This window comes from Triticum aestivum, chromosome 4D, assembly GCF_018294505.1.
Source record: "Triticum aestivum cultivar Chinese Spring chromosome 4D, IWGSC CS RefSeq v2.1, whole genome shotgun sequence".
Classification (NCBI taxonomy): Eukaryota; Viridiplantae; Streptophyta; class Magnoliopsida; order Poales; family Poaceae; genus Triticum; species Triticum aestivum.
In genome coordinates, this window is record NC_057805.1 from 123892561 (window position 1) to 123964649 (window position 72089).

The following is a 72089-nucleotide window of genomic DNA, read 5'->3' on the forward strand; positions in this document are numbered from 1 at the left end:
ATTTTCTTGTAGTAGATCCTAGGAAACATACGTACGAGATATTTACAGCCCTTCTTCGGCAAGGGTATCCGGTAAAAGGAGGACGGTTCCTAATCTTTTGATCGGCAAAGGATTCGATGCATTAGTTTTCGACTATGAACGAGTCAATCAGCTAGATCTACTCGCGGCAAAGGGCACCTTCCTTTCCCAGCCAATGGTACGTAAGGCAATGGTTATAATTGAAGTTCAGATCAGGGAATACCCTAGGTTTTGGCTTTTTCCACGGTTCTGTAACGGTAGGTTTCGGCTCCTCGCTACATCCCTTCCGCTCCTACTATGGACGCTGCTGAACCAATAGAATTTGCCGAGCGAGCACTACCATAACTTATGGTATCTGACCAGTGTGAAGCATTAGCCATCCAGGGAATGAAACTATGCGACTACCTGCGCTGTCACACGGCTCCACTTATCGAAGAAAGGGATAAGACTGCTGCCATTAAGGCAATGAAATTGACGAGGAAGAGTCAGGAGTTTGGCTGCGCCAAAGCAGAGGAACGGAGGGAAGCAGCCGCCGCTGCACGGGTCCTGCGCATTATCAAAACCAGGCAATGTAGTCAATGAACAAAAGTTTTGTTTACCACTGGGGTTCTTCATATGCACAGTCAGCTCAGGTAACGTCCAGAGGTGTTAATACAAAGCAAGAATTGGATTCTAAGTATTGCCATTTCGTGTTCAGAAGTCTGAAGCACATCATTTGCGGGAAGCAGCGCGGAAGAAAAGCGTACCGTATTGACGGTAGTGCAGAATGATCTCCGTCACTATATCGTACGTATCTCCAGAGCACGAACGTACGGTATACAACCGAGTTGCCCGACGTCGGACACAACAAACTTTCGAGCACCCTGTTCATTTAGCCTCTTAATCGATGGAAAGAAAATAGAGGTCTGCAGCAAACAAGAGCAAGCGACACTAAACTACAGTAGTGATAAATTGGCAGAACCTTCTGATAAAATGACAGATTGGAAACCAACACCAACACGTCCAGAAAGTCTGAAGGATAAGGCTTCTCTCGTCCAAAGAACGGTACTGAAGGCGAAAGATACTCAAAAATATGTCATTGGATCCAGCTGCAACAATGAAGAGCGCCGTCTTGAAGAAATCACTTGCTGCTTCCTCCACCATGTTATCCAGTATCTGGTCTTTTCGAAGTAGCTTATTAGCTGATAAGCACTAGCTGAGGCATCTAGCTGATGAGGTAATCTCTGCATATAATACCAACCAAGTTGGTTGTTGTTACTACATGCTGCGAGCATTTGGGAAAATGACAGAAACAGAAAATGGGTTTCTAGCTGCATAAGCACAATTATACAAAAAGCAGTCTCCTTTATTCGTATCTGGGGAAAGGGTTGGTTCTCCAAATTCTCTTTAAAGAATGTTGAAGCAGTACTGTAATTTTCTGGTGAAATGGAAAGTGGTTGCTACCATATTGTTTGTAGTGATTACATCATAATCCTCATCTTCAAAGCAAGGCTATCCACCAGGGCTTCCAATGCTAGGCTAACCTTGGCAAAGAACCCAAGGGATTTGCAAATTCTTGAATCGATAGACTTTTGTACAACGGCAAACAAACAGACGCGATAGAGGGTTTTACGCTACTTCACAGTCAGCAGCAAGAGTGGATGGTATAACTCTAGCCAGCAGGCGGGAGGGAACGAAGCTCTTTCCTGATCTTGAGCTAGAATCCCTGACGTTGGTTGATTTAGCTGTGGGGTAGCTTAGGATCTTAAAGCTATGCAGCTGGGTTGATCCCTATCGATGGAATGGAGCTTATCAACTCATGAATAGCATGCATCGCCTTCTACTATACCGGGCTAAGGTGCAACAATGGAAGCATACCATGGATAATCCAGAGATACATCCTACCTATGCCGAGAGCACAAAGATCAAGCTAAGTAAACAGGTCTAGTTAAAGCCCACTTTAGTAAGGAAAATACAATAGGTTTATGACTGAGCACTAGAGCCTGGAATAGCAGGAGGTTGGGAAATATGCCATGCAGAATTCCAATAAGTTGGCACTGCTTTCCCTTTCCATATGAAAAATGGAGAGGAAAAGCATGGGTGGACCAAGCGTTTTAACCGGAATCTAGTGACGGAGAAAGAAGAAAGATTTTTAAGTGCTAGATAGGGTCACAATTCAATAAAGATACTTGGCTGGATGGCGAAGCTGTGTTTTCTCTCCCAAATCGAGATCAAAGTCTTGCTTGACAGCGTGAGGAACTTTGAATGCTCCATACAAAGAGTCATAGGGAGGTTTTGGAGGTCAGGGAGAAGTGTGTGTGGCCACTGTGCGCAAGCATTCTGTACAGCGATCTTGCTGAGGAGGTCCCCGGTCCCACCTCCATAAAGAAGATCTGGTGACTGCCCATTGTCTTGTTTTGGCTTGGAAGTCTCCTCAAAATAAGGCAAGTGAGTCAACGATCTCTGTAAGAGGAATTGGAAGATGGGGGTTCCATGGCGCACTGAGATGAAAGGCTGTCTTGGACGTGCGGCCCCTTATCCCTATCCCTTTGTTGATGAATCACATGCAACGCGCCTTTGCTTGGATGAAAAAATGTCATAAGGGGGACTCGTTTCACTTGATTCGTTCCGTCGCACCCGCACTATTCCTAAATTTCTTTTCTGTTTCTATTTTGAAAAAAAGGTCGAACTCATTTCGTATAGAAAGAAAGATGTGTCGGATTTGGATCGAGTGACACAGGAGGTGCTTCTGCGTGGCACTCTTTTTAATGGGCTTTACCGTCTTTCTTTACCTTCAGAACACAAAGCTTTGCTTGGCGAAATAACTCCTGCCTATATTTGGCATCTCATCTACTTAATTTAATGACATTCCATATCTCGGGAAGGAAAAAAAGCGAATGGAATTTCAGTCAAGTCTTTTTTTCTGCTTTATCCTTCTCTCAATCAAAGAAAGGGAATGCAGATGTTCTGTCGCCCTCTCTTCGTATGCCACCAGCCTTCCTCTCAAAACCATACTGATCCGATCTTGCATAGATAGGTAGGGACGATCCCTCCAGTAACCATGCCTAAAATCATAAGCTGACCCATTACTTTTGTAGGTGCCTCAATTCTTCCCATTTTCCTACTTATATAACTCTTTGGGGTCCATACCGCACTTGGGGACGGGATATGATTGCTTTCTTAAACAAACCTTTTAGAGCGTTGTCATCTTACCAGCACAGGACTCAATAGTAAGGACTGTCACTGCATTGATATCGCCCATGTATCGTGTTATACTTGGGAAGATCCGGCCCAAGGGGAAGTCTGTTATCCACAACCCAACCTTAGATGAGGGAGAAGTTCACGCTTGATCTTCGACCCAAGACAATGGAAGGGAGCTAAAGCCTTCTTCCTTTTTCAAATTCGTTTATATGGAGCAAAAAGAGGTCGTGTCATACCATTTATTCCGCCAAGAAGCATTCATCTACGGCACTTAGAACGCCTCGACACATTTGTACTCACGCCTAGGACGGTCTTTCACACGGAAGTAAGATTAGAGAGTTTGATCATAGTTTGACCGTAATAAAAAAGAAGTCCCTTTCTCATTTGCTTCCTGGTCATCTCTATAGAGATAGAAGAAAGAAGTCCCAAGCAAGGGTCATGCTATTTCTATTCTTTTCACTATTGTTATTCCCTATTTCCTTAACTGATCTTGAGTTGTACCGAAACAACAGAAATATGGTCTCTCATAAATTGATTTCTTTCATCACTGTTCTTAAATCAATCCGTGTCAGGTACAGAGCCAATCTTCACATCCCATAGGTAAAACAAGTCGCTTTATGGGCTCCTCGTGAAACTACAATCTTTCTGAAGCCCTAGTCAAAAAGTTGTGCGAAACCTCAATTGGTAAGAGGAGTAAACACCTATTCTTTGGGCATTCAAAACATCGAATTGGTTGGCTCGCTCAACCTCTCGAACCGGGACAAAACTTCCCAGCGTTGCATTCACCGCCTAGCCTCGTCCAACATGACTGTAAGGCACGTTTTGCATGCCTTTAAAGTGTACCCCCTCGGAGGTATCAAAAAGTGCGAGAAATCGCATTGATGACTAATAAAGTAGGGTTTTCACTCGTGTGGGTTCGCCCACCTTCCCTTCAGCAGCTCTCCCTGGACACCCTATTCTAAACTGAGGAATTACTTAAGCTCCTGGCTTTTTTTTGACAACTCAAAGTCGCTGCACCGACAGATAACATGTCGTGGATCTTATGTGGCGCTAAAACTTCATGATAGATCAAATCCTGATTACGACTGGAGAGGGACGTTGATGTTCCAAACATTGGGTTCAAGAGCTCGGTTTGATAGACATAAACCTCAGTGATCGGCTTTACACCAGGAAGGAGCAATGAGATAAACTCACCCCCCATGGCGAGACTAGACAGATTCATGGCCTCCTGCTTGAACATTGTCCCAAAAACAACGGTCACACCCTTGCCAAACACCTCCTCAGCTGACGATAATATATCGGACATTGGACTGCAAGGCCTTAGTTGGCCAAGTATGTTTTGTATATAAGGATCCATGGTCTTATCAAACTCCAATTACCAAATGCTACATACAGGAGTTGTTGCATAAAAGGAAGTACCATTGCCACCAGTGATCTTTAAAAGTGATAAACTAAACTCATCACGTTAGGAGAATCCTCTAAACTTAATATAATAGGCTCACTTTATCACTATAAACTTTTTAGTGATGAACAAATAACGAAAACACTTCGTTGAATGACGTGTTGTTAAAGAAAATAGCTGCGTCGCCCCCCTTCAAGACAGGAAACTATAGACAGGTACCTGAGGTGCCCTGCTGAGAGAAGAATTGTCAACAATCAAGCACTTGAGCTTGCAAGAATAAATATATGATGTCTATGCTATTATTGGGATAAAATGAATCAAAAAAGCAGCAGAATACGAGAAGGATTTCTTTTCTTAAAGGGTGTATACATTAGAGTGTACCTGCTTGGTAGGCATGAAATCATTGACAAAGAGTTGCCTAGCTCCGATGAGCTTGCAAGCATAATTTGGAATTTCATAGAAGCGGGCATAGCTAGGGGTGAACCACGAGAAGTTAGAGCAATTAATGGGTAGGTATCGTAAACATCCTGAGTGTATCACGGCATTGAAGCAGAAGAAACAGAAATATTTTCCTTTCTTTCGCATTTGATTTGCATGCCCCCTGTAGATTTGACCCGGAGCCAATGCCAGTCTTTTTTGCGATCAAATGCACTTGAGCTAGTCACTAAGTAAGGCGACAGCACCAAAAGATGTGCATGTGTCATTAGGCCATTGGATTACTCAACAAAAAGTGAAGTGCCAAACGATGAAGAAGAACACTTGAAACCAGGCACTGAACCCTAAATGCTTTGCCTGGCTAACCAGATAGATTACTTCTATCTGCTAGCTTGCCCTAAGAAAAACAACAGTTCCACAGATATCTCCAGTGCTTTTCTATTTGAAACACAAGGGCGCTAAGCAAAGAGAATTTCAATTAACGAACAGTAGGTGCTTTTTCTTCCTTGGCCCATCTCAGTGATATGTAGGCTCTCAGCCCTTACTTGAATCATCCGTCCTCCCTACAGAAAGAAAGCGATTTTATGCCCTCCCAAAGGAAAACGTTTGGGCCGGCTGGAGCTCGACACGGAGCAAAATGTAGATGATCTCCGCAAATGGGCGAGGTAGGAGGACGTGGTTGGAAGTTTTTTGACACGAGGCCTTGCGCAAAAGACGAGTACTTCAGAGCCCACCAGGAAAAGGATATTGGTTCGCATCTCTATATTGATCCGCGGCGCTTCTATGAAGTTTTCCTTGTCTTCGATTTCAAAGCTGAATGGATGACTGAATCTGTCGAAGCATCATTCGATATTTGCAGATTGCCGTAATGCTATGAGGAGTTAGAGTCTTCTGCGGGAAAGACATTTCTTGTAGAGTTTTGTAGATCTTTTTGCTCTACTTTTTCTAGTATTCCTTACATCAGATCTCGAAAGAGCCGATGTTTCCTTCCGTTCCCGGTAAATAGGAATTCTATATCCTCTAGCTCTTCGTGACCTGTTGTGTCTGCCCTCAACTTAGCCGTCATAGAATAGAAAGGTTTCTAACCGTTGAAAAGGATACTTCTAAACGTTAAGGGGCGCTCAACCTTCCACTCAAATCCTTTTTACCAGAAGGGAGCTCGCCTGCCACGACATATAAGGGAAAAGGCAATGTGTGGAACTAGATCAAGTTTGATCTGCCACTTACACTGGAAGGGCAAGAACTAATGCTTATGCGTATTCTTCCACGGCATATAGAAGGTTAACTACTCCAACTCGATGGCTGAGAGAAAAGTGAAATCCTAGCTTTCCCTAGAATCAGCTCTTTACTATCCTCCCCCAGGGGGTTTTTCGGAGACATTGAACCCTAGATTTAGAAGCTTTCCCAGACAAACCTTTTGACCAGGAAAAGGCATACCAAAGATTTTTAGAAAGACACATTGAAATGGAAGCTCTCGAACCTATTCCGAAGTAAGTTTGGGATGAGGTTTCCGATCCGGTTGGTGTTCCAACATCCCGAATCGAGGTGGCTCTAAACTCAGGTTTGCCTACCTCTCTAGTTACAGAGGGAGGAGAGGGGCTTCGTCTTTTTAGGTCTCTGAAAAGCCAGTTGACATGTGCGATCCAATCAAGGAGGCAGTACTTCTGCCTGAGTTCCTCTGGATCCTACTCGTCGGGATTACCGTGCCCCCGTCGCTCGCCGGAGCAGCCGTGCGTGGCGTACCAATTTTTTATCTGGTGGAACTTGTCTGTTCTTTCGAAAGTGTTTCTACAAACGAGTGAGTTAAACCCATCTCGGTCGAATAATTCGTATCTTTAGACCATTCAGAGCCGTTTGCATTAAGTGTTGGGATTTAGTTTGTTGTCATTACCCTCAACTTCATTGCCGTCCACCTCTTGCCGTGTTATTGGCTAGAGAAAGACAACCGATTGTACTACTACAGTGTTGAGTACCCCAGTTGCTCCGCGGGTGATTATGCCCTAAATTCTCAGGAGTGGTGGAACGGATTGCTCCTATCTAGGGTTTCCTAGCTTGCTTTCCTAGATTTAGCTTTATCTATCTTTCCGAGATGACCAACTGCTCTTTCTTGCCAATCTACTTTAGATTTATTAATACTTTCATTGCGGGACCTATCCCCGAAAAACCATTGCTTTTCTTCCGCGGTTTCTTTAGTTTCTTCTTGATTTGATTGAAGTTTAGGGAATTGGATGGACTGGTGTCTTTGGATATTATCCGTCCTACTTATGATCTTCCAATTGAACACACTAGTATTTTTATGGATTCTTTCCCCGGTAGTGTAGTCATCTCCAAAAGGGATGATACATATTTATCTATCCTAGGATGCGCCGTTCATGATAAGCTTATCCGCTTCCTTTCGCCGGTAGTGTGAATCTTCTCGAAAGCGCACAGCATAGTCCAGTCAGTGTAGCCAGGGCATCATGAACGGATTCCTCAAGAGGAAGGTAGGGCCATATCTATCCAAGAAGAAAGACCTAGTAAACAATTATGCTACTTGACCAATGGATAAAGTATAGATCTCATGGCTGGCTACTATTCAACCCTGGCATTGGGGATCAGGAATGGGGTAAAGTACGAACTTTGGCTAAGGATGGGGATCCGGTTGTGCCGTGCCGGCCCCGGGAATCGGCGAACTACGCTACACAGTCAGATACCTAAGCGAACGGATAAGGGAAAGCCCGCTATATTATATATAGTAATCACCTGCTAAAAGGAAAGCCTGACCGATAATAATAATAATAGGTCTATGCGCCGGACAAGCTACGGTATATTAGAGATAGTAAGGAGTTGTATACACGGGGGTATGCATTCATGTCACGCTTTCTGTGTGATAAGAGGTTGCTAGCTAGCAAGTATAGAAACAGGAGATATGCGTAGTTAACAGAAGCAAGGGAATATGCGTGAGTTGATTTGAGAGTTTTTTTTCAGTTGCCACCGAAAAAGCAATTTCATCTCGAGGGAAAATGCATTGCATTTTCAAGGGATTGCCAAGCTAGGCTAGGGATCGTCCGCGGGTATCAGGAATATCGTATTTATCTCTTATAATCTAGATCCCACTTCCCTCCACTTCTTGCCTCACGCCCGTCCTGACTCCACATTAACGACTGTCCTTCCACCCAATTCCCCGCACCCTTGCATCACATCTCCAACCCCTGCCTCCACGCGATCTTCCACAATCGTACCCCCCACCTCTGAAGCTTGCCCCCGACGAACCTGTCTGCACCTGCGGGCCCGCGCTTACATCTTTGGCATCGCATGATTAAACATCAGCACGCGCACTTCCCTCCGTTTTCGATGCCGACAGGGGCTGCTAGGGGGTGTAAAGTTTCATTTCGGTCGTGTCAGACGACATGCAGGGGGGCAATGGCTGCCAACGGAATCTATAATAATTCGATACTAGGTCAATTGTACCATCGGACTTGTAAGAACATGTAAAATGTACCACACGAGGTTGTACCAGCTGTGTGCAGTCCTCCGGCACGGGTTAAGTGTCCTGCATAGATCTTCCCCTCTCTCCCAAAGAAGAGATGTTTGCTTCATAGCCTTCTCTTCCGAGATAAACCCTACAAAGGATCCTAATCGTGCTAGCCTTTCATGGACTCTTCTTGGATTTCCTTTCAGCTGCGCCCAGCACCTCTCTAGTTTCTCTACGAGATGGAGATGGCTCATTCTCTAGTTTTCCTACGAGATATAAGTAAGTTTCTATCGTACTTTGAAGTTCAGGAAGGAGTTATTAATTAAGACGAAGAAGAACTGGGTGGGGATATGCCTTTCCCATAACAATAGAAAGAATCCAAGCCAATATACACTACACTATCACTATAGAGTTTTCGCCTACCTATGAAAAGTGAGATGAGAGCTTTGTGCTAATAATTTATTATAAAGGTGTACCTATCGACCCCAGGTAATTAATGCCCTATCCTTCTACTTAAAAAACATTACATTAGACTTGACCAACTGTTAATACCAATCCGACAGCAATAAGTACTACTAATGCATATTCATATCCCACTAGTAGACTTAGCAGACTGTGACCTAGCCAGTCTATTTGTTGACAACAGACCAGTACTATCCATCAATGCCACAAAGACCATAGACGACCTCTATTTCGTGGAAGAACTCCTTCTCATATGATGCAGGGCAATAAGACCAACTGCTCGCCCTACCTAGTGAGAAGAAAGCTTATAAATATAAGCATAAACGAATTCCTAGCCGAGCCCTATACTTACCTGCTTGTACGGTCAATGCCCTAGTAGACATCAACTTGTTCATAAACTCCAGCCTTACCTATGCTGCTTTACCCGACCCAGGTGACCTACTTTCTCAGATGAGAGATTCGACGGAGTAGTAGGAAGTCCCTGTGGAGAACTAGAAGACAAAACGAATATAGCGGACCAAGCAATGAATGACCTAGCCTAGGTAGTCCTATGTTTGACCAATGCTGCCTTGTATGTCTTGATCCAAGATTTCTCAGCAAAAAAAGACATGGGATTATTGATCAATTCACCATCCTCTTCATCTGAGTGTGCTTCCACTTTATCGTTTGTGGCATGTGCATTATGCAACAAGTAGATTCCTGATAAATGAACCTTCTCCACCCCTTTCCTATCCAACGCGGAGCGGCAGAACTACTCGTCTGCAAAGTGGGAAAGCTCCCTCCCTCCTACCTAGGTGTACCTCTTCATTGGAGCAAACCATCCAGCAACTTCTTACATTTAGAATTCCCTTCGAAGCTGGCTATAACCATCCTTATTGACCAGAAAGGAATTGAGAAAGGGGATGCTATAACCAGACCATAGACAGCGTTTCCACATTCGCTTTTGAACTTAGGGAAACAGTGAAAGAAGCCCTCGTTCCCGCTCTTCTTTCCCCCGACTTACCCTTAGAAGGAAAGTAGGGGCCTCGGTTTCTCTATTTGCTATGAGAAACCTAAACCTGTGAATTTCTTTTTCGTAGGTGATCTTGCTCGCAATCGCAGATTTGAATAAAAAAGTCGGTATGGGGCTGCTCCCTTTTGGAACTCCGAAAATATTGGCTTCGGCTGGACATATCTTCGAGGACCTGGTTTTTTTAAGCTTTTTCTCTCTTTTACCGCAGGAAGTTCTCCAAAAGTATGAAAGGCCGGAGGGCTTTGTACCAACCATTCTAGTGTGGTTGGATTCTGTTCAACAGCACAAGGACTTTCCGCACATTTTTGGTTCTTTCCACTGCTTGAAGTGATTGCGACAACTACGAAGAAACGACGAATCCCAACTACGGATATATAAGAACCGAAACTGCTCAGAGCATTCCATCCGGCGTAAGCATCTGGATAATCTGGAATGCGACGTGGCATACCCGAAAGCCCTAAGAAATGCATGGGAAAGAAGGTCAGATTAACCCCGAAAAAAGTGATCCAAAAATGGATTTGGCCTAAAGTTTCAGGATATGTCCGACCAAAGATTTTACCCACCCAATAGTAAAATCCAGCAAATAAAGCAAAAACGGCTCCCATAGAAAGTACATAATGGAAATGTGCAACCACATAATAAGTATCATGTAGAGCAATGTCTAGCCCAGAGTTTGCTAGAACTATTCCAGTGAGCCCTCCTATGGTGAACAAAAAGATGAACCCTACAGCAAATAACATGGGTGTTTTGTATTGTATCGAACCTCCCCACATGGTAGCGATCCAACTAAAGATTTTGATTCCTGTGGGCACAACTATGATCATGGTAGCTGCGGTGAAGTAGGCACGCGTATCAACGTCTAAGCCCACAGTAAACATATGATGAGCCCAAACTAGAAATCCAAGAACACCTATACTTATCATGGCATAAACCATGCCTAGATACCCGAAGACCGGTTTTCTTGAAAAGGTCGATACGATATGACTAATAATACCAAATCCAGGCAGAATGAGAATATACACCTCTGGATGACCGAAGAACCAAAAGAGATGCTGGTATAATATTGGGTCTCCCCCTCCTGCAGGATCAAAAAAGGTTGTATTAAAGTTTCGATCGGTTAATAACATTGTAATTGCCCCCGCCAGTACCGGAAGTGATAATAAAAGTAGGAATGCTGTCACTAGAACGGACCACACAAAAAGTGGTAATCTATGCATAGTCATTCCAGGTCCACGCATGTTGAAGATAGTTGTTATAAAATTGATAGAACCTAAAATTGATGAAATACCTGATAGAAGAAGACTAAAAATTGCTAAATCAACTGCCCCTCCAGAATGGCTGGTAATACCACTTAAGGGCGGATAGACTGTCCACCCAGTGCCGCTGCCCACTTCTACTAAGGCTGAGCTTAATAGGAGCAAGAGACTTGGTGGCAACAACCAGAATGATATATTATTTAATCATGGAAATGCCATGTCAGGTGCACCTATCAGAATCGGAACAAACCAATTACCAAATCCACCTATCATCGCCGGCATAACCATAAAAAAGATCATTAAAAAAGCATGAGCCGTTATTAAAACATTATAAAGTTGATGATTCCCACCAAGAATTTGATCGCCGGGTCGGGCTAATTCCATACGAATCAGTATGGAGAAGCATGTGCCCATCACTCCTGCAATGGCACCGAAGATGAAATAGAGAGTCCCAATATCCTTGTGGTTAGTAGAGAAGAGCCATCGAACCATATTTGTCATTTTTTATTTGAGAAATGAAAACTTTCCTTATCAAAGAGGGGCCGGGGGGCTGGAAGAGAAAAGAAAGAGGGGCCCGGGGGCTGGAAGAGAAAAGAATCAGAATTACTGAGCTACCCCGCTCTTTTTTTCTAATTCCCTTCTAAGATCCTCCGACTTAAACAAGTCGAGAGCATGCTCATGCTCAGCTCTTTCGAGACTTGCCTTGCTCTTGGGGATTTCTTCCCACCGGATCCTCTGTTCCACTTCCAGGCACCTCCTTGCGGAGCTTTCCGCCTCAAGGAGATCCCGGTTGTGGGAAACAGCATTTCGAAAGAAAACGGATCCTCCCTCATTCTCCCGCAGATCTTGATAAGACGCTTGGAGAACAGTGAAAGAATCAGTTGCGTGAATATGGTCCAGATAGGAACGAAGCGCTTCATCGACCAAGTAGGGCTCGATCGGTAGATAAGGCCCTACTTTTTGATAAAGCGCCACAAATTCCTGAATGACATCTTGTCGCATAGAAGAGAGCTTTTCTTCCATTAGGAAGAGCTTAAGCCGCCCAGGTATGTCTTCCAGGGGGGTATTGTGATTAAGCTCGTTCTGAATGAACGTAACCCATCCCGGATCCTGCTCGTAAAGACTCAGATAGAAGTTTAGCCCTGCTAAATGAGCTAGAGCCTGGGGGTCTTGAATCTCCGGCGGGAGAGTGATCAGAAAGGAGGAGCCGACGAAGCACGAACTAAAAAGATTGAAAATTGGTATTAGGCATAATATAAAACGACAAAGGAATAAAAATATACAAATCGAAAGTAATATCAAATTATATATTAAGGGAAACTTAATACATAAGAAAAAATAGAAAGTAGTAAAGCGGGTAGTGGAGAAGAGCCATCGAACCAGATTTGTCATTTGCTTTTCGTTTTGAAAACTTGACTTATCAGAGAGGGGCCAGGGGGCTGGAAGAGAAGAACTTGAATACTAAACGCTGGAAGAGAAGAACCTTAATACTAAACCAAGTTTCGGGAACTTCTTGGTGACTTGATTGGTTCCCTTCCCACAATTTGCAAAGGATGATTCCCGTGAAGGTGATCTCGATCACCATCCTATGATATTTCTGGATGCTTTTGAGAAGCTTTTCCTTTTACCTAATGCCGGCTACCGACAACTTACTTCATGCTATTACTAACACTTATGACTGAGCCGCACTTGCTTTCCAAAAGAAATTGAAACTATCATGCCTGAGACTAGCCAATAGAAGAAAGAGCCATAAGCAAGCCATAGCAGCATCCTTTTTCTTCGCTTTCTTCAACAATGCGAATCTACCTCACTCCTCATCATAACTCAAATACAAATTCGAGTTCCAAATTGATATTTCCTCACGTAAGCAATAAAATGTGAAACCAATATTCATCATGAAACTTCAGACACTGATGATTGTGAGGTTCTGGAAGAGAGACGACGTAGGCTGAAAAAAAGTAAACAGAAAACCACCCCTTAAACTCATTTGCTCAACATTCTTTCCACAGCAACTAGAAAAGTGGAGAAAATCCAATAAGGGGAGGTCCCGGTGAATACAAATCAATTGGAAACTGAACCCCGCATTCATGTCTCTAACAAGGCTGTCTAAGCTAAGCGGCCATGGACCCATGGACCCGGGGAATCTGAACCATTAGGTAGAGTTTCCGCTGAAAGAAAACCAGGTCAATCTTCCGATCGCGAGTCTTTACAAGCTTGAAACAACTTAAGCACAGGTGGGAGTCGCCCCTTTTAAAGTCAGTATTTATGCGGCGCTGAACTAACGAGCGGATACCTAACCTTCGAAGGAGAAGAAAAGACGGATGTATCTTTCATTCATATCAATCAGATGTGCTTTGCTCAGGACTCCCATTTTACCATTGCTTAAGCCATATTACATAAAGCATAGTGAGTGATACGCAATGCTGGTACCACCATGTTTTTTCCTCACTCTGTGTAGCCACACTCGTTTGTCCATTTCTACTTATTATTTATGTTAAATAGTATCAGTTGGTTGTAGAAGCACTGGCGTTCAGGGATTGCAAAATCCATAATATCAAGAAGCGGTAGGAACCTGGCTAACTTCGATGCGGATAACGCGCTGTAGAAGAAAGTGGATCAACCAAAGTAGACCTTGATCGAAAGGCACCACAAGGCGAACCAATAGAGTGTGGTGTAAGCGGTGAAGCAGAATAGGAATTGGAACTGCTTGAACTAGAAAGGGCTTCCGCTACCGCGCTACCTCGGGAGCTCCGGAAACGGTATACACGCTTCACTCATCTGTAATGGTATCCTTGAAAGCTAGCTAAAGTGGGTTCTAGACAAAGTTCTCCTAAGCAGGGCGGAAGGAAAAACAAGAGCAGTATAGCTCTACATTACGCTTCGGGGGCCTCGTCTTACTCACTCACCTTCTACTAATCGGACCATGACAAAACAACCAGCCCAGCAATAGGCAAGGACTGGCTGAAATCCCTTTCCGGATCCAGTCTATCCGTATCTGCTGTCCCTTCCGCTTTCTGTGTTGATGGAGCTCGGTCAGATAGTTCCGGTATTGCAAAGGAGGGCAACGCATTGGGATCGTCCAATCCCTTCTGATCGGTTGTCATATTGAATTGCAAATTCTCGTATAGTAAGAGTTCCTTCGGTTTCCTACCTAGCACATTCTCTGTTGTCTACGCCAATATTTTACCTGCGAGTAGAGTGTGGCTGGCTACATACGGGGGAACTCAACCTACCTTTCGAAGGGTAGACCTTTACAGATGAGTGAAACGAGGATTTAGGTATATAAGGAGACGACCCGCCAAGCGAGCCAGCCTGATACCGACTTTCATTGATAGGCCATGAAACATAGAGAATGGGAACTTGTTCGCACGTACCTCGACCGCAGGTCTGAGAATGACGAGTGTGCTTTCGCCCACAGCTTCTGTTGCTTAACCGACTCGTGGTGTTTATGGTCCTAACCCGGTACAGCCGCTAAGCTCATTTTTCATTTCCAAGTGTTGTTACTAGCCTCGAGAGAGATGTTTCACAGGATTCATCTGCAACTGATAAACCTGGGGGATAATACCGAAACAGTCCTTTTTTCTGATCATAGAGGAGCCGTATGAAGCTAAGGTTTCATGTAAGGTTTTTCAATATAGGTGGGAGCTGTGATGTTATTATCGACTATGATTATCTAACAGTTCAAGTACAGTTGATATAGTTGAAGCACAGCCAAAATATGGTTTTTTATGGAATCTTTGGCGTCAGCCTATAGGCTTTCTAGTTTTTCGAATTTCTTCTTTGGCCGAATGTGAAAGATTACCCAGAGGGGGAATTAGTTGCGGGTTATCAAACCGAATATTCCGGTATCAAATATGGTTTCTTTTCTCTTGTTTCTTACTTATCCTTATTAGTTTCCTCTTTATTTGTAACAGTTCTTTACTTAGGCGGGTGGCATTTCTCTATTCCCTACATATCCACGATTCTCCCAGTGTAGGAATCACACTAGTTATCTTGACCTTGATTCGGTCAAGCAGTTTTTCCTTACTATACTCCAGTACGAACGGTGCATTAGTAATTATCTGGGATTTTTTTTGCTCTTTAAAGCAAAATGGTGTCTTGACTCTCAAGAATAGTGCGTGTTAATATCCATGTAGATAAAGATAGAAATGGCAACGAACTGGATGCATAGTCAAACAAAAAACTTGTGACTTGTTCTCATAGGCTAACTAACCAAATCATAGGATCTAACACGAGACCGGCTAAAGAGAAATATCTGATCTGTCTTGTCCCTTGGGATCTTAAGTGTGGAAAGAGTCTAGTCTCTTCCATTGCCAACAGTGAGTGTAGGCTGTCTTTCTACTCGGATAGGAGTGCGCACTAGAAATCTCTTCTCTTCACTTCAGCAACAGTGGATTTCTGAAGCAAAGGTCGAGTACTACTGATTCCCCATTGGCCAGGCCCCAGCGTAAAATGGATCTCTGATCTTGCCATTCCTTCAGATCTGGAAGTTTGCACTTTCTTAGGAATGTTAAATAACGTATCAAATATGCCTCCGGCGAAAAGAAGGTAGGTAGAATGAAAGGAAAACAAACCACGGAATTGGAGAATCAGTTGTTCCTTTGCAGTGAGTGGAGTCAAGCTCGTTCTCAGTCGTATCCACTATAGGAGGTTTGCTACACGAAGAACGGGAACAGGCAGGCTATTGCTTGAAGGAAACTAGGAACTGGGATTGATTGTCCGCTCTGAGATCGGTATTCGTTCTGTTCTCCTCGGTTCTGGGTCTTCATCTGTTCTGTAGACTAGACCCGCACATAAGGAGAAGCTAGCCTAGGAATCAGTCAACTAGACTCGCACTGAAAGCCAAGCCATTCAACAGGGATTCTCTGAACTGATACGATACGACTATTCAACTTCCAACTATCTCCCCTGCCCTGTTGAGGTAAGAACCAGGACAATAAGGAAAACCTCTAGAGCACTTAGCCAAGCCTTAGCCTGATATTGAGATAAGATAGTAGTTGCACACACGGAACTAGCCTTAGATCAAATCTGGGATGATGCCATACCCATATCCCTTCTTCCCAAGCTCAAAACCATTACTAACAGAAATATACGCAGCACTCATAAATGAAACTAGACCCGCACGCACCGCACCTAAAAATCAAGTTCAACCAACCAACCAAGCAAGGAAGTGAGCTCCCTATAAAGTAACTTCGCCCAAAGCAAAGAAATGGTTTCGGTAATGGCGCATCTTCACTTCACAGTCTTTCTCGAGCCTCATCAGCCCAACAAGCAAGCTTTTTTATTGCTACGCGCCTCCGCCTCTCTATATAATGATAATGGGAAGAATCTTTTGAACGAGAATCATCTAGTTATATAAATTACTTATATAGTTAGTTAGAAGACAATCTCCCCTTTATTGCTTTTGCATAGCATTGAGCATTATATATGGTTAGCCGCGGATCCAGTGGATAATGCGAGACTACAACGTATAGTGTTACCGACGATGTTTCGCTTTCGTCTTCGGTGCCTGGCGTGGTGCTATCATCACATTGATCTACCCGCCCTTCTATTCCCTTCCCTAGCTTTCGTGTTTGAGTAGTAGGGCCAGATTTCGATTCGGATGCAAACTTAGCACAATGCCCGGTAAGCTAAACACTTGATTCTACATCTCCGAGAATGCAACGAACTTCTACTTCTAGATAGGTCTAATAGATAAACGGCTAATAGATAGACGGGGGCCCACTAGTCCTGTATTGCGGTAGTTCAATACATACTGACAACGAGAGAATGAACCCAGTACCTATAGTACAACAAACACCACCATTACTTGCGTCACTAAATTGAAGCATAGAAAGAGGTGGACCGCGCCTTGGATAATTGGTCGGATACAGCCGTAGACCGCAGAACTCGATCGGACACACAGGGTACGGTACAGAACTCGTCAAGACATAGTAGTCAACTGCTTCACTCCTACGCATTATCCTTTCTTTGAAAGGCAAGATTAGGGAGCCAATTGAGTGAACAGACGAAGTAGCTTGCTTTGTACTACCGACATCTTAATACGATATTCTTTGCTACCTTTTCCAATGACAAGCCAGACTTCAGAACTGATTGGACACCAGAGTCGATAGCTTACTTGGGACTACCGAAACTACCAAAGAGCAGCTCTCATTTTTCTAAAGAGGAGGTGGATTGCAGTGATAGTGAATAAGAGAGACCAACAGAAGCCCTATCTGGGCGAAGCAAGCCAGTGCCAGTGCAAGGAGCAAGCTTACCTGCCTCTGGAGTGGAGTGACCCAGTTCCAGCGCCATCATAATATGACATTCTAGGGTTGGCGCACCAGAGAAGATCCCGTAAAGGGTGGTACATTTTCAACTACTTCACTCGAGAAAATCGAATGCATTTCCGGGTCCCATCCTCACCTGCTTCTCTCTTCTGCATGACTGTTCTGTTCCCTCCTGGCATCTTAGAGAAGTCAAGTATTCTACTTCTGATCTGTCAACTCTGACCCACAACTAGCGCTAGGGAAATGCTATTCTCGAAAGCAAGGGATTGAGTGAGATATGCAGCAAGCAAAGAAAAATGGAACCCAGCAACCCGGAAACTACAGAAGCCTATCTAGCTTATACGATCACAGAAATGAGAGAAGGAGAACGAGAACATCCACGGAAGATAGTGATTCCAGATGGCAAGGGTTCTTTCCCTATCAATCTGCCCTGACCCATCAAGCTATTCAGCAGCAATCCAGCCAGACTACTTTAAAGGGTGCCACTAGACTCTGACAGAAACATAGCCCTATGACAAGGATACCCATCATTCCTATTCAAGGACTGGTCCAATTCTCTTCATTCACCATATTTAAGGGGATGCTTGGGGGCCCATGACATCCTTCCTAAACAGGAGCTATTGATCCAACACCTGAGCCATATTTATTGCGAGGAGCAATCCCGTTGCTAAAAGAGGAAGAGCTTCTAAGTTCGAGTCCTGATCCCGAGATCAATGGGTTTCCACTTATGCCCGGACCGGAAGTAGCATATATCAATTAAAGGGAGATCTAATCAACCGAGCTGGGTGAGGATTCTGAGATTATGTATTGGTCATTGGCTACAGGTGAATATAATTAGGTTCGCTGATCATCCAATATGACCCGCATCAGGTCGCGCATTAATTAAGTGGTGGGCTATACAAGTGGGAAAGTACGGGCAGTTGCATGTTTCCTTTGTTTCAAAACAATGTTAAAAAGGCGGGTGTGATGAAGTTGGGAGGAGGGGGCAAGGTATATAGAATGTGAACAATGGGTGGAAATCGGAGAATAGTGCCAGAACAGCCGTTGCACAAATATGAGAAATCAAGGGTTGTGGATGGTGGAAAGTATCGAGTTGTTCTAGTTCCTGGCCTTGGTGGTTGGCCCATGCTCGAGGGATACTATGGCGCATCTCTTTCTGCGGGAACTAAACAAGTTGCCAATAATAATAGATATCCCATAATACTTTAGGGCAAATCCGGGACGGGATATTCCTCGATTACAGAGGCAGCAGTTGCGGGCTCAGGTGCTGGTGTGGCTAAATCTACATCAATAGCAGGATCAGGATACGATGCTTACTCGAAATCAATATTCCCCGGTTTCTTACGAGATAAGATATGTATGCCGATCCAACTAAAGGAAGGGTGGTTTTGAGCTTGGGTTTCAGGCGCCGGGCTTTTCTACTGATGAAGTGCGGTGCGCATCTAAAAGAGTGGAATATCCCGTTCTGCTATCAAAGAAAGAATCGAATCCGCCGCTTGTTTTTCTAGCTATCAAATCCCTTGCCCAACAGGAACAGGATCTCTTGCCGGCACCGGCACGAATCGAACTGCGGATCAGGCGTGTGGAAACGAATCTCTTGGATGCTCTAGGATTGGGGAAGCGAAAGCAGTTATCGAGTCAAGTCAGGAAAGCAGTCGAGCTACTACGGTACAAGAAGAATCTGTATTCGCAATGAGAAATAACATATGGAATCTGCCACCCAAAACAATAGGAATAGGCTTGCTTGTCCGCTCTTAGATCGGTTCATAGCTGAGGCTATGGTTTCTAGCAGATGTGAATGAATTCATTTCTACTCTACTCCGGGGAATGTCCTGTCATTCGTACATTCGTATTCGTATTGGATTGTTGGAAGGAAGCAGTTGGCATTCTCGTTCGAAGGAAAGGTACTTGTTCGAGGAAAGAAAGCGTATTAGTGCTCTAGGCTAATCAGTCGGGTAGAAGCTCGTAACAAGAGCAAGCATCGGAGAAAGCGTATGTACTCGTTCTCGAGTCAGGAAAGCACTTGTTGGCATTGGCGTCAGAAAGTAAAAGCAAGCAAGTAGTTTCGGCATTGGCTACTACTTCTTCCGCATGGGCCAGGTTCTGTTCTCGAAATAGCATAAGTGATCCTGCGAAATCGGCGATGCTAGACCAATCAAGCGTATCATGTCGACTTTTGAATCTGGGACTTGACTATCCTTGAGATAGCAGTTCCCTGGTTAGGAAAGCGGAGTCACTAGAACGATATGAGATACACGCACATCTCGATAAGCCAATCCCAATCCCTTCAACCCACAAAATATAGCATGTTCCTGCGAATTATGACCTTCGCCTGGAACGTGAGCAAATATATCATCTCGATATGGGATTGGCTTATCGAGATGGGATTTCACACCTGGCGAATCTTTCACTCTACCTCCTCTGACTAAGACTATAGCATGTTCCTGCGAATTATGACCTTCGCCTGGAATGTGAGCAAATATATCATGTCGATTGCTCAACCGTACTTTTGCTATCTTACGTAGAGCTGAATTAGGTTTTTTCGGTGTTCTCGTCGAAACACGCAGGCATACTCCTTGCTTCTGGGGACATTGATCCGAAGCTCAAGTACGGTCCGTGCGCCGTTTTTCTTCTCTACCATGACGAATCAATTGATTTTTTGTAGGCATCCCTCTTTCCTATGTCCTTCCCCCCTTTGCCCTTTCAAAAGTGGTTACTCCCGATCCGAAGCACCCCTTTTCCATTCATAGAGAGATCCAATCGTCAAAATCAATAAAAAGGCCATCATGGACCAAGATCCAAACAGATCAATCTTGTTAGGAGGTACTGCCCAAGGAAAAGAAAAGGTGACTTCCGGATTAGGGATAATAAATAAAATAGGAACCGGATAAAATCGTATATCGAAACGACTTCTGGCATCACCGGAGGGATCGGAACCACATTCGTAGGCTGACAATTTTTATGGATAGGTCGAACTATTGGAAGCAAATGGAAAAGGAACACCGAGTGGAATCAAAGAAACTAGCGGACTGATCACTAAATAGATACAAATAGGTGCAAATTCCGACATCACCAAAGCCCACTTCGTTCTCTCGCTCTCCTCGCGGCGCTCCTTGCTCGCGGAGCGGCATACCGAAAAAAAGACGCTCAGATGTGGATTCGAACCACTGAAGGATTTCAAGGGCAATGCCCCTTGCTCTTCCCACTGAAACAAGAAAAAAAAGGATTTGCAGTCCAGCAAGAAAACGGATGCGCTAACGCGCAACGGCTTTCGCGCTAGTTGCTCAATCCGTTGCTTGTTTTGCTCTAATCAGCTGAGCTACCAGAACCACTTGCCTAAAGTCTCTTTTCTTCATCTATGAGCATCCTACCTGCAGTGGAGGAGCTTGCTCAAGAACCGAGAGCCGGCCAGGGACTGGACGACCCTCGTTCGGGAAGGTCTTCTTCGCTATAGACGCCACCAAGAACAAGAAAGGGGCGCTCCGCTCCTAGTCACTAAGCAGCTATTCTGTCCGACGGCGGACTCCATCAATCTGAGGTTCTTTCTCTCACGTAATTTCGCCCGCCCGTTCTACTTCCGTGCCGGAGGAAATGGGATTCGAACCCATGATACAATCTTCTTGTATGTCGATTTAGCAAACCAATGCCTTAAGCCACTCAGCCATACCTCCAAGTTGTTGATCGGAATTGGATGTGCCGGGTTGGTTGCCCCAAGATCCACTGCGTAAGCCGTAGCACGCGTACTCTTCTATACTGAGCGAGAAAGACTCTATCCAGATCTATGGATCTCCCCAGCGTCCAAGCGAGACCCCATCCAAACCAAATCCGCCACTCGTTGGGCGAGGCCTTGCTTTCTATGAACACCTCACCACTGAATGAGAAACTTAGCCTCCGACCCGACCAAGAGAGAAGACAGGGTCAAGCCGACGCCGCCCTTCCTCACCTGCCTGAATGGAATGAATATCTCCTTCGTCTAGTCGAGAAGGGAAAAAGCCCGGCGGGGAACAGGACAGTGACTCTTCTAAACCGTTACATGACGGAGAAGTCCATTCTCGTCATGATCGATCCACGTCCTACTATAGTGCCCGGAGAACCTGCTTCTAGAAGATTCTATAGTGATCCACTGGAATCGGCCTCGGGTGACGCCTCCCTAGTCGTCGAAAGATTTCATCCCTCGCTCGGTCGTTAAGGTGGGGTGAAAACTGCAATTAATTCTCTATCTCCGTCATAGAATATGGGATACTCACTTTCAATGGCCTCGCATCCCCAGAGCCTTAGACTGGCCTGCCCTTCCAATCGGGGTTATAACGGGTCCGGTATCAGCAACACCAGCCAATCGTGTTGGTACGGTGGGTTCCCCATACCCACTATTCGGAAAAAAAAAGCTTGCCATAGCAGCTCAAACCTCCGATCGGGAAATGGGAGTTCTAACCGGTCCTAACCCCAATTCCAAACAAATTGATTGGACCGAGGTTCGTGCAGGGAGAGAATAGAAACTAATAACGATGGAGCAAGAAAACGGATGCGCTAACGCGCAACGGCTTTCGCGCTAGTTGTTCAATCCGTTGCTTGTTTGGTTCGAGGTTGAGCTCACCCGCCGCCCTACGTCAGTAGTCTTCCTAACTTCTATTCCCTTTTTTTGCTCTAAGGTAAGGTCCTTCAAGAACAGCATTGCGGTCGCAACGGGGCTCTGGGTGAATATTGTCCGCCCGTATGAGCCGGGCTATGAATATTTATAGGTCGGGGTCTTTACTGAAAAACCACAATACTACACTACAACAATTTGAAGAAATCCGCAAGTGACTCTAATTTGAATTCACTAGTCGTGTTGAGTTTTTTTATTTCAATATAAAAAATCTGCCAATCCCGATATTCCCACATTTCATTCTGGTCCAGTGTCCATTCCTGAATGAAAGAAATGAGCTTTGCCTCTTCACTCACTTCTGAATGACTCCTTTAGCACTCTCTTTTTTATATCAAAAAATAGAAACAGTTTACCTTTACCATACCTTCCAAGCAAGAGTGTTTTATTGCAAGATTAAGTTATTACTGAACAAAGATAAATTCTCATTATAAAGGATGAGAGAAATTCAGAAGCACTTTTTTCTTATTCTAGCAGACGGAATTGAATTGGTCTAATTTAGGACTTTCCAATCGATTTTTATCTTACCTAATTCTATCTACGCCCAGGGGGTAGGTACGTCGCAAGCTCTGGGCAGCTATCTTATTCCAAAGAATCTCGCTCCCTAAAAGGTTGCCGATACCATACCTCTATTGAACCCTACTGGATCCAATTATTTAAGTGTTTAGTCGAGAGGAACCACATTGACACCATGCTTGTGCTAAGCCACAGCTCCATCAAACTAATCTGGATTTCTTCTTGTTTACGAATAATGGGGCATCTGCCTAACCCTATCAAACCTCTCTGCAACTACTTCTCTCTGTTCTCAGCAGCCCGAAGGATTTTTCTAGTCTCAAAGTCCTATTAGAACTCCCGCGCTTGCTCCTTTGGAGCCAAATGGATCCGAATTTCGGTAAGATAATACAAGAATCGTATTTGGTTGGGTTCTAACTCTGCTGGTCAGTCTGGCGCGGGTGTGATACCGGTGAAGAAGCGAGTAGTTGACAGTCAGGGAAGTAGATTCCTTTAAGGAGAGAAATTCATTGGTTTAGCCGTTAGGCGGAGCTTCTTTACACGCCGGTAGCGGAACAGCCCAGGCAGCTTAACGTGCTCTTGGCACAAAGGTAATAGAATGGGAGTCTGACGACACCCGGTACTCGGGATCTCCTGCTTGAAGAAGCAAGGAATTTCAATTACTCAGCCGTTGAATAAAATAAACTAGATACCCATGTTTCCAATATTTACTTCCCTTTACTTCCAGGACCTGGCCTAAGCATAAAGTAGATTTGCTGCACGAGCTCAAGTGGAGGAGGAAGCAGGGGTGGCGAACAAAATGTTGGTATGGAAGATCTCTTGCTCCCCCCCTGAAGGGTTCTTAGATTACCAAGTAAGGGAGGGAGGTAGGTACCATGGTTTCCTTCTTTTATTGAATACCAGTAACGCGAGTAAACATTTAAGTGAGAAGTTAGGTAAGCGTTGCCAATGGCCAAAGCCTTTACTCTTTACTTCTTGACTATAGTAATAGTCAATAATGTCACCAGATTTCGGCATAAATACTAGCCAGGTACCATTTCCCAAACTTGATTTCCTTTTTATGCACCTGTTTATGCACCTGGGTCATTGTTCACGAACTAAGACGGCTTAGCTGCCTTTCTTTGGGCCATATGAAGGAAGTACTTCAACGAATGGGTAGGTTGCCAACCCAACATTATAGGCGGGAAGTTCTCCTTTCTCCAAGTATGCTCATTAGACCGATAGGTGAGTAGCTAGTATAGTAGTAGCCAATACTCAAAACCGATAGTAGAAGGGTCGGTGGATGGCCCTTGCGAAAGTGGCCACGCCGCATCCCTTCAGTAGCCAATCCTTTTTCTCAATGATGCAGTTCGCTTGGAACATGGCACAAGGTGTGACGTTCCGAGCGGTGGAGGACAACCTGTTTGTTGTTCCAGTTTTCTGCCTTGGCGACTGGCAGAAGCTCATGGAAGAAGGGCCGTGGCTGTTCCGCAACCATGGCGTGTAAAGAAGCCTTACGACGGGATGGCTAACCCACGATCTGTGGTTCTGAACCAGATTCACGTCTGGTCGCAGATTCATAAGATCCCGGAACTATTCCGCCTGGAAAACCTGGTGCGGGATCTGGCTAATAAGAAGCAACAATAGAGAATCTCGCCTAGCTCGAGGTTGCGCCTCAGTGCCCTCTATAAGTACTTTCTAGTAAAAAGAACTACCTTTCAAAGCACATACCATTATGGCTAGCTAAAACGAAAGAATGAGAGTACAAGGTATGGGTCTACGCTTCCAGCTTACTCTAGAAACACGGAAACTGGATCTCTCTCTGGTGGGAGCCTGGCAGCGGGGAAAACGGCACCTGCAGGGGTCCAGGTCTCCATGATGAACAACCACGACTTTGATCTTAACGAGCTGCCGCCTGAGCATGAGCAGCTCGTTCAGGAGCAGCCACTGTTGAAAATAGCGAGACTCTAGAGGATGACGCTGATACATCATTTGATTTGTTTCGGGATGCAGAAGAACAGCCTGATGAGTACAATTATGATTATGATGACTATGTTGATGAATCCATGTGGGGAGATGAGGACTGGACAGAACAAGAACATGAGAAAGCGGAAGATTACGTGAGCATCTATGCTCACATCTTGTCCACCCCAGTAAGTGAACCTTTTGTATCCTTTTGCTTATATTTTCCTGTTCGTTCTGTAAATGACCTTGAGTTGTTTTTCACATTCTTTCTACAGGTAATTGCAGATATTGACAAAGATGGTGTACATGAAATGGTGATTGCACTTTGACTCAAAAGCACTATTTGATAAGACGCAGTAGAACTGTGCACCCGTTTTTGTTTGAGTTTGAGGCGACCTATACTAAACTATAATAGCAAGGAGAGACAGCAGCTAATACCAGATCATACTACAGTACAGCTAGTGCGTGCTAAAACCCTCCTTGTGTACTAGGCTTATGAATAAACTAAACTGTTGAGAAGTCTCTAGTGTAGGTGACAGGGAAGCCATGCTCGTTAGAAGAGAAAACAGATGGTTTGAGCAAGCATGGGTTCAAGCTCTAGTGGATGGGTTTGATAGCTGAACGCAAGGATAATTCATCTACGTAGCTAGTTGGTTATGGTGGCGGAGAAGCCCCTCTTTAGCTAGATTGGGCTCCTTTACTACTTTATTTAACCCGGGGTTATGCCTAAAACCGGTATCTTATGCGTGTTCGACTAGTTCCATTTCTGATTCTCCTTCTTCGCTGGGGTCTACATACGAAAGAATGGAACACTCGCCAGCTTCGATACTCAAATAACCAGCTCATTATGCTTAGGTTGGGTTAGGAAAACGAAGCTTTCCAAGGGACTAGTTCTTTCGCGCATCTGTTTCTCCATCCGTTCTCTTCACATAAGAAGCCAGCCGCCTACTCCTACTATTGGGTCGGTTGGTCGGTCAAGTGAACCACGCCCAGCAGGTGGGTATGCCGATAAGATTCCTTTGTTCGACGTACGTCCATATGAAGCGAGCGCTTCAAAACGAGGCTATTATGCTGAAACTAGGGCTCCCTCTGGACGGGAAGAGCGAGAGGGATAGCAAGGACTTGAAAAGGGAAGGAAGGGTCTTAGAACTACTGAAACAGTAGTAGAACTCTTCCAAAATCCAAATAGGAGAGTGAAAAACAAAAAGAAGACCATTGGGCTGGGGAAGACTCCCTCAATCACTCTGCTGGGCGATGCTTCTTACTCTACCTTTCAATTCCTTTGCCTTTCTTCTTCTGATCGATCCAAAGGTTCGGACTAGGACGCGTAAACCCCGAAGGGAGATTGACCCTACCTAAGTATTTTCTTAGATAGTAGTGGTTGGTCAAGTGTGAGTCACGTCGGGGCGGGTAGACCCACTTTTAATAGCAATGCCCAGATCAATGGAAAATGGAAGTTTCTAGAATTGCTGCTCTGTTCTGTTCAAGAAGTCTTTCTCCAGGGTTCGGTTCAGAAGGTGGGATGGAAGAGAGAGAATGGGCTCATCGTGCGACAAGGTCGATCGATCACTCAAACTGTTCAGTATCTCTACAATTGAGTGAGCTGTGTTGCGAAGGAAAATGATGAAATTGCTTACTTTTCACAGGCGTGAATTCTATCTTCGATTAGATAGTTTCCATGCTTTTGATAAAAATATGGGTTGGTATCTGAATGAAAGTCGGTAAGCAATCAATCTAGTGCTGTCCTCGGCAGACCAGGAAATGTAATAAACTTTGGAGCCTCATCATTGGAAAGATTAACAACTTAACGGTCTGAAAAACTATTCAAAGAGTGACTTTTAAGCCCCACTAGTTCGCTTTATTTTCAACAGACATTTCCTCCCTCGTCAGCAGCTTCATTACCTGCTAAGTCTGGAAGGGTAGTAAAATCACTCACAACAATCAATCTTTTCTTATGATACTGATACGATGCAAACGGTGACACCCCCGGATAATGTGTCTGTGCATTTGTGTCTGTCTTCCCTTAGATGTGAGGAATCGAATCTCTATTGAAATCTGGAATCACAAGGTATCCTTTCTTTAAAAACACATGAACGGGCGCCCTGAATGAATAAGAAATCGCTGCTATAACAGAGAGTTGCCCCAGATCATACAATGTGGTTCTCTACTTTCGGCTGGCTGGCAGATTAGCGTATTTATATGAAAGAGTAGACAAAGGTTCTGACAGGGGTAACTACTACCAAGAAGCGAACTCAAAGAGATGAAGAGAGAGAAGTTAGCCGCAACCGATCATCGGAGGAAGCAGGCTTACAAGAAACTGATGGGACAATCGGAAGAAGAGAGTGATAACAGGTTTCTAGTTGACAACCTTCCGCATTTCTTATTGGGATAGATTTCATACATTCCTATTTCCTTTACCCTCCCATGAGGAAAAGCTGGTGTGATTAAGGTTATCTAAAGAAAATCTCATAGTGTTATGCCTTGTAGCTTATTCCACTCTCTATAGTAGTTCCCTTCGATTCAACGCAGTGAAGACAGTTTCAATCGGGTCGATGGACCCTTGGTTGTTTTTGTGATAAGTCGCTATTATCAAATAAATAGCCATTTCTTGCTCAATTCGAGAGGTGATTTCATTCCACAGTGACAATTCATGTTGAACGCGTCCTCCGGCATTTACGATTCTTCCTACAGAGGGCACTACTGGCAAAGAATAACCTTTCCACCCGGCGAGAAAAAGAGACAGAGGTTTGCACTTGGTCCTCTTGGTTAGGATGTAGAGGGGATCTATCAACAATCCCGTCGTCTTCTTCCAGCTTTTTCCTCTGAATTTGATATACTTCAAAAACGAATCACTCTTTTCAGTATGAATGGCTCACTCTCCCATTCTTTCCGGCTAGGGCAGCAGCTAGACCCATATCTTTTGATGGCGAGCATCGATCGAGATCCTTCGGTGAAAGCTAGAACCAATTCTGCGAGGAAAGCGGAAGCAAACAGTTATGATGTGGTTGATAGTGTTTTTAGGGATAACCTAAGTCGGCGTTACCCGACATAGTCAACGGGGTACCTTCATTCTTTAACAATTCCGGACATAGGAACAATGAGCTGTCTCCACGGCTTCTCTTCCAAACCAATATCTCAATGGATCTATCTTCAGCTTATTCTCTCAATCAATGAATGCGGGTCATCGTGGAGAATCAGGGGAAGTGTAGACTATAAGTAGCCAATTTGCAATTCATTTCCTTGGCAATGACGAGTGATGGTATCTCGAAGCCATTCATCTTATCTCTGCAGCAGGAGATTCTTCACCGGACAAAAGATAAGGAAAAGACAAAGAAATCCCATGGGTAGTTTTTGGAAAAACCTATTCTGTAGGAGAGAGAGGCCTACCTATGAAAACTAGTATGTATCTTTTTCTTGGTTTAAGCAGTGCAGGAAATTGTCGGTCCTAAAAACAATGTGTCCCCATGATCATTTTACATCACGATATCTTTTTCTTCTGGTTATGCGTTTTCCTCTTCACTTTTATTTTTATTTATTTGATGGAATCGTCCGGGCAGAAACGGGGAAGAATCTCTTCTGTCGTAGAGGCCTCGTCGAGTGCTTCCGCTACGCCAGGAGATGATGATCCACGAAAAAACAAAGTGGGACGTCAAGACGCCGATGGAAAAGATGGGTTTTGGTCGGAGCCATCCGCAAGCCGCACCCCGCCCAACCCAGAAGTACCCTCCATTTCGTTGTTGAAAAAGCAAATAAAGAATGTTCTGAGATCCTGTCGAAATCGTAAGCTGCCCGAAACCAAATTGGAAGAAATTTACAGGGATCTTAACCTGGAAAATGCGAGCTAGGAAAAACGGGTAAAAAAAACCAGGTCCTCGAGGGCATTTCAAGGTGACGCCTTTATTTTTTAAATAACATGAAGGATAAAACCCATATCGACTTAATTGTGAAAGTCCATGATTGGGATCGCGCACGAAATAGAAATTTACTTGTGTAGGTTTCTCATAGCAAATAGAGAAACCGAGGCCCCTACTTACCTACCGGGTAGGTGGGGGGGGGAAGAAGAGTGGGAACGAGGGCTTCTTTCACTTGTTTGTTTTCCTACAACGGTATCTCCGAACTCAACGGCTCCCACGATTCGGAGCGATAGCGAATTCATACGAGGACTACGAAGCGAATAATTGCATTCCTTCCAGGAGGTCGAGCGCACGCTTTCCTCGGTTTCGAATCAAGGGACAAAGATAGATCCTCGGTAACGGCAAAGGGGATAGCCTTGCTTTTGAACATTCATGTGCATATATTTTCATTAGATGTGCAATCGAAATCAGTAGGAGAGAAACTTTCATCCCTATATTTCCACTGAAATGGAATTAGCGATACCTTTGCTTTTAGTTTGAATTCATGAATCCTGTTTCTAGTGGCGAGTAACTACTACGAAAGGTACGGAAAACGGGAAAGGCAAAGCACAGGAAAGAAGAATATATTCAATAATGTCATCCTTGTTTCGGTACCGGATTCAACTTGTCGAGGCTTCTGCTCGTAACGTCACTCACTGGATCAAATCAAAGGGCTCGGTTTCTGCTCCTCGGCAAAGGCAAAGTCAATTCAATAGGAATCCGAATCCTAAAAGGCAAGACCCAAACCACCGGTCGATCAACAGTTCTTCTTTCACTTCCATCTCTTGATACCTGTTTTCTTGCTTTTCTTACCACTGCTGTAGTGAACCGCATCTCTAAGCACCGGGAGTCGTGAACCGCGCACAAGGTCCTTCTTAAACTAGAAATAAGTGAAATAATTGTTCTGGGTCACCTTGGCTTTTGTGTTCAGTAGTTAGTAGGGGAAGTTGCCCGGCTTGGTATCTCTCTTCCCTGTAGAAAACCAATCACAAGTCCCTCCTTATTTTCACTCCAAAAAGCTGGAAAAAAGAGCAAATCTTGGATAGCCTAACTTGTTTTTTTGCCCTAGAAAAGGCAGCTACTATCCCTGCTGGATTTCAAGAAAACAGAATGTACCTAGGGAACCCTATTGATCAGATCAGAGACTGAACCTAGTGATCTTTCTCCTGCTGGCAAGCATCGATACCTGTCTCCTAATGAATTGATCTTCTCTTGGGCTCTGATTCACACAATCGGAAAGCCCTTGCGATGTGGGTCACCCTTTTCCTCTATACGTCTGTTCCGCAAAGGGGGCTTGCTATTCTCTGCAATTGAAGGTTGGGCCTACATATCTCTTATTTGTGTGGATCAACCATCCAACCTTTCTTCTTTCTTTCCATAAAACGTAGGTAGAATGCGTATAGTAATGGTAGAGCTGATGTATGGCTAAGCAGGGCTGATGGAGCTCTTGGAAAGAAGTCAGTATCCAGCTTATCCCTAGTCTAGCACTCTGCTGTGAAGTCAGAAACCCATTAACAAGCAAGGCTGTAGTGAACCTCTTCCTTAAGGGATTGTGGAATGCACACATCCCGGAATACAGTTGGGTGATCCATTAAGCTAAGAAAGAGCTATGAACAACCTAGTGACGCGGTGGCAAGCATCGATACGAGGAAGGTGATAGATCAGATACGATTTCCTTCATAGGATACTCTTTTTCCTTCGGATTGTGGAATGATAGGATGGGCCTAATAGTAGTGATTTAGTGCGATGTGAGGTGCCCCGCGCGTGAGACTTTCTGAGGTTAAGAAAATAATAACAGGGCGGCTTTCTTAGACTCGGCTCTATAGCACTCTTTGAGTAAGTTCGTTAACGAGGTAGCAGTTCTACACGAATGAAAACAGACCTATCTTCTCTTTCTTGGGCGGGGCACCAAATTCATGTATCTTTACCAATTAACCAATTTCTTGACGCTGGGGTGGATCCTAAAGAGATACCACTTCCTCATGAATTTATCTTGAATCGGGACCTTTTGGCTCAACTTTATCCTAGTTTTGCCGAAGGAGCAACCCCTTTTTTCACTTTAAATTGGTCCAAATACGCAGAATTTCTGACTTTTCGTGCAGGACTAGATCCAGTAACCGGTGGTCTCTGGCTGACCGATATTGCGCACCATCATTTAGCTATTGCTATTCTTTTCCTAATCGCAGGTCATATGTATAGGACCAATTGGGGTATTGGCCATGGACTTAAAGATATCTTGGAGGCTCACAAGGGCCCATTTACAGGACAAGGCCATAAGGGTCTTTATGAAATCTTAACAACGTCATGGCATGCTCAATTATCTCTTAACCTAGCTATGCTAGGCTCTACAACCATTGTTGTAGCTCATCATATGTATTCTATGCCTCCCTATCCATACCTAGCTACTGACTATGGTACACAACTTTCCTTGTTCACACACCACATGTGGATTGGCGGATTTCTAATAGTCGGTGCTGCTGCACATGCAGCATTTTTTATGGTAAGAGACTATGATCCAACAACTCGATACAACGATCTATTAGATCGCGTCCTTAGACACCGCGATGCAATCATATCCCACCTTAACTGGGTATGTATATTTCTAGGTTTTCACAGTTTTGGCTTGTACATTCATAATGATACCATGAGTGCTTTAGGCCGTCCACAAGATATGTTTTCGGATACTGCCATACAATTACAACCTATCTTTGCTCAATGGGTACAAAATATCCATGCTACTGCGCCTGGCGTAACAGCTCCTGGTGCAACAACAAGTACTAGCTTAACGTGGGGAGGCGGCGAGTTAGTAGCAGTAGGTGGCAAAGTGGCTTTGTTACCTATTCCATTAGGAACCACAGATTTTTGAGTCCATCACATTCATGCATTTACCATACATGTGACTGTATTAATACTTTTGAAAGGTGTTTTATTTGCTCGGAGTTCCCGTTTGATACCCGATAAAGCAAATCTAGGTTTTCGCTTTCCTTGCGATGGGCCTGGCCGAGGGGGAACCTGTCAAGTATCCGCCTGGCATCGAACTCTATTTTCTGTATGTTAATGAAAGGTTTAGACTAAAGCGGGGTAGAGGAATTGGTCAACTCATCAGGCTCATGACCTGAAGACTGCAGGTTCGAATCCTGTCCCCGCCTTATCACACGTCAGACAGATACCCAGGATCCGAGTCCTGATCACCTGTTTTTTAATCCCTGTTGTTATGGAAAGTGTTGCTGTGTCAAATCGAGATTATGTGGGTGTTCAGCTTATTAAGCAATTCGTTCGTCCTCAATAGCTCAGTTCGGTAGAGCGATCGGCTGTTAACTGATTGGTCGTAGGTTCGAATCCTACTTGGGTAGATTTGATTCATTCTTTAATGTAAGAATAAAGAATGGAATTAAAGGGCTTGCTTTGACCCTGTTTTATTTATTCAAAAGGTGGGGGGGTTCACGTAGTGAACTCCAACCATTAATACCCATTTATTTCTCCTTACTATCTACTATTTTTAGTCATTTTCCTGAACTCGCTCCCATCTCAAGATGGATAGAGGGCTTTCAGTTGCTTTTGATTTATCTCTCTATTTTCTTATTTTTTTCAGATAAGTTTCCAAATTCTAAGGCTAGCACCTCTCTGAAAAAGAAGGATAATCAGGGGGTGACGTCAGTCGCAGAACCAACAAGCACCACAGGTTCTTCGTCAAGTAAATGATGTCTTTTTCTGCACGTTACTGGGAGGGTCGGGATGGCAAATACATCACTGAAAGGTGATGGGGTCGCCGGGATCCCGCTATGGGGGTCCTCCCGTCATGAGCGACCAGTAGGATAGGTCGATGTGAGACATTTGTTCGACTCCAATTCATGACGCGTTTCTAAGGACAGCATTCTCTCGAAGATCAAATGCAAAAAAGCAGGTAGGATAAAATAAGTCATAACAGAGGTTTCGAGAGTGCCCAACTTCACCACCCGCTCTTAGATTCCAGAATTCGTGGCCTGAGCTTCATTCATTGATTTATTCGGGTGCATTCCTTTCGCACCCCGGTTATGAAATTCCGTACTCATTAAGTGCTCGCCCCCTTCATCGTCAGATTTAGGTTCACCGCTAGCATAGCATTCTCAAATGCAGATTGCTCCCCGCTTGAGCTACCATACTTTGTTGGATTTACGACAGACCCCCCTATCATAGTTGTCCCTATAGATATAGAGATCGCCCTGGTGTTATTAGTACACCTACCCTTAGCTATCAATATCAAAATCCCTACTTGTCTTTGGGTTCAACAATGCACACTAACGGGATGAAATCTACGCCCAGCGGGGCAGCTGTCCTTGTCCTCGGTTCAGTAACGGCAGTAGTGGAAATACCTGTTTCGGTTCCGGGAATCAGATCGGTTCCTTCCTCTGCTAAGGCTTTGGTTTCATCGTATTGACTACGAAAGGTACGGTGTAGGTTCCCACGATCTTTCCTATGATTTCTACGAATAGATGACTACGACTAACGCAAGAGGGATTCCTGCGACTAACGCTAGAGCAAAGGGAAAGGACAATGAAGCAGCAATAAACAGATTGAAGAGCTATTAGTATAGCAAGTATTAATTCAACAATTAGTTAGTTTGGGAAGACTGCTTTGCCTGGATTGATGGCGAGCCTGGAAGCCTTGCTTCTCCACTGGGGGCTAATTCCATAAACAAGTTGTTCTATCTAAAAAATCATTTTAGGAATGAATGAGAATTTCGTTAGATTTCGTATACAAGGTAATGCATCGTACCTCCGTTAAAGGCTCATTTTCTCCAATCTCTGAATTTCTGCAAAACGAATTGGCATATAGAGAATAGGTTTCTGGCATGACCAAAATGAACTTCACAGATCCGATACAAGAAAGGATCGATTCAAACAGCAATTGTTAAGCGTCTCTGGATATTGTAGCAACCTACACGCCTGTCTAACCAATGTAGTTCTGTCGTCAAGTTTCTCTGCTTGTTCGTTCTGATCTTTCCATTTCATGTAAAGCACAGGAACGCGGTGGATCGTACCCCCCTGAAACCTATAGATAGGGAGCTCCCAATAGAAGGGAGTAACCGAAATCAAGCTTGCTCACTGAGCATAAGAACATTGAAAGCAGGCGGACTATCAGCAGCATTGCGATTCTTTATTTGGGCAAAGCCAAGGTATCACTTCGGGAAGAAATGCTGTTTCAAACGACAAATGAGTTGGAATGGTCAATTTGGTTTTTCAGCTACTAGTACACTCGCTATGAAATCCTAGATCTTCTTGTGAGCTGTCTCCACACCATTGAGAAATATTTGGATCAATGATAGCAGAGGCAGGCAAGAAAATCTGCTCAAAGGGGACGGCACGATGATCGAGTTCGTGCTCGGGGAGTGCCATGTCTAGCTAGTTCGTGCAGACACCCGCCCTTTCCAATCAATGGAGAATGGTTACTAGAGCTAGCGCATGTCCCACTTTAGAACACTAAGAACGTAATAAGCCTAGCCGGGACAAATGCACTCAGTGTTAGTCCGATCACCTCGGCTAAAATCATCTTCCCTTTATTAATGACCAAGGGTATCCATATCATGATATGTAGATACAAGAGGGCAGAGGCATTGATGCGGGTAGGATGTGTGTCTGCTTTCCTGTTGTTTGAAGGAGTAGATACATTCATTTCCTTTTGCCAGAGTGAGAGTGAGAGTTGTGTGGGATGTTGACAATCACTATCTCGTCTAGTGACGAGTGCTAACCTTACATGAATCATGCCAAGCACACAAGAAAAACAGGGGCTGGTCTTAACTGAAAGTTGTCCTTGTCCGGCTGAGGAAAGAAAGGGATGACGAGACGGGGACCCAAAGGTTCCCGGTGAGGAGGCCCGATGCAATGTTCGAAACTGTTGTTCCAGTTGTTCCTGTATGAGGAAGAAGACTCCTTACGAAAGCTGGTTCAAACCTTTGTTCCTTGTTCCTCGGCCTTAGTTAGCATTTTTTCGAACAGTGAAATACACCTTTGTCCTGCGTTGCATGGTGAGAGTGTGAATGGAGACGGGGTGCCACTTTTAAATAGGGGCAATCCCGAATAAGAATTGAAGGAAAAACAGGCAAGCACTCAAGCGTGAGCTGAAATACCGGGTCCTCACATAGGAAAATTAGTATGACAGGCCGATAGATCTAGGGTCCCCAGGTCCAAATTCTTTCCAATCAAGTACGAGTTCAGAACAGAGTTTTCCGGGGCTATCGATTCGTAGTTTTCGAATCTATCGAGTTTCTCCGGATCAGGAGGCTTTACATACAAAGCCGACAACACGGTAACATTACGCTTCTCTTTCTTATTCTTATTCTTATTTATATAATTTGTGCTACTTTCACATGAAGTGAAAGGGACGCTGTTCAGAAGAGCCTTCCTACATTTGCGCCCTTCTAAAAGCTATCGCACCACATGGTGCAGAGACACTCGACAAAAGACGAGCAACAGCCCTTGGCAGCCCCCATGGCTGCTGCCTCTGCGCCATCTTGCACTCGATCCTCCGGCCTTCTGCCTGGATCCAAGGATGACGGAACCTGGGGCGGGTTCAAAATGGCAGGGACTTCAACTGGTGGAGCAGGCAGAGTGGGGGGCGCATCCGCGGGTTAAGCCTGATCCCCCGCTGGATCTGGCAGAACTGGCGGTGCGTCTGCGGGTTGAGCCTGACCCCCTACAGGATTTGGTAAAACTTTCTCTCCGTCATCTAATAAAACAGTTTCAAAACGAAATCCATGGGTAAACAAAAATCAAAGAAAAAGAAAATGCAATTCGTTGGGGGAACGGGTTACACGATGAATCATCCCCCTATTAAGAAACCAAAGTAATAATAATGATACGAAAATCAAAAGGAGAAGGAAAGGCAATTCTAGGCCGATGGGAAAATGAAAAAAGAATTTCCCGAAAAAAAGGATGGGACCTGGAAATGGAAAACAAACCGACTATAATACGAATCCTCTTCTCGGGGATCATAATGTCAAGTTGCTTTCTTACTCGAAAGTACTAAATAGATAGGCGCTTGGGCCAGGTACAATTGAACGAAAAGAAGCAAACTACCGTTGTTTTAGGAGGTATGGGAGGGCGGAGACCGATCGATAGAAGTGTCTTTTCTTGGCTATCCGGATTTATTGGATCATTCCTTCCTGTGATGCCTTTTCCCCCATCCATCTCCTACGCTACGCATGGAGTTAGCACAGTCTATGACTCGGTCCTGGGACTCCTTCTTTCTATGTATAGACATAAGGAGGTTCTGCTTTCTATTTATAGCTACTGGATCGTAGTATTTCCTAAGAAAAAAGGATACGCGGAACGTAGTTCCAATACCTCTGATGTGGTCCACCCTAAGAGCAAGCCAAAATTCTAGGTGAATGAAAGGGCAACTGCAGTTCAGCCTTTGATTGACTTCAACACAACTTACCCTTTAGGGTAATAGGATGCCACTACTTGACCTTTAATCATTCAAGTTGGATAAAAAGATAGGAATAGGGATTTTCTTCTTGATCCAATCGGAACTCTTCAATTGAGGGGTGGCCAAAACACCTTGTACCTTTCCCAATACTTGACCTTCGATGCAATTGTTTACCTTTCTAGTTTTGACGATGGAATGAATCTACTTTTGACTTGTCCTCCATATGCAATAGTTTGATTGTCAGGTTTCAAGAATGCTGGAAGAGAAGGGAAACCTCAGAGGCAGAAGGTAGAAAAACGATTTCATCATCTTATGGAAGGCATTTCCGTTTTGGTAGACCATTGGGGCAGAAGGAACACTCACCGTAGGCAATTCGTAACTCTATAGATGCAAACCTTTGAGGTAGGCATTGACCATTTGGTACTCTCACTAGTTCGGCATACTATAGAAACCCTTTGGTATAGGTAGACGTGAAGCTACATCAAAAATTGTCATTCTATAGATAGCTTAAGTTTGATACCTTCACAAATCCCCATCGTTGACCGAGATGGAGGTAATCTAACCATTGGAATATTTCCTTTCTGAAACCTTCTATCTTTCCACTTCTATCGGCTCACAACTTTTGGATCAATTCTGCGATAAGGCTGGATGGCCAAGGCGCCCTTCCGAGACTAGGACTCTCAGGTGGGTAAGATTCGGAAAACAGAAAAGCTAACCTGAATTCCTGCTTATCCCTAGGCTGCTGCTCTGTACTGCCTTCCCTCAAGTCGGTATCTTCTTCCATCATGAAAGTCGGTAAGCAATCTAGTCGGCAACAGGGAAATCAGGAACTCAAACTAATAGCTTCCTTGGTCTCTGAACAGAGCACTCGATAGATGAGGGAATCGCTGGATGTGCACCTTTTAGGGGAAGAATGCCACAACCCTTCCTTCCGATACTTTGGGCCTTACAAGATTCTAGCACGTGTTGGTGCTGTTCCATATTAACACCAGGAGCTACCATCAACTTCTCAAGTGCACCCTGTATTTTTCACGTCTCTAAGCTTCGACGTGTTGTTCCCCCGCCCACTGTCTCAGGTATCCTCTCGTTTACCATCTGAGACTGACAATCCCTCTGTACCTATGCAAGTTTTGGTGAGTCGTTGGTATAAGTAATAAAGGGAGATCAAGTCCTGGAACAAGGCTTGATTCGCTGGTCCGAGTCGATGGCACTGGACAATACTTGGGAGGACCTCATCGACCTGAAGACTCGTTTTCCTTATGCACCGGCTTGGGGTCAAGCGCTTTCTCAAGGAAGGGGGAATGTTAGCGCTTCTACTTCGAATACTCGTGCCCCGATTACAACACAAGACGACATCGGCCCACGAGCCAGACCCAGGAAGAATACGAAGTCCAATTTCCTCAACCGCGCACACGGATAAGACGCGAGACAGTTTCTGAGGGATAGAAGTCTTGATCGGGCCAAGCCGGCATAACAGTTAGTAGTTCACATTACTTTCTCTTCCGAAGCGTGCACATTCGAGTTCAGTATGGATGCACTGAGCGCTTAAGACCACTCGCTGGATGATATGGTCAATCATACTCCAGAGTGGGGACAGCATAACAATAACATTCTCTCTTTAGATTCGAGATGTATTGATCGAGACGTGCCTCACTCTAGTGAGGATTTGAGCTCCCCGATAGACGTAGGGCCCGCTCGGTACACTGTCATTGTTTAGGGGGGTTCTTAATTATAGCATGAAAGTCCGAGTTGGAGGAATGATATTGGGCTTGAGAAGTGAGCAAGGAACCTGACATAACATTCCTATGGTTCCTCTGTCCCGGTCTTGCACCACTCTCATATCCATCAATCAATTTCATAGATAGTTACTATGGTTGTTTCTTCCTCCATTCACTAAAGCAAATGGAGCCTTTCCCTCCTCGAGTCAGCAAGCCAACTCGAGCGTTTTACCCTCGTGTCACTAGCGCAACACAAGCCATTCAAAAAAAAGTCTTGGAACTGAAGAGAAATCCATCTCTATACAAACTCTTTATGTTCTTGATATTGATTGAGTTATGAGAATGAAGAAGCGTAGCACACCTTTTCTCTCAATTCAAGTTTCCATTCAATAAGTGCATCAAGTATTTCGTATAGAAAGAAAAGGAACCACTTCTCTTCTCTTAAGTATATGAAAAATAGCTTTTTGGTCCCTTTCGTCCAGAGGTTAGGACATCGTCTTTTCATGTCGAAGACATGGGCTCGATTCCCGTAAGGGATAGGTACTTATTCCCGGCTGGCGGTATCAAGAACCCGGATAGTCAGTAGGAAACTCCAATCTGCAAGCGGAACAACGAGTTTAGAAGGCACGTTCTTGAAAGAGCAGGCTGACTATGAAACTCACATAAGGCTCGCGATCGGGTGCATTGTTGACTCGGGGGCGGTTCCATAGGCGGCTACTCTAAGACGGATCAAGTTGGGCTATATATTATGGCAAGTTGACCCTACTTTCCAATTTTGTAGATAGAACAGTTCTAGTAGAAGGTTAACCCGACCTTCCTAAGAGTACTAGGTTAAAGGGGAGACCTCTAAAGCCTAGAAAGAACTATCCTATCCCTTTAGGAATCCAAAAGCGCCGTATCTGTGGATCACTGACGGCTATACCCAATGAGCAAAGTAGAAAGAGCCTAGGAAAATGCATCTTCTCCCTATTCAGTCAGTAGTTGTCCATCGACTAGTCTTACTTACCGCACCGCCCGGCGAAAAGGGATTTCTCAGTGATAGACCCACGAGAGCGTGTGTGCCAGTGACAAAAGAAGTGCGAGACGATCTGGGAAGTGAGGGATGCCCTTCCTGGGTATCACGAGCGGCGAGGCAGGTATGGCTGGAGGAAAAGCAAGGCAACAGGGTGCTAGGTTTAAGCAAGTATTGTCCGTCCGATCATTGGAATCGGCTTAGCCGAAAAAGGAAGATCTGGTTTCACTAGTAGGAAGAACACCCTTCTAAGGTGAAGGTATTCCGTTTCTAAGAAGGAAGTTCTATATATTTGAACTAGAGAGAAGCTCTAAAATGGAAATCGAAAAGGAACCCCTTGTCCGTCCAGGTACTCACCCCGCCGGAACTCGCAATCAAACATAGGGTTGGCAAACTAGGAAGGCACAGAAAAGAAGGCAGTTGCGAAGGCGAGCAAGGTATTTTTGAATTTCCTCAAATTGATTCATCAATGAAGTAGTTGAATTGAAGTAAATGTGCCTACGAAAGAAGAGTTTTCGATATGGATATGCGAACAGGAAGAAAGCAAGCATATATTACTATTTCATTGGCAACGAACACCGTCAAACAAAGATAGCTATTGAGGAGGAAGACCTGGATAGGGAGCCGGTTACGAATAAACCTGGGACTAGGAAACCCCGAACTACGAATGGAAACACTTTTTCAAGCAGGGGTAAACGGATCTGGTTAGGAAGCCGGAGATGGAAGAGAGGGTGTCGTGTCGGATCTTCAATCGGGGCAAACAACGGATGCTCGGGATAAAGCTGGACTTCGATTAGTTTTTGATGGATATGAGCTTTCCCTGAATAAGGATCAAAATATGCTTCCTAAAACAGCATGCGCAATGGTGGGCCGAGTACATAGCATAGCGTATATCAAGTATCCAACGCCTTCCGAATAAGGAATGGAAGCCGACTTAATAAAACTACATCTTGCTGATGTAGGTGTAGACAGGTATTCTAAAAGGAGTGCCAATATTGGGTGTAAGGATTCTTCTATGCAAACATTGACCACTCGTATGGTAGCCTCACAGCCATCTACAAGGGAGACTTCCACCTCAACCTGAAGTTCACCCACGTGGAGCCTTTACTAGTCGGAGTGGTAAGACTACAACCGATCCTCTTCCCCAATGCCAGCGTTGTATGTACCACCTGCCTTCTACCCTAGCCGGCCCAATACCTTCTCCGCAGGGACCTCAACAGTCCACTACTTCTGCTACACAGCCTAGTTCTTCTACACCAGCAGCTATTGCTCCTAATGATCCATCATCAATCTGCTTCACCTGTCAACCCGAAGCTGCCATTTCCAGAATGGTTTGTGAAGTCAACTGAAGACAAGCAGATTGCAAAGTTTCTGGATATGATGACAGATATGCAGATTACCACCCCCATCCTTGATGGTGTCTTACAGGTGCCGATGTATACACAGTTCTTTAAGGACCAGCTTGCAAAGAAGCGAAACATTAACGAGCCAGAACTGGTTACTCTTACTAAGGAATGTAGTGCACTCGTTCAAATAAGCTACCTCTCAACTTAGATGAGCCTGCCAGTTTCAGTATTCCATGCTTGATAGGAAGTCAAACTTTCCATGCTTTATGTGGTCTTGGGTCTACTGTGATTCCCTTCACTGTCTACGAGCCACTACCATTGGGTGATGTACGGCCGACTAGCATCACTCTCCACCTTGCTGATCAGGATCCGGCAGACATTTTGGGTGATATCCCTGCGATAGTTGGTAACTTCACATTTCCAGTTGATTTTGTTGTCTTGGAGATGTAGGATAAGAGCTTTCCTATTATTATTTTTTGGGGAGACCTTTTCTAGCTACTGCAGGGGTTGTCATCGATGTGAAAGATGCTAAGCTCACGCTTCAATTTGGTGAGGAGAAAGTCTCATTTGACATTAGGTATATCTTCCAACTCACCCTCCTCACTGTCCAGACCATAGTAAGCAATATGAAACGAGTCACTTAAGCCCTAGTAAAAGGCTACTCTTTGAATCCCCTCTTTAAGGCATATAAAATTAGTACTCTTCCTGAGCTAGCTTAAGCATATCTCGAGCGAGTGAGTTTCCCTCCATCAAGTTCTAAGCGATCAAATAAGGTCCTTGCTCTCGAGCCAATGCCAATACCAGTAGAGAGGGTCTAAACGAAGGATTCAAAGGAGGTTACCGGTTAAGGGCAAATGCAATCTCTGAGCCAGTAGGAGAAAAAAGGTAATCAAAGAAAGTTTCAGTTGGACTTTCCCTGCCAACCCTACCCAAATTACATACCCTGCGGTTTTCGTTCCTCTATTGATATTTCGTTCCTCGAATCAAGACTTTCTTTGTCGAGGATCTCTGGTTTAGGGTACTCCATTGAGTTTCAGCTTATTCTTCTAATGGCTGTGTCCGTCTAAGGTGGCTATTTGAGCGATTTAAGTATCGCGGTTGTCTTGAGCTCTGGATTGATGGACGGAAACCCGGGGCTGGGTTCGATTTCAACTCGGAGATAGCCGGGTCTATAGTAAGAGCCGCTTTGTGAACAGCATCGGATGACATAGCCAGGGTAGCCGCAATAGAGCAATTATGCCTTAAGCCCAAAACTCTTCCTTCTAGGGATCAGATCAACCTAAAGCACCATCAGTTGTGGATTCATCCACAAAGTCTTTCTACTTAGCTCGTCAAGCGAAGTAGCTATCAACGGCTTTAGCATGACAACTAGAACATCAAGCCATGGTAAACTGCCAAAGCTTCTGCTGTAGTGTAGCACCAGGGTTCGGCCTTCTCCTTGCCGAGTTGCATCGCCCGCATCGTGTTCAATTGGAAAGTCTGGCAAAGGTGCTTCCAACTCCTGGTTCAGGGTCTGCGGTTACCAAACAAAGATGAATCATGCGCAATCAGATATTAAGCCATAAGATCCCACCCAGAAACTGGAAGAGTCGGGGGCACCTACCGAAGGAGTCTTCCCTCCATCGATTCAATGACAAAATAGCTCTATTGAGAGGGCCTTTGACAACCCTCTTGAATGTGGCTCGCTCCTAGTTTTTCTTCCCCCGCCCGTTCTATCCAGGCTGGTGGCTATACCAGATTTCGTGTCTGATCGAACTTGAAACTAGCCCATTGAGCTTCTTGGATTCCAAACCAGAAAGAAGGGTCGCACACAAGAAAATAGAGTTGGAATGAAAGATGGGGTAAAGATGAACTTTATTCTCCTAGCTACTCTCCATCCAGCAAGTTACTCTCTTTCAAAAGATGACAACTCAAGATTACCAATCAAAACCAACGCTTTTTCTTCTCCTATAGCTTCATCATTACATCTTTCACTAGTTGTTGGATGTGAGTGATGAGATCGATCCATGGAATTTTTACCTCACTCACATACTTTGGAAGATGAAGAAATTCTCTTGAATTTACTTATGGGCTGGCTCTACATGTGGTCAGATGGGTTCCCCTCTTCAGTCATTTGGTACCTCTCCAACGCTTCCTCCTATTCCTATTGATCAGATCAAAGCCAAACCTATCTAGTCTTGCACGTTGTCACCCACCGCTCTTGCCAAAAACAAAGAAATTCTATCTTGGGAACTAAAAAAGAATCGGAATGGGAAGTATTTATTTCTTGATTCTCCGGCTAGCATCCTTACTTCCTTCTTCAATGGAAATTCTATGTTTTGGCTCGGTATAAACCAAAAAATGAGAAATTCTCTTATTTGTAGAAAAGTCTTCTTTTGGTTAAATCTGGAGAACCCAGTCGAAACTCTGATTCATGTTAGTGGATTTTAATAGCTCTCCTATCTACCCGGAAATGATCTTCTACCTTTACTGTCTGTGTTCTTTACATATCTTTCTATTGTTTTTCAAATCATTGTGTCGTTACAAATTCAGTGGTTGCACCCTTGTGAGCAAGTTGTTGCCGGATTGGATAGGAGAAGTGAAACAAAGCTACGAAGGATAAAAATTAGCTGAAGAAGTTAAGAAGAGCATTAGTGAAGCGAGAGGAGGACAAGATGGTTGGGAAGAGAAGGAAGGGGTATTAAGGAAAAAAGGGAGGCATATGTGGGGACCGCTGGAAATGCAAGAGCCAGGATAGCGCAAGAACTGCATGGGACAGCTACCGGAGGCCATTCAGGTATACTAGCTTCCTATAAGAGAACTAATAGGAACTTTGTCTGGCCAGGAATGGATGCCTCTCTTGAGGACAGACTGTGACAGTAAAGCAACAACATCAACTCGCAATGGCCCTCGTGCCATGAGTCATGGATTTTAGTCGACATAGATTGGATCGAAAGATCGCACTTCCGCTCTCCTCCTATCGGACTAGTCACTTCCCACTCTCCTCAAGTGAACAGTTTAGCCACTATCCTCCCATATACTCTGCTTTTTCATTGCTTATGAACTGGAACTTGTTGGTGCATGGATTTCACGTTTCAGCAGCACTTTGGTTTGTGCATGGTTGTGAAAAGAAGGCTTTCTATACACTTATATGAACTTCATTGGCGAAAGAAAGAGAAGCTTGCCTTGATAAAGCACAGCCTTTCGCACTCCAATAGGCATATATTGTTACAAGGTTATGCCCAAAGGTCTCAAAAACGCCGGTGCTACATATCAACGCGCCATGACTAAGATCTTCGATGAGATAATACATAAGATTGTCGAGTGCTATGTAGATGATCTCGTTGTAAAGGCGGTATCCTATGAAGAACATCTTCAACATCTCAGAATCGTATTCGACCGCCTAAGGCAACATGCACTCAAGTTAAACCCATTGAAGTGCGCCTTCATGGTCTCGTCAGGCAAATTCCTAGGGTTTGTCATTCGACATCGGGGAATAGAAATCGACCCGAGTAAAATCAAGGCCATACTCGAAATGCCTCCTCCTCAAAACCTTAAGGAGCTGCGTTCGCTTCAAGGGCGCCTGGCATACATCAGGCGATTCATAGCCAATTTTGCAGGAAGAATCCAACCTTTTACAAGAAAAACAAAAAAAGACATTCCATTCTTTTGGGATGAAAACTGCCAACAAGCCCTAGATGGCATCAAAAGCTATCTCCTCAATCCGCCAGTCCTGGCTGCGCCGATACCAGGGAAGGAGCTTATACTCTACACCACGGCCTTGGATGAATCTCTTGGGGCTCTATTGGCACAAGAAAATGAAAACGGGAAAGAGAATGCCCTCTATTACCTCAGTCGTGTGCTCGTAGGAGCTGAACATGCGTACTCTCCTATCAAAAACATTGCCTTGCACTGGTGTTCGCTGTCAAGAAGCTACGGCACTACATGATAGCACATCGGGTCACCCTCATCTCCAAAGTTCACCCACTTAAATATCTCATGACAAGACCAATGCTTACAGGAAGATTGGCAAGATGGGGCCATCATCCTTACTGAGTTCGACATTGTGTATGCGCCGCAGAAGGCCATTAGAGGGCAAGCGATGGCGGATTTCCTAGCAGCACATCATACATATTTATACAGTAAATAAAATATTTCCATGGATGGGATTGCACGTAGTCCATTCCACCTTTATCTATCTAGGTTATCCTTCTTTCTTAACAAAGCAGAATGTGATGATCGATCCCTCTATTATGGGATTTATGTTTATACCAAAGCCTCTACTTTAGATATTTACGCTGATGAAGGAAAGCCTTGTTAAAGACTACTACTTTTGACTTCCTTTTTCGTACTCTTCTTTCATCCTCCTTACCAGAACGCTTTTCCTGGTTCAGAAGAATAAGATACTGAAATTGTGGCTTACATATGGAAAATGCCTTCGTCTTGAAGCTACCAATGCACATCACGGTGAAATCATTGTCAATTAATTGTTAGAATCCCCATATCACCCATAGCCACCCAAATCTTTTTTTGCCTCAAACTCTGCTGCCCTATCACTCCTCGATAAGTGTACTTACTCAGGTTGTGCACTTGGCTGAGCGAGATCTTCCCCTTTGGCATGAGAACCGCCTACCTATGCTAACGTAACTAATGCAGATGGCGGAAGTTAGTAGTTCTCCTATGCCAACATGAACACAAACGAAATCGTCGAATTTCGTATAGAAAGAAAAGGAACCACTTCTATTCTCTTTTCTTAAGTATAAGAGGGATAAGTACTTATTCCTGGCCGGCGGTATCATTGCTGCTCCCCGCCTAATGCGGATCATTGTGCAATGCTTATGTGAAATCTCAATCCAAAACTTCTTCGTTTCGTTGGAAAAACCAACGCCGACGTCAAGATCAGTCTCCTTTCCTTTCAAAAGTGAGCGAGCAGAGCTGAAAAAGATGGAGTTACCTGGAGATGAACAAATTCGATTTAATAACACAAACAGTACAAAGCGTCTCTCACGTCCATTCTTTTATTTTTGATTTTTCCCAACCTGCGTTCGATCCGCAGCTTGTGAACCGGCTTTTGGAAGGGGTGGAGGCACCTACCTCGAAAGACAGGGACCTCCTTTTAAAAATGTATGGAATTGCGCCCGGAAATACACATGCTTTGCTTTTTGAAATCACAAAAATGGTAGAATCATACATGCGGCAGGCAAATTTGGTTTTGCCACCTACATACGATGTTACCTGGTTTTGTAACCAGTTTCTGGGCGTGGATTCTTTTAAGGATCTAAAGGATACTTTCGTAGATTACATTTCAAGGGGCGCGAAAGCTTAACTTGGAACACGGGCTTTGTTAATTTTTATAACGAAATATGGAGGGCCGAAGACTCCCCGCCGGGTAGCGCTGTAAGTGCTCCGAATCAGCTTTTTTTGGAAAACCCATTGGATCAATTTTCCATTTACCCAATAATTGATCTTCATGTGGGCAACTTTTATTTTACATTTACAAATGCAGTCTTGTATATGCTGCTCACTGTCGTTTTGGTCGTTTTTCTGTTTTTTGTTGTTACGAAAAAGGGAGGTGGAAAGTCAGTGCCAAATGCATGGCAATCCTTGGTCGAGCTTATTTATGATTTCGTGCTGAACCTGGTAAACGAACAAATAGGTGGTCTTTCCGAAAATGTGAAACAAAAGTTTTTCCCTCGCATCTCGGTCACTTTTACTTTTTCGTTATTTTGTAATCCCCAGGGTATGATACCCTTTAGCTTCACAGTGACAAGTCATTTTCTCATTACTTTGGCTCTTTCATTTTCCATTTTTATAGGCATTACGATCGTTGGATTTCAAAGACATGGGCTTCATTTTTTTAGCTTCTTATTACCTACAGGAGTCCCACTGCCGTTAGCACCTTTCTTAGTACTCCTTGAGCTAATCTCTTATTGTTTTCGTGCATTAAGCTTAGGAATACGTTTATTTGCTAATATGATGGCCGGTCATAGTTTAGTAAAGATTTTAAGTGGGTTTGCTTGGACTATGCTATTTCTGAATAATATTTTCTATTTCATAGGAGATCTTGGTCCCTTATTTATAGTTCTAGCATTAACCGGTCTGGAATTAGGTGTAGCTATATCACAAGCTCATGTTTCTACGATCTCAATTTGTATTTACTTGAATGATGCTACAAATCTCCATCAAAATGAGTCATTTCATAATTGAATAAAAATGAGGAGCCGAAGATTCTAGGGGGCTACAGCTGCGCTTTTGCAGCACTGAACATGGTTCCGGGTACTCAAGATATTGCGTTTGTGTTTGGAGAGGTGTAGATTGTAGATTCCAGCCGAGAAGACCAGGAAAAGATAAGGATAAAGAATGTCATATATCTCAGGAGCTAGATCACTTCCCGATGAACAAGTCAGAATTGCCTCAACAAAAATGGATGGAATTGGACCGAAAAAAGCCATTCAGCTTCGTTATCGATTAGGTATCAGTGGGAACATCAAGATGAATGAGTTAACTAAGTATCAGATCGACCAAATTGAACAAATGATAGCTCAAGATCATGTTGTTCATTGGGAATTGAAGAGGGGAGAACGAGCAGACATCGAACGATTAATTTCTATTTCTCGTTATCGTGGAATTCGTCATCAAGATGGATCGCCCTTACGCGGTCAACGAACTCATACTAATGCAAGGACTGCTCGCAAGCAAATTCGGAAATGAAAGAAGGCTACCGAAAGAACAAGCAACGGATTTCGCGCTCATCCCTTGCTAAAGCGCATACGTTTTCTTGCTCCTTGGTACTTGTCTGATCAATCACACTGTTCATTAGTTCACTTGATTTTTCGTTCGATGTCTTGAACCGCTTACTAATCACGTATACGTATAGTAGGCCCCCTTCGCCACTCCACGTCTGGCCCGTCTTGGTCTCGCTCACTTCGCCCGCCTATCGTATCGGCTCGGCTTCGTCCGTCAAGCGACAGCTTCTGCCTCTAACGGCTTCACTATCGCTCATGACTGGTAGTAGTTGTCTCTATGTAGTAGTCGGCCCTTGTTAAGCTTCGCCAGAAGCGATTAGTCGCTTCCCGAATGCCTCTTTCTTGTACTAATTAATGTGTATGGTCTAGTCTTTCCAATGCCTCCTTCCTTGCCGCCAACGCACGCTAGATGGAGAATAAGCAAGCTACCTTGCTTGCATTGCATTCGTTAAATGGTAGCTTCCGCGCCCTTCCTACCTGCTTCAATTGATGTGAATGATCGTGTCTTCGACATCAATTTCAGTCTGATTAGATATGTCATTGAAACAAATCTGTTTTGTCTCTGTTTTCTTTTCGGATGATGAGGATGAGCCAGCCGATCCTAACATAATTTTGGAGGAGCCGGACGACGAAGCCTCAAAATCAGATAAAGATGTCTCCGACGCGACTGGACTTCCACTAGATTTTTATAGGGGTCAGGAGGGAAAAGATATGCTGTTTTCTATCAGTCCCAAGCGGATACTCCCCAGCTTCCATGGTCCGCTTACCGAGGAAGAGATGCGGGAGGACCCAGGGCCAGAGCAAGTTGGGTTGGGGTATAGAGCCGTAAGCGCGGTGGGGGTGACAGAGGATGTGCTCGTACGGTTCATAGTTGGGTATGATATTCTCATGGATTGTTGGGAACGTCCTCTATATTCGAAATATGCCTTTCTAGGAGCATTACGATCTGCAGCTCAAATGGTCCCTTATGAAGTCTCTATTGGTCTTATTCTTATTGTGCGCCTTGTGAGCACGTTTGGATCCGCGAAGGCAATCGCTCGGATCTTCCCCTAACCCAACCCGGGAACGGACCGGAGGGAACCGCAGCATGAGGAATGTCCGTGTCTCATCGCAAGGCTAATTTTGAGTTTTGGGTCATAGGACGGGCAGTGCAGTCCGGGGCACAAGGGTCCTGGTACTACCCAGGTGCGAAGAACCCCGGAGGCGACTGCAATGAGCAAAAATGTAACTCACCGGCCTAAACGATGAGCAAACACTCGAACGTGAGAGCAAGGGATCACCCAACGAATGGACAAGCTCCAAGGAGGGAGGAGAGAGGGAGGCAAGAACCATGCTTTCAGAGAAGTGGCGGTCCGAATCCACTCTGACAAAAGAAAATAACAGACTAAGCCGTGACGTAAGGGGGGCATTCTCCACACGGGACGGGGCCAAGGCCTTCATGTATGGGTGACAGATCGGCCATAGGAGTACTCCGGGATATACACCAGGGCAACTAATGTCGAGCATACGATGATGCCGCCCGTTTTCATTTCGTGGAAGTCCCCGGCAGAGGAAAGGGCTGTAGGTGATGGCGCGTTCTGCTTCTTAGGGCGATGAAATCGTTCCTATGGGATCGTGCATGGCAGCTGGTATAGATGATGATGAAAGGCGGGCCGCTTGAACCGGGACCTATTCTCATAATAGGCAGCAAGTAAAGCTAAATAGGAAAGGGGGCGACTGATGACTGCCTTTTTCGTCAGAAATCCAAAAGGGTGGAATGTGGAGCTAATATGGCTGGCTACAAGTATAGCCAAAGAAAGATGAGACGAGACGGACTGTCAGAGGACGCAGCGGGACTACCAGGGGAAAGCCCGCCCCCGCTAGCTAACATAGATATCTATTCTCGGTGCGCATATTCGAGATTTAGAATCTCTTTCCGACCAGGCCAGGCCGAATCGGGCCACCACTTGGGATGGGAATGGCTCAGCCCACATGCATCATTTGATGAAAGCACTCCAGTCCAGTCGCCTCCGATCAGTGGCTTGTCAACCACCGGACCGTAGCTCCTCACCAAATGACCCTGCGTTGGGGCAACACAGCACATGACTAGTTCGCTCAAGGACCACACCCTCTCGAGAGTAGGATGCCGGCCGAGATGGAGCGCCAACCTAGACTTTCCTTGGGCTTGCCTTGCCCCAACATCTAAATAAAGGGCGGGCGCCGAAAAGGAAGCAGTGACGCCTTTTCGACGAAAGCTTAGCTTGGTAGGCGCAGCTTACTCACCCTACTCCCTTAGACAATGCAATGCTCTGAACACGAAAGTTTGCAGTTCAGCCCTCTTCTCCCATGCAGAGTCGCAGGCAGCGCCTCGGATAAAAGCACGGACGAGCCACATGCAGGGAAACTTGCACGTGTGGTTCTGGCCGGGGACCCCGGTATACTGTACTAATATGTGTAGGTCCCTGTAATTCGAGTGAGATTGTCATGGCCTAAAAGCAGATATGGTCCGGTATTCCCTTGTTCCCCGTATTGGTTATGTTCCTTATTCCTCGTCTAGCAGAAACTAATCGAGCTCCGTCTGATCTCCCAGAAGCGGAAGCTGAATTAGTTGCAGGCTATAATGTAGAATATGCGCGGGATGCGATCCTTAATAGTTCACTGTTGGCGGAAGCCAATGTCTCGGGGACTCATTCTGACTTAAACAAGGGGTGGGTCTTTACCAACTTCCAAATCCAAGATTTAGGGGAAAAAAAGAGGGGCAGGGCACTCTTCATTCTTCATTCGAAACTCATGAATGTCGGGTCGGAGGTTTTTGCCTTGTTATCAAAAAGGGGAGTTGGGTAAAGCAAACTCCCTCCTTGGACGAGCACGGGGCTTAGTCAAGTAGAACCGGGTTGCGCTGCTTGATGCTCCGATCGAAAACAAATCAGTGGGGCCATGCCGGTACGACAGAATATGCGTTAGAAAGGTCAATCCCTCCCCCCTTTTTGATTTTTTAATGAAAAACCGGGCCGAACTTCTAAAAAGCAGCCCACCCGCTTCCATAGAACAATATCCCGGCAACGTAGACCTAAGTGGATTTATTGGATCCTGGGGAACCATCACAAGTACGGCCGGCCTATAGAACGAGAATGTCGTGTCGTCCAGCAGAGCTTAGAAGAAGGTGACTCGGAGCCTAAGGAAGGTGACTCGCGCAGACAGCTGACTCCTTTTCAATAGAAAGGAATAGCCAAACCTACCCAGCTGGCTGGTCAATCTCAGTGATCTTATCGGCCGACAAAGAGGAGACGGACGACCACGGTCCCGACCTTACCAGCACCGTAGGTTTACTAATCAATGAAGCCCCTCAACCTACTATCTTTTCTTACAAACTCAACCAAGCCTAACCAAACCCCATGCTCACGACATGTTCTTGATATTGATTGAGTTGGAGGGAGTCAGAGACTACCACGGAATCCTTCCATAGTCACCCCGGTGACCTTCGTCACCAAAGCGTCACGGCAGTTTCCAAGACCCCTCATATAATCTCCAGTGGGGATCAGTCGGAGCATGTAGGAATGCCGACCACTACATAAGCCACGTCTGGCTGAGGCGAGCAGCAAGCGGGGGAGAGTATTTTGAAGTACAAGAACGTTGGGGTGGGACGCTAGTACTTAAACTAGGGTTGCTTCTTAGCGCTAATCTTGCGTTTTTCAGCAGTTAGTTGTAGCGCGCCTTCCCTCCTTCTCTCATTTCGGAAAGATTTGGCAGTATTTTCTTATGATGACCTGGTCGAGAGAGTACGAAACATCAGTGTAAAAGATTGAGTGGGATGGTTATAGTAAGGGGCGAACCAAGTGCTTGCGCGAAGAAGCGAATCAATCAGAATGGAGACAAGGAAAGGAATCGAGGCCCGGCCCGGTAGCGATGCCTCTCACGCGGATGGGAGTTACTTTTCTTTATCACCGTAAGCGTTACGAAATGGACCCGCATTCCCCTTTGCTTTTCTTTTGCAACTAAGCTTAAAAGAAACATAGTAGTCTTTCAAGCCATTAGAAAACTCATTAAGTGCTCTGTTGAGTGAATGCCTGTTGAGAAGCTTAGGTCATACATTTCCAGCTAATTAGAATACAACCATCAAGGTGGGGTTCGAATGCCATACAACTATTTATTCTGGTAAGTAGGATTGGAATGTAGTCCCTTTTTATTGGATCCGCCGCTCCGTTAAGTTAAATTCAAAGTAGGTGTGGGTCTAGGTAGAGGAAGTCATAAATCAAGTATCAAGTATTGTTATAAATATCGTATATAGTAGTTGCCAAACTCACAAGCATCACACACTTCGATCTACTTTATTGAATAACTTAGCTAGATAGAACCGACTCAAGCTTTTAAATGAAAGAAGCAATAATGGCATAATTTCTGTCTCAAGACCTCTTGCAGCTACAGCCAATGCAGCACCTCCTTGATCAACATACCACACAGCCCATTACGCCTTGCTCCAGTCGCAGTATAAAGAGAGACTAGAACCTACCGGGGAGCCCTCGGCAGAGTCCCTATCGTTGTTGCAACAATTACACACGGAGTTCCGGAATTTCACATTTGTGAGAAGAAAGGGTATGTGTGTTTGAAAGGAGTGGTGCAAGAACGTATTCTGAGCCTCAGTCAACACAACTTGTTTCGCCTTTTCCGAACAGCATTCTTATCAGGACCCTCCTTTATATAAACCACTCGTAGATATATACCTTCCTGTGGCCTCAGATGAATACATCGATAGATAAGAAGGGAAATGCATCATCTAGAAAGGCTTACTGAGGTTTAGGGACGTTTGTGTGATGGATCGTACGCTTACTCACGACGACTTGGCTATTCAATAAAGGACGGAGTCAACGTGAGCCTTAGGGTCCAAAAATATTCCAATGGTGTCAGCTATTAGCGATTATTCAAAGTCGTAATGGTATAAATTATTGGTCAATTCCACTGATTCTTCTTTCCCGTTCCTTCACTGGCTATAGCGCCTTACCTCTTCTGTGACTTGTCCTGAGATGAGAAGTATCAAAAGTGCCGGGGTTTGGGTTTATGTCATGCTAGACTCACGTTTCTCGTTCTTACGCCGGGTCCGCGACCTTACAAGGATACACAAGCTGGTGAGGTTTCGGAGAAGCAGCAAGCTGTTCGGATTCAAGTTAGCTTTGAGCAGGCCTCGGGCGAGGAAATGCTTTGGCTATGCCAGGAGATAGTCGGCTCAGGGGCTTTTGGGCGGAGCCAAAGTGGTCCACATACGTACCATTTCCATCATCACAAGATCCCCTTTTTCTGTGTGCATAGAGATAAAGCATGCTCTTATATTTAGATAAGAGAGAGATTTTTCTCAGTGCTTCCCCTTATCGGCTTGATCTTCTTCTGCCCCTCGGTAGAGTGAGTCTACTTAGCGAACTGGCAGGACGCGGAGATCGATTGATCAATATGCATATCGAGCATCTATAGTTATTCTCTCTTCCCAAAAGATATCTCAAGTCGCTTCCAACGTTTTGATGAGTAAGGGAGGGTATTTTCAACAAGATAACTATGGACGACCATCTTCCAATTTCCAATCTATATCTTTCATTGGGTAAGTAAGGGGAATAAGCAAGAACGGTGGAAAGCTTTAGAAAGTGCTAGTTCCTTTGCTGCGAATGGGTGGAATTGGTATCCCCAAAAGGTTGTTCTCTTAAAACCTCTGGCAAGGGGGTGTGGAAGAGTTCAAGTCTATCCCTTTGGTTAAGCTACTGTTGTTATACATCTCTACTATTATGGGCCACCACTTACTTAAAGGAAGTCGAGTACACATCTCCTTCAACCTGAAGGGCGAGGACCTGCAACGACGTAACGTTTGAAAGAAAAGTAACCAGCATAGGAGATTGATCAGAAAGCATACGACTCGAGGGAGGGTTGGCTAATCAAATTCGAATGAAGATTCCGCTGTATATGATAAACGTTGGTTGACTTTGATATGAAGTGTTGATTGTGTTTTCTATTCGTTCAGACCCCGATAGTGCTTCTCGTTGTGACTGAAGGAAGGTTCATTCTGTGCAAGATATATGCTAGTTTACAAGCATGAGACCCTCCTTTCGGGCCGGTAGGCAGAGGCCTCAGTTCCAACGAAATGGGTAGCAAAAAGAGGTCGTGTCATACCATACAGATGAAATGAATGAAAGATATTCCTGCTGTTTCTGTGCCTATTAGTACTTCGCTCTGACCACATCAAGAGGAGTAGTTTGTTTTTCTTTTGTAAAGCGAGCCCAAGGAAATATATAGGAGAACATAGCTTGTTTTGTAGTAAGTAAATTCAAAGGCTCAAATCGTCTATATCAATGCAGGTATAGCTAGATGGAATGACTCGTGCTTTCGAACCATAAACTAATTCCGCCTCTCGGGAGCGCGTGTTACTATTCCATTCTCTGGAGCACAATCCAACGGAAAAAAAGTATGTTTCCAACCTACACCTTTAGTTGTTCCAGCTCGTGAGGAAGACGACTATGGAATTCAGATTTCCTTTCTCTCGAAGCAAGCCAGTCCTTAATTAATGATAGGGAAGGAAGGAATTGCTCTTAGGCTTGTGAGTCTTTTTATCATATGGATGGGTCGTACAACCCTTACATGGTCTCTTGGCATGAAATTGGGTACTTTTTCGTCTATGGCGAGATGGAAGTTATCTGCAAAGAATGCCAACTTAGGACCGTCAAAGTGGAAATCGTATCAACCCACCGAAACCGCTCTTTGGAATGGAATGCATAGTATTGTGCATTGGAATGGAAAAGTCGAATAATCAAGACATGGATCTAGTATCAACATGACCCAACTTCCATTCTCATGACCCAACTTATTCAATCACTTCCATTATCTTTCTATTGCTACAAATCGACAACAAAAAACATCCCTCGGAATTCCTGTTCGATAGGAAAAAATAGCTCTTCAACCAGAAATAGCAAGCAACATGTTTTTCTTCTCTCTTCTGGGCACACACCCTATCGGGTGACGCCACTGACAAACACCCTAAAGGGGAACGCAACACTTCCTATAACAGAAAAAGCAATATATGAAATCTTTAAGCAACTAAAAAAGACGTATACTAAAAGATATGTGTTGAAAAGGGATGGACAATAACAAGATGAACCCAATGCCCAATCTTCCCAATAGTATTCCTTAACTCTTGAATTGATACACTTGTTCATGGCATCTATTCTCTATCTTCACTTTTCACCTTCTCATCCTTAACCTCAGTGATCTGTTCCTCCTAGACATCCTTCTGCGTACAAAAACAGAAGAAGAAGCACGGGCATAAATCAATAGAATAGTTTAGTTTCATAAGTCTTTTTTGATTGGTATATCAATCATGGTTTATAGGAAAATAGTTAGAATAGGAAAGCTCTGTTAGTTACTAATGTTTGGGTTTTTGTTTACGGCAATAGTAGGTTTCTTGCTTGTCATATTTAGAATATAAGCATCAGTTACATTTGACGTCCAGCCTTTTTATAGAAGAGAAAGCAAGGTTAAGGGCAAGGGCGCAGCATAATATATAAGAAAAACTTGATCTTTGAGGGGAAATTTTTCCAACTAGACCGATAAATGAGAAAAAGTACCAGTCGTACCAAGAACCAAAGGCGCCAGCTTTCATTGATATATATACCGTATCTTTTAGCTGAAAAATCTATGGATAAGAACCGGCTCTGGGAGGAGGGGTGGCGCGACAGAGCAATGAAAAGCTGGGATCTTTCCTTATCTTCGGTCGTGACGCCTTTTCCTTTTGTATGAGAAAGCGCTACAAAACATCCTTCTCGCGGGTTATCTTCTACTCAAGCAAGCTCTCTCCTATTCTTCATCCACCAACTAGCAGGAACGTAGGAGCACAAGAGGGTCATCATCTTCTGAAACGATTGGCTTTCGATCTGCTTTCCAAGAGGTGGTTTTTGACATGACCAGAAAGAGTGGAATTCTTGTTAGGATTTGCATGTCAAGTTGCTTTCTCGGACCCTAACATAAACCACCTTATCCTCACTCAAATTGTTCTTTTGGACTGAGCAGAAGCACGACCTCTATCTGACGTTTTCTCTATCCCTTCTAATCTCTCCATGGCATTTCCATCTCTCGATTCAATCAATCAAGTAAGTCCGGATGACACTTGTCTTTATTTAGTGTTTCCCCGGCTATTCAGCCATTACTTGCATCTCAGGTTCTTTGTACCCTTTTTTAGTGCCATGCACACTGAGGTTTCTGGCATGACCGAATCTTTTGAGAATATCGCTTATTACGTTAATTTCTTCATCTTGATGTACTCAATCCATTCAAATTCCATAATTCCAATGCTACAATCCCTATATTAAGATGAAGTAAGAAAGCATCAGTCCTCTTATTTTCTGTCTTCTATGAAAGAATGTAGCTCGCTCTTTCAACCCGGGGCTCCCTCTGGGGAACTGTTTGAGTTTTAGCATCGACCCCATTTCCTTTTGATCGTATTACGCTTGACTCGCTGCAAAACATTTCGCTTTCTGCGCCACGCTCGTACGTGGTTTGCACTCCTAGCCTTTCATCTGACTTTGCCATCGGGCAATTGTTTGTTTTCAACTGGATTGGATTCCGAACCAAGAAAGATAGGCAACTTTCACTTGAAAGAAAGGAGCTTCAGAACTCTTGTATTCCACCGAATAAGAATAAGAATAAGAATAAGAGCAAGAAGGGGCTATCTTTGTGAAGGGACCGGCACCAAAAAGTAGATCATATGGCCTTTCTTTCGCCAAAATCAAGTAAAGCCCCGGCCCAAGAAATGCAGCAAAGCAAGTCGTCTTTGGTTTGGAGCTAAATTCCCGGATGTATAGGCTTGATTGAGTGCCTTACCTGAAATCGACGATATAAAGTGGGCTCTTTAGCTTGCTCCGACAGAGGTCTCCTTCTCCCTTAGCAGCGAGACCAGTCCCTTCCTCTTTTCAATCAATCTTTCATACCGTATGCCTTTTCTACGCCTAAAACAAGTTCATGTCTCTCCTCTCTGAAGTCGGACCTTATTGAAAAGTAGTACGCTTTCTTTCGTGGTGTTCAGGATCCCATGCTTTGTAGTTCACGCATGGCTTTCTCTAACGAAGCTAATGCCGAAAATTAAAGACCTTAAACGGAAAGACACAGGAGGTGGCGAAAAACGAAAAAAGAGAAAGAGCTTACAAACTTCTCTGAACCCGGTAGCAAGCGGAGTCCTTATTCATGGGTTAGGGACTAGCATTGAACAAAGTTGGTGACAGCCGAAGAAAAAGTGAAAGGGCAAGTAAATAATCTAAACATGCGGGTAAGCAGCAAAAAAAGAATAAAAGTAACGCGCCCTACCTGTTAGTAAAGTAAGGCCTTCCAGAGCCTATCTAACACAGACATACACGCGGATGAGGACACAGAAATAAATGGGCGTTGATCCGGTACTGAAATTGCATAGCAAAAATGCAATATGTTCATACTTGATGAAACGCACATCATCCAATTCATGATTTAAGAACAAGAGAACGAGATATTGACCTTTTTTTTACATCTGTAACTACATTCTCACATTTCTTTTTTGATCTCATGACTTTTTATGCGATCGTAAAACGAATGAAATCAGAAAGATAGGCGGACGACTTGACCATAAGGTCGGATGTTTCCGTGAGCAGTAAGCAGCGGATCTCCCCTTTTTGGGGGAAAGCTGGTTAAACAAAACTAGGGATAGCTAGCAGGTATTTTCTAACGGTTCAAAAAGAAGGTATTTCAAAAGGGCTTTGGCAAAGGAGGTTCACCTTGCCTGCTTTCCTTGTCCTCCGTTCATCGATATCCTATACTAGATACCTTTGCCTTTTCCAAGTGGAGGCAGTAGGCTATTCTCGTTCTTAGCTTTATACGCCGAAACATGCCATTGCGTAGGCTCGTAGGCGTAATTCGTATTCGTATTTGTTATTGGCGTACGTAATTTCCTTACTACGTCTATCGCTCGTAGGAATATCTCTAAATAGGAATCGTAGTCCTCGTATGTACATCTTTCGTATTGTGAGAAAGCACCTATGCCGCTAGAAATAGTAGCGCCTTAAAGAAGGCGTTCCAGGTTCTTTTTCCCCTGGTTTGTATCAGAGCTGACCACTGATAATAGGAAAAATGAAACATTTGGTGTGTTTTAATTCATTCTCAATCTTGTTTCCCCTTGCGCTCCGAGGGAAATAAAGGGGAAATCACTGATTCATTTGGAGATGTTTTCTAACTGACTCATTGACATGAGAGATTGGATGCGATGCGCCAGTCACTCGTACTACAGCGGACAAAGGTCACCGGCAAACGACCGTTCCACAATGGAACCTGGCACTACTGTTTGCCCTAAGGGCTGACCCACCTTTTCAGAGAAACAGACACATGAAATCACTATATTACGCATTTTCGAGATAAGAAAGTGGAGAATGCACTCTTCCCTTTTTTTACATTTTAAACTCATGTTCATGGTCTGTTTTATTCCCAATTGTTGCCCGTGTGAAAAGAAAGAAGAGAAATTGGGCCATGTTTCCCGAGAGAGACTGCCTTCTCTCAGGCCAGCAGTCTTATACTTATAGTCGACTGCTCTATGACGATCTGACCTCTTTCCTGGGCTCTGCTTGCTCGTCTACGCTCCGACCAATTCAGTCAAAATCGAAAAAACGATGTTTCCTTGAAAAAGTCTAAGAAATAGTAGTAGTAGTCAAAAAGTGCACGTTTTCCATATATTTCGATTTATAGGGATCCCTATCTTTATCTCTATCCACAGAGATACCTATCTATATAGAGAGAGATTTTTCTCAAAACTGATCTAGACTATCCTCTATCCGGATAGATATGTCCCTATGAGCGGCTAGGCCGATCTTTTTTTATATGTTTTGGCCACGTCCGTTTCCGCTCCGAAGAGGAAGGTTTGGATCTTTCAATCTTATGTCGTGAGGGATGTGACCTATGTTAGGTCCATAAGATACCACAGCTTTTAGTGTTCTATGATTCACCTTCGAATAATGAGTAGGTAGTTCGATCCTTTTGATTCTTATCTTCCTAGTAAACGGGGATCCGGAGCAATAGGTCGAATTACTATATAAAGAAGACTTTTCTACAAAAGGACTTATTGTTCGAGTAGGAAGATTTCGGTTTTTCTCCTTCCCTCTTTTCAATAAGAAGAAGTATTTGAAATGAAACAAATTCCTCTTCATTCTGTTGTGCTCAGCGAAGGAACTGCCTAAGCATACTTTTGCGGATCCAAACTTCTTTGTTCTTTCAAAGTCTTCTTCTTGCATATAAGAACGCAACTTTTGCAATTCCTTGGATTCGAGTAGTAAGCGGCATCCCCTCTGAGTTGTGAGTAAGCGGAACCATTCTTTTTTTGTTCTTCTCCAGATTCTGGCCGGTAGGAATTTGCCTCTGCTTTTTCCAACTGATATGGCCGATAGGAATTTGCCTATGATTTTTCCAACTGATATGTCGATATAGAAAGATCTCCTTATTTCAAAACCGCGGGTTCTCGCGTCATTTTCTTTAAAAGATATTAGATCACCGTGGGAAACTTTCAAATGAGTAATGGTTACCAGTCCATTATTCAAACAAACCCTTCGATGACTTATCGGCTGCCTTGCTTGAGGAAGAGTGCCACTAAAATGGAGACGAACAGGAATCACGTCCGATCTTGTTTCTTGATTGAGTAAAAAAGGGATATATGAAGTTCGTTCTCTTCCTCTATGCATCTCCCTTATGGGTAAATCCCCATAATAAAGAGACAACTTTCGTGTAGTTTGTGATTTGATGTTACTGTTTAGATTTTCTCTCCGAGAAAGATTTCTTTTAATGGATCTCCTCTTGTTCCTCAATCTTCGAAGAATACGGCGTTGGATTAGAGAAAGTTCTCTGTTCCGAACATTTCCTGGAAGTAGACGACACGTTTTAAATCTTAATGCTGGCATGGCATATTTCGTTGAATCAGTCTTTTTCGCCACATCGCGTATAAAGGGAATCGAACCCAACTCTTCCACGAACCCCCCACGAATGGCCCTCCCTTAATTCAATGAACTATGAGAATTCCTTTTTTCGTATTTTTCTTTTCAGTTCTCATAAGTCCTTGATATACTAGCAGAAACTCAATACTTGACCGACTGCGTCACAGTGCTCAGGTAAAGTGGCAGTGGTTGAAAGCGAGCGGAAACGTCAGTGTTTTCTGTGCGTTACGATAGTAGTGGTGAAAGAAAATCCAATTCAAATATCTCAACGTAAAAGGAAAATCGTTTCACTTTGAAAGGAAAACTAGCTATATGAGATCGAACTTCTTCCATCACTCTATCTACGATATTCATTGCACCATGATTGAAGGCCTACGCATCTTCTTTCAGGTATTTTTTCTTGGTTGAAGGCTCGCCATCACTGAACATACGAACAATCAACCTTTCGTCATTACTCCTTCGTATCTCTCTTTTCTGTTCGCCGGAAGGGAAGAAGGCGCACCTCCACTAAAGCTTTATCATAGTTCCTTCTCTCACCCATAGTTCCGTCTTTTTGGTGGATCTTGCTAGTTACTCTCTTGAAGGTGAAACTAGGCCTACTACGGAAGGACTTAGTTCGCTAGGAATAGGAAACAGAGGCGTCGTTGCTTGTTCTACTAACGCTAGTGCTACTTATCGCTAGGATACAACTAGATAATTCGTACGTGCATAGGATGCCGAGGGCTGGATAAAGATTCACTCTTTGCCAATGCCTGCTTCCTTGGTATGATACCGGTATTGAGGGAAAGGATATCGATGGGCCGCCGTTCCGTTATTGGATTCGATTAAGAACCATAGCCGTAGTCGTAGCCGTTAGCAGGGAAGCGAAGTAGGTATTTTAAGCAAGTATTGTCGTACCATAATACAATATTTCATGAACTAATGAGGTCGCTACACATGCCGTAGTGTAGAACCCAAAGTAGTAGTGTATCACTCTTTCCAAGCCTTTGCAAAAAGTCAAAAAGTCGATTTCTATTATAGGGAAAAGTGTTGTTATCTTTCTTTGTATGGCAACGCTTCGTTAAACATCCCACATCAGACGCCTACATTGTTAAAGTCAACTTGCCAGATAATCCTTTTCTATCATTCTAATTAGATATGCGTAAGACTTTCAAGGGTGAACCCAAGACAAATAGGAAGATGATCTAATGATTGCTAGTAGTGAGAATCTAAAAATAGAAGAAGATAGCGTTTTTCCTCCAATAGAAAGAGGGCTAGCTGCGCTTATTCCGACAAGGCTGAACATGAGTTGCTCTCAAAGGACTTGACTTCTGAAATCTCTATTCTATGTTTTTCAACTAATCCACACGAGAAAATCCTATCTTTCTCTCACTAACTTCGCCAACTGTCCTTCGCTCCAGATGGTCAATGTCTTCAGACTAGCCATCTGTCCTTGGCTTCTGTTTCAGAGCTGCCTACCTCTTCAGATCAAGGTGAAAAGACAATTCAGGAGCTCAAAGTTATTGTCGCACACATCCATCTATTCTAGGAGATGCATGTCTGTGCTATCCCTTGGATTTCGATTATTATTGATGAATCAAAGGCATTTCAAAGGAACAGAGGGTCCATCTTTGAAGCGAGAAGCCAATAGATAGTCTTAGATTTCAATCAAGAATTGCGTACAGTAGAGGGTCTCCCTTGGTTGTGCGGGTGGTTTCAATTCCTTAGGCCATGTGAGCCATTCTTTCTAGCCAGTTCTTTCCAATGCAAGTGGACTGGGCACTGAAGCGTAGAGGAGTGGTTATGCTGGTTGCCGGGAGTCGGGGCTGACGGCTTGATGGCCTTCAACGTGCGTTGGGCCGCATGCAGTTGCAAATGCAGGATTGGATCAAGGAGATCTGGATGCCCATGTTTCTGTCTCTGCGAGAAAACGGATGTGTTTTAGCGAGAAAACAAACAGCTTCCTTAAGAAGACATTCCTATATCCGGTGTCCCAAAATAGAGGAAATGCTTATTTCAATGAAAATCAAAGTGCAGGTATATAGGATCTCCTTGCCGAATACCTCGCGTTTACCAACACCCTTCTTCACCAGAACAATAGGGTAGCGAGTATAGAGAAAGCTATCTCAGTAAAAGATAGAAAGCAAACTCTCTCCTTCGCCAAGTCCCACTTGTAAAATAGAACAAGAAGGTTTACCAACATCAATATAGAAGGAGAGTAGCAACAAAGTCTCACTGCAGATCAAACAAGAACTTGATGAAAAGCAAAAAATGATTCCAAATCCGAAGCATAAGACCTACCAATGGGCGATGAAAGTCTCCGGTTCAAGCTAGAACCAACTATGCGAAGAAAGTGACTACAGTTTACTGGTCCTGTACAAATTCAAGCTGGATTGCTTTTGAAAACACTGGCCAAGATACGTAAGGATAAGGCACATATATATGATCATTATGTTTACAAGTCAGTCACATCTGCAATGCAACAACCTAATTTTATTGATCAAGGCTGATGTGGTAGGCGCATCAGCTCATAACCTTCTTGTATGGTCTCTAGAGGAGCCTCTATCGCGCTTTAGGTTAGGTACCTTTCGCGTATTTTTCAAGAGCCCTTGCAAACCGTGCTTCAAACGCTTCGTTAAGAACAAGTGGGGACTTTGGATTTGCTCAGTGAAGAGCCGGGACGAAGGGAGGATAAAGACTATTACTCACTTGATACTTTCACCTGCTTCCGGTGACAACTACCACTCTCTTATGAATGGGAGGGTGGAGTACCAAGCGAGACATAGGGATTAGCCAGCGAAGTAGGTTTATTTAGTACGAAATATGGGTATTTAGAATTCTTTTCAGTCAGGACAGCCCTATTTAGTAAGTGGTGGAGAAGAAGGTAGTGTTGATAGCAGTTCAGAAATAATATCAATCATTTGTGGGGAAACCGAGCCCTATAGCTGTTTTGGTAATCTATTCATTGTAATACCGGACCGATTGCTATGGGTATTCTTGCTGGCTGCCCTCGGTTTTACCGCTAAAGTATGCTACGAGGTTTGGGAGAAGACTCGGCAAGAACATCTCAATATGATCAATCATCTGAATGTGCTAAATCAGCACATAAAGTATCTTCTCAAGAGAAAACGTATAGATATCTTGTATAGGATGACTGCTTATTCCCCCTCCCCTTTTAGCATGGATTGGATCAGGCTTCCTTTAGTAAGAAACAACATTCCACAATGGTCCCTTACTAGCTATAAACGGTATAAATCTCCTTTCTTGCTCGAATTTCTCACTTCAATAGGAGTGAAGTGCGTAGATAAGTTCGAAATACCAACCAACTCTCCCCACCAACGAGTGCTGGTTCAGCTTACCACCAGGGCTTATGATCATTGCTTGCGTCGCTATGTCCAGGGGTTATTCCATATCCTTGTTTATTCAGGCATAGGCCTCGTGATTTGGTATAAGTTTCTACCTGTCGACGGTACTTTATGGACGACTCCTACCGAAGTATTCATGGATCCATATGCTGTTGTTGAGGGGTACAAGAAAATAAATATTGTTTGGACACCAGAGGATATCACCTCAGAAGTGAGAAACTGCTATAGGAATGAACATCCCTTCAAGGGAATCTTTTCGTACGAGGCATTAAGTACAGATAATGTCGTGAGTCGAACACGCCTTGCATCCATTGGTATCAGCATCATGATTCGATTCAATACGCTTTCTGGTAATTCCAGGATATTCTATTTGGAATAGATTATCTTCTCGAATATAGGAGTCTGCTCTTTGAGAATATTAGTTAGTAATTTATGTTTTTCTAATGGAGTAATACCCCTTTCCTGCCAATAAGAATTCTATAGTATATCAATTTCTTTCATAAGCATAACTTTATCACAAACTTTTTCCTCTGATATGGGTGTGAATAATCTGTTATAGTATTTATTGACAGCATTATGAAAAATATTTTGTAGATATTTAGTAGTAGGAGAAGATGTAGTAGAGTTGTTCGAATATCTAATCATTTTGGCTTTCTCTTTCCAATTAGTGAGTGAAGCTACCGATTTTTCCATTTCAATCAGGATTGAGAGAGAAATCGGCTTACGTTCGGAAGTGCAAATGGCTACGGATGAGAGGCGCAGAAGAAGGGCTTTATTCGGTGCGCTCTGCTTACCGGGGCTAGGTGCCAAAGCGCTTGCTCTGGATTCCAAATAATAAGAAGAACACAACTCCCTAGTATTGACGACGATGATGCCAGTGACTCCACCTCTCTCCTACTCCCAAGGAGCCGACAGACCAATAAAGTAGAACTGCTTGCTGATACCGGTAAATCAGGCAGGGAGACCCCATCTCTCCGTATCTTTTTTTGATGTGTACTCAAAGGACTTGCTTGTCTTTTGACTCGGGCAAAAACCGCAGGAGTGAATTGACTCGTAATTATACAAACAAATGACCCAGCTGGCCTTCTCCTATCCGGGGAATCATCGGGACATGCTTGATTAGTTAGAACTTCTCTGTCTCAACTCGTGGACCTATCTATCTTCTTCTTTTTAAGAGATAGGGGTTTGCTATTCTCATGGATGCTCATATTTATTTACCCCATTGAATAGTTTTTGCCTTGTTTCAGCCCTTCCTTCATCTGAACCTTCCAAGTACTAATCTATCTTTATGGGGAAGACCCTTCATCTGACCTCCGGGCTACCCTGTCAATTGTAAAAAGTAGTTGAGTCGTGTCTTGCAGGAGCAAAAAGAGTGAAATGAGGACGTAAGCCCCCTAGGTCTTCCTCTTCCTTCTAAACTAATTGCTTTCGCTTGACTCTTCCAGTAAAAAAGTATACTGAGTGGTTGAAGGAAAGCGAAAAGGAATGGCTTTTTCATGTACCAGATCCGGTGAGCCAGACATCAAGCAAAAATGGACATACAATCAAAGAGTAAGGAGCAGTTATTTGCAATGACGGGTGGATTGGTCAGAGCTGCAAGGAGAGACTCGGTTATGGCGCGATAAAGAGCTTGCTTCAATGCTCGGATTCCGGTAGAAAGTAAGAGCAGTAGCATATTCATAGGAGAGCTTTGTACTTGAAATTAGTAGTCCCGGTAGTTGGAAAAAAACTCTGAATACAGATTCAAAGCATCAATATGTTGGAAATATGCCCTGGAGGCAATAATAAATGATTATTATTATATTTCTTTGTTCATGATAATTGTCTATTGTTCATGCTATAATTGTATTGTCCGGAAATCGTAATACATGTGTGAATACATAGACCACAACGTGTCCCTAGTAAGCCTATAGTTGACTAGCTCGTTGATCAACCGATAGTCATGGTTTCCTGACTATGGACATTGGATGTCATTGATAACGGGATCACATCATTAGGAGAATGATGTGATGGACAAGACCCAATCCTAAGCATAGCATAAAAGATCGTGTAGTTTCGTTTGCTAGAGCTTTTCCAATGTCAAGCATCTTTTCCTTAGACCATGAGATCGTGCAACTCCCGGATACCGTAGGAGTGCTTTGGGTGTGCCAAACGTCACAACGTAACTGGGTGACTATAAAGGTGCACTACGGGTATCTCCGAAAGTGTCTGTTGGGTTGGCACGGATCGAGATTGGGATTTGTCACTCCGTGTGACGGAGAGGTATCTCTGGGCCCACTCGGTAATGCATCATCATAATGAGCTCAATGTGACTAAGGCGTTAGTCACGGGATCATGCATTGCGGTACGAGTAAAGAGACTTGCCGGTAACGAGATTGAACAAGGTATTGGGATACCGACGATCGAATCTCGGGCAAGTAACATACCGATTGACAAAGGGAATTGCATACGGGATTGATTGAATCCTCGACACCGTGGTTCATCCGATGAGATCATCGTGGAACATGTGGGAGCCAACATGGGTATCCAGATCCCGCTGTTGGTTATTGACCGGAGAGGCGTCTTGGTCATGTCTGCATGTCTCCCGAACCCGTAGGGTCTACACACTTAAGGTTCAGTGATGCTAGGGTTGTAGAGATATGTGTATGCGGAAACCCGAAAGTTGTTCGGAGTCCCGGATGAGATCCCGGACGTCACGAGAGGTTCCGGAATGGTCCGGAGGTGAAGAATTATATATATAGGAAGTCAAGTTTCGGCCACCGGGAAAGTTTCGGGGGTTACCGGTATTGTACCGGGACCACCGGAAGGGTCCCGGGGGTCCACCGGGTGGGGCCACCTATCCCGGAGGGCCCCATGGGCTGAAGTGGGAAGGGAACCAGCCCCTAGTGGGCTGGGCGCCCCCCCATGGGCCTCCCCCCATGCGCCTAGGGTTGGGAACCCTAGGGTGGGGGGCTTCCCACTTGCCTTGGGGGGCAAGGCACCCCCTTGGCCGCCGCCCCCCACCCTAGATGGGATCTGGCCGGCGCCCCCCCCCTCCCAGGGGGCCTATATAAAGGGGGGAGGGAGGGCAGCAACATTACAGCCTTGGGCGCCTCCCTCCTCCCCTGCTACACCTCTCCGTCTCGCAGAAGCTCGGCGAAGCCCTGCCGAGACCCGCTACATCCACCACCACGCCGTCGTGCTGCTGGATCTCCATCAACCTCTCCTTTCCCCTTGCTGGATCAAGAAGGAGGAGACGTCGCTGCACCGTACGTGTGTTGAACGCGGAGGTGCTGTCCGTTCGGCACTCGGTCATCGGTGATTTGGATCACGGCGAGTACGACTCCGTCATCCACGTTCATTGGAACGCTTCCGCTCGCGATCTACAAGGGTATGTAGATGCACTCCTTTCCCCTCGTTTCTAGTATACTCCATAGATGCATCTTGGTGAGCGTAGGAAAATTTTAAAATTATGCTACGATTCCCAACAGTGGTATCAGAGCCAGGCCTATGCGTAGTTACTATGCACGAGTAGAACACAAAGAAGTTGTGGGCGTTGATGTTGCCAATTCTTCTTGCCGCTACTAGTCGTTTCTTGTTTCGGCGGCATTTTAGGATGAAGCGGCCCGGACCGACCTTACACGTACGCTTACGTGAGACAGGTTCCACCGACTGACATGCACTAGTTGCATAAGGTGGCTAGCGGGTGTCTGTCTCTCCTACTTTAGTCGGAACGGATTCGATGAAAAGGGTCCTTATGAAGGGTAAATAGAAATTGGCAAATCACGTTGTGGTCATACGTAGGTAAGAAAACGTTCTTGCTAGAAACCTACAAACCACGTAAAAACTTGCAACAACAATTAGAGGACGTCTAACTTGTTTTTGCAGCAAGTGCTATGTGATGTGATATGGCCAGAAGATGTGATGAATGATATATGTGATGTATGAGATTGATCATATTCTTGTAATAGGAATCACGACTTGCATGTCGATGAGTATGACAACCGGCAGGAGCCATAGGAGTTGTCTTTATTATTTTGCATGACCTGCGTGTCATTGAATAACGCCATGTAAATTACTTTACTTTGTTGCTAAACGCGTTAGCCATAGAAGTAGAAGTAATCGTTGGCGTGACGACTTCATGAAGACACGATGATGGAGATCATGATGATGGAGATCATGGTGTCATGCCGGTGACGAAGATGATCATGGTGTCCCGAAGATGGAGATCAAAGGAGCATGATGATATTGGCCATATCATGTCACTATTTGATTGCATGTGATGTTTATCATGTTTTTGCATCTTATTTTCTTAGAACGACGGTAGTAAGTAAGATGATCCCTTATGATAATTTCAAGAAAGTGTTCACCCTAACTGTGCACCGTTGCGAAGGTTCGTTGTTTCGAAGCACCACGTGATGATCGGGTGTGATAGATTCTAACGTTCGCATACAATGGGTGTTGACGAGCCTAGCATGTACAGACATGGCCTCGGAACACACGCAATACACTTAGGTTGACTTGACGAGCCTAGCATGTACAGACATGGCCTCGGAACACGGAGGACCGAAAGGTCGAGCATAAGTCGTATAGAAGATACGATCAACATGGAGATGTTCACCGATCTTGACTAGTCCGTCTCACGTGATGATCGGACACGGCCTAGTTAACTCGGATCATGTTTCACTTAGATGACTGGAGGGATGTCTATCTGAGTGGGAGTTCATTAAATAATTTGATTAGATGAACTTAATTATCATGAACTTAGTCTAATATCTTTACACTATGTCATGTAGATCAAATGGCCAACATTGTCCTCAATTTCAACGCGTTCCTAGAGAAAACCAAGCTGAAAGATGATGGCAGCAACTATACGGACTGGGTCCGGAACCTGAGGACCATCCTCATAGTAGCCAAGAAAGATTATGTCTTAGAAGCACCGCTAGGTGATGCACCAATCCCAGAGAACCAAGACGTTATGAACGCTTGGCAGCAGCGTGCTGATGATTACTCCCTCGTTCAGTGCGGCATGCTTTACAGCTGAGAACCGGGTCTCCAAAAGCGTTTTGAGAAACATGGAGCATATGAGATGTTCGAGGAGCTGAAATTGGTTTTCCAAGCTCATGCCCGGGTCGAGAGATATGATGTCTCCGACAAGTTCTTCAGCTGTAAAATGGAGGAGAACAGTTCTGTTAGTGAGCACATACTCAGAATGTCTGGGTTGCATAACCGCTTGTCTCAGGTGGGAGTTAATCTCCCGGATGACGCGGTCATTGACAGAATCCTCCAGTCGCTTCCACCAAGCTACAAGAGCTTTGTGATGAACTTCAATATGCAGGGGATGGAAAAGACCATTCCTGAGGTATATTCAATGCTGAAATCAGCTGAGGTAGAGACCAGAAAAGAACATCAAGTGTTGATGGTGAATAAAACCACTAAGTTCAAGAAGGGCAAGGGTAAGAAGAACTTCAAGAAGGACGGCAAGGGAGTTGCCGCGCCCGGTAAAACAGTTACTGGGAAGAAGTCAAAGAATGGACCCAAGCCTGAAACTGAGTGCTTTTATTGCAAGGGAAGTGGTCACTGGAAGCGGAACTGCCCCAAATACTTAGCAGACAAGAAGAAGACCGGCAACACCAAAGGTATATGTGATATACATGTAATTGATGTGTACCTTACCAGTACTCGTAGTAGCTCCTGGGTATTTGATACCAGTGCAGTTGCTCATATTTGTAACTCAAAACAGGAACTACGGAATAAACGGAGACTGGCGAAGGACGAGGTGACGATGCGCGTCGGGAATGGTTCCAAGGTCAATGTGATCGCCGTCGGCACGCTACCTCTGCATCTACCCACGGGACAAACCTCAATAATTGTTATTTAGTGCCAGCTTTGAGCATGAACATTGTATCTGGATCTCGTTTAATTCGAGATGGCTACTCATTTAAATCCGAGAATAATGGTTGTTCTATTTATTTGAGAGATATGTTTTATGGTCATGCCCCGCTGGTCAATGGTTTATTTTTGATGAATCTCGAACGTGATGTTACACATGTTCATAGTGTGAATACCAAAAGATGTAAAGTTGATAACGATAGTCCCACATACTTGTGGCACTGCCGCCTTGGTCACATTGGTTTCAAGCGCATGAAGAAGCTCCATGCAGATGGACTTTTGGAGTCTCTTGATTACGAATCATTTGACACGTGCGAACCATGCCTCATGGGTAAGATGACCAAGACTCCGTTCTCCGGAACAATGGAGCGAGCAACCAACTTATTGGAAATCATACATACCGATGTGTGCGGTCCAATGAGTGTTGAGGCTCGCGGAGGATATCGTTATGTTCTCACTCTCACTGATGACTTAAGTATATATGGGTATGTCTACCTAATGAAACACAAGTCTGAAACCTTTGAAAAGTTCAAGGAATTTCAGAGTGAGGTTGAGAATCAACGTGACAGGAGAATAAAATTCTTACGATCAGATCGTGGTGGAGAATATTTAAGTCATGAGTTTGGTGCACACTTAAGGAAATGTGGAATAGTTTCACAACTCACGCCGCCTGGAACACCTCAGAGAAATGGTGTGTCCGAACGTCGTAATCGCACTCTATTGGATATGGTGCGATCTATGATGTCTCTTACCGATTTACCGCTCTCATTTTGGGGCTATGCTTTAGAGACTGCCACATTCACTTTAAATAGGGCTCCGTCTAAATCCGTTGAGACGACACCGTATGAATTATGGTTTGGGAAGAAACCTAAGCTGTCGTTTCTAAAAGTTTGAGGATGCGATGCTTATGTCAAGAAACTTCAACCTGAAAAGCTCGAACCCAAGTCGGAGAAATGCGTCTTCATAGGATACCCTAAGGAAACTATTGGGTATACCTTCTACCTCAGATCCGAAGGCAAGATCTTCGTTGCCAAGAACGGGTCCTTTCTAGAGAAGGAGTTTCTCTCGAAAGAATTGAGTGGGAGGAAAGTGGAACTTGATGAGTTGATAGTCACCCCTTCCGTACCGGAAAGTAGCGCAGCGCGGGAAGATGTTCCTGTGGTGCCTACACCGACTGGGGAGGAAGTTAATGATGATGATCATGAAGCTTCGGATCAAGTTACTACTGAACTTCGTAGGTCCACAAGGACACGTTCCGCACCAGAGTGGTACGGCAACCCTGTCCTGGAAATCATGTTGTTAGACAACGGTGAACCTTCGAACTATGAAGAAGCGATGGCGGGCTCGGATTCCGACAAATGGCCAGAAGCCATGAAATCCGAGATAGGATCCATGTATGGAAACGAAGTATGGACTTTGACTGACTTGCCCGATGATCGGCGAGCCATAGAAAACAAATGGATCTTTAAGAAGAAGACAGACGCGGATGGTAATGTGACCATCTATAAGGCTCGACTTGTCACTAAGGCTTATCGACAAGTTCAAGGGGTTGACTACGATGAGACTTTCTCACCCGTAGCGAAGCTGAAGTCCGTCCGAATCATGTTAGCAATTGCCGCATACTATGATTATGAGATATGGCAGATGGACGTCAAAACGGCATTCCTTAATGGCTTCCTTAAGGAAGAGTTGTATATGATGCAGCCGGAAGGTTTTGTCGATCCTAAGAATGCTAACAAAGTATGCAAGCTCCAGCGCTCAATCTATGGGCTGGTGCAAGCATCTCGGAGTTGGAACATTCGCTTTGATGAGATGATCAAAGCGTTTGGGTTTACACAGACTTATGGAGAAGCCTGTGTTTACAAGAAAGTGAGTGGGAGCTCTGTAGCATTTCTCATATTGTATGTGGATGACATATTATTGATGGGAAATGATATAGAATTCTTGGAAAGTATAAAGGCCTATTTGAATAAGTGTTTTTCAATGAAGGACCTTGGAGAAGCTGCTTATATATTAGGCATCAAGATCTATAGAGATAGATCAAGACGCCTCATTGGTCTTTCACAGAGTACATACCTTGACAAGATATTGAAGAAGTTCAATATGGATCAGTCCAAGAAGGGGTTCTTGCCTGTATTGCAAGGTGTGCAGTTGAGCACGGCTCAATGCCCGACCACGGCAGAAGATATAGAAAAGATGAGTGTCATCCCCTATGCCTCGGCCATAGGGTCTATTATGTATGCCATGCTGTGTACCAGACCTGATGTAAACCTTGCCGTAAGTTTGGTAGGAAGGTACCAAAGTAATCCCGGCATGGAACACTGGACAGTGGTCAAGAATATCCTAAAGTACCTGAAAAGGACAAAGGATATGTTTCTCGTTTATGGAGGTGACGAAGAGCTCGTCGTAAAGGGTTAGGTCGACGCTAGCTTCGACACAGATCTGGATGACTCGAAGTCACAAACCGGATACGTGTATATTTTGAATGGAGGAGCAGTAAGCTGGTGCAGTTGCAAGCAAAGCGTCGTGGCGGGATCTACATGTGAAGCGGAGTACATGGCAGCCTCGGAGGCAGCACAGGAAGCAGTCTGGATGAAGGAGTTCATTACCGACCTAGGGGTGATTCCCAATGCGTCGGGCCCGATGACTCTCTTCTGTGACAACACTGGAGCTATTGCGCTTGCGAAGGAGCCCAGGTTTCACAGGAAGACCAGGCATATCAAGCGTCGCTTCAAATCCATTCGTGAAAGTGTTCAAAATGGAGACATAGATATTTGTAAAGTACATACGGACCTGAATGTAGCAGATCCGTTGACTAAACCTCTCCCTAGAGCAAAACATGATCAACACTAGGACGCAATGGGTGTTTGATTCATCACAATGTAACTAGATTATTGACTCTAGTGCAAGTGGGAGACTGTTGGAAATATGCCCTAGAGGCAATAATAAATGATTATTATTATATTTCTTTGTTCATGATAATTGTCTATTGTTCATGCTATAATTGTATTGTCCGGAAATCGTAATACATGTGTGAATACATAGACCACAACGTGTCCCTAGTAAGCCTCTAGTTGACTAGCTCGTTGATAAACCGATAGTCATGGTTTCCTAACTATGGACATTGGATGTCATTGATAACGGGATCACATCATTAGGAGAATGATGTGATGGACAAGACCCAGTCCTAAGCATAGCATAAAAGATCGTGTAGTTTCGTTTGCTAGAGCTTTTCCAATGTCAAGCATCTTTTCCTTAGACCATGAGATCGTGCAACTCCCGGATACTGTAGGAGTGCTTTGGGTGTGCCAAACGTCACAACGTAACTGGGTGACTATAAAGGTGCACTACGGGTATCTCCGAAAGTGTCTGTTGGGTTGGCACGGATCGAGACTGGGATTTGTCACTCCGTGTGACGGAGAGGTATCTCTGGGCCCACTCGGTAATGCATCATCATAATGAGCTCAATGTGACTAAGGCGTTAGTCACGGGATCATGCATTGCGGTACGAGTAAAGAGACTTGCCGGTAACGAGATGGAACAAGGTATTGGGATACCGACGATCGAATCTCGGGCAAGTAACATACCGATTGACAAAGGGAATTGCATACGGGATTGATTGAATCCTCGACACCGTGGTTCATCCGATGAGATCATCGTGGAACATGTGGGAGCCAACATGGGTATCCAGATCCCGCTGTTGGTTATTCACCGGAGAGGCGTCTCGGTCATGTCTGCATGTCTCCCGAAACCGTAGGGTCTACACACTTAAGGTTCGGTGACGCTAGGGTTGTAGAGATATGTGTATGCGGAAACCCGAAAGTTGTTCAGAGTCCCGGATGAGATCCCGGACGTCACGAGAGGTTCTGGAATGGTCCGGAGGTGAAGAATTATATATAGGAAGTCAAGTTTCGGCCACCGGGAAAGTTTCGGGGGTTACCGGTATTGTACCGGGACCACCGGAAGGGTCCCGGGGGTCCACCGGGTGGGGCCACCTATCCCGAAGGGCCCCATGGGCTGAAGTGGGAAGGGAACCAGCCCCTAGTGGGCTGGGCGCCCCCCATGGGCCTCCCCCCATGCGCCTAGGGTTGGGAACCCTAGGGTGGGGGGGCTTCCCACTTGCCTTGGGGGGCAAGGCACCCCCTTGGCCGCCGCCCCCCACCCTAGATGGGATCTGGCCGGCGCCCCCCCTCCCAGGGGGCCTATATAAAGGGGGGGAGGGAGGGCAGCAACATTACAGC

At 44.5% G+C, this 72089-nt stretch overlaps 1 protein-coding gene, 2 non-coding genes and 3 pseudogenes across 3 annotated transcripts; 3 read left to right on the plus strand and 3 right to left on the minus strand.

The window, feature by feature from the left end:
- Positions 1–9142: 9142 nt before the first annotated feature.
- On the minus strand, positions 9143–12611 carry LOC123096768 (cytochrome c oxidase subunit 1-like; annotated as a pseudogene).
- Positions 12612–20195: 7584 nt separating this feature from the next.
- On the minus strand, positions 20196–21193 carry LOC123096796 (NADH-ubiquinone oxidoreductase chain 3-like; annotated as a pseudogene).
- A 10362-nt stretch (positions 21194–31555) lies between these two features.
- TRNAM-CAU (transfer RNA methionine (anticodon CAU)) lies at positions 31556–31629 on the plus strand. The gene has a single exon. It is a non-coding gene; the product is annotated as a tRNA-Met (tRNA).
- A 130-nt stretch (positions 31630–31759) lies between these two features.
- Positions 31760–31835, plus strand: TRNAN-GUU (transfer RNA asparagine (anticodon GUU)). Its single transcript has one exon. It is a non-coding gene; the product is annotated as a tRNA-Asn (tRNA).
- A 13067-nt stretch (positions 31836–44902) lies between these two features.
- On the plus strand, positions 44903–46935 carry LOC123096794 (ATP synthase subunit a-like; annotated as a pseudogene).
- Positions 46936–57144: 10209 nt separating this feature from the next.
- On the minus strand, positions 57145–58945 carry LOC123096795 (ribosomal protein S4, mitochondrial-like). Its single transcript, XM_044518571.1, has one exon. It carries the CDS (start codon positions 58598–58600, stop codon positions 57527–57529), a length of 1074 nt encoding a protein of 357 aa, XP_044374506.1. The 5' UTR covers positions 58601–58945; the 3' UTR covers positions 57145–57526.
- Between the last annotated feature and the right edge of the window lie 13144 nt (positions 58946–72089).

Bases quoted from the DNA above. Each gene is read 5' to 3' on its own strand.
- LOC123096795 (XM_044518571.1), bottom strand. From the start codon at position 58,600: ATGCCAGCATTAAGATTTAAAACGTGTCGTCTACTTCCAGGAAATGTT.